This window comes from Eschrichtius robustus, chromosome 3 (assembly GCF_028021215.1).
Source record: "Eschrichtius robustus isolate mEscRob2 chromosome 3, mEscRob2.pri, whole genome shotgun sequence".
NCBI classification, from domain to species: domain Eukaryota; kingdom Metazoa; phylum Chordata; class Mammalia; order Artiodactyla; family Eschrichtiidae; genus Eschrichtius; species Eschrichtius robustus.
Window position 1 is genome coordinate 107,197,453 of NC_090826.1, and position 72,089 is coordinate 107,269,541.

Consider the following 72,089-nt stretch of genomic DNA (forward strand, 5'->3'; position numbering starts at 1 on the left):
CTGAAGAAGAAAAACCACCTGATCATCTCAATCGATACAGAAAAAAATTTTGATAAAATTCAACATCCATTTACAATTTAAAAAAATTCTTAATAAAGTGTATATAGAGGGAACACAACTCAACATAATAAAGATCTTATATGTGAAGCCCATAGCTAACATCATACTCAATGGTGAAAAGCTGAAAGCATTTCCTTTAAAATCACTTACTTATTATCTCACAGTTTTGTGGGTCAGAAGGCCAGGCACAGCATGGCTCAGCTGGGTGCTCTGCCTCATTGAAGTACACAGCATGAGCCTAGCTCAAACTGAAATCACAGTGTGTCATCTGGACTGGGTTCTTATCTAGAGACTCTGGGGAAGATTCCACCTTCACCTTTATTCAGGTTGTTAGAAAAATTTAGTTTCTTATGATTTTAGGACCAACTGTTAAACCGTTACCTTAACACATGGCCCCCTTCATCCTCAAGCCAACAATGACACATAGAATTCTACTTGTGATTTGAATCTCTGAATTCATCTTCTACTCTGCTTTTAAGGGCTCATGTGGTTAGATAAGGCACACTTGAATAATACAGGATAATCTCTGTATTTTAAAGTCAGGTGATTAATAACCTTAACTACATCTGCAAACTCCCTTCTGCCACAGAATGTAACAAATTCTCATGAATAACACCAGGGGGAAAAGGTCATGGAGGCTATTTCATACCCAGTAAATTAGAATTTGATATTGTGACTTCTTCCCAGGGAAGAAGGAGGTTGGGAAGAAAAATATTTTGGTTCTAGTTTAATTCATCAACTGCTATTTTTCAATGTCAGTGCTTAAGACTGAATTTCCTTCCTTCCTTAATTCTCACAAAAGTTTTATAGAGTACATATGGATTAATGAGAGATATATCCCTCACCTAATAGAAATTATAGACTGATAGGGGAGTCAAACGAACTAATAGGTAATAGTGAAGGCATGACAGGTAATCACAGGGGCAAAGGAGCATGGGAATGAGGTGGAATGCATATATCTTAGTCTCAAAGTGTCAAACTACACTATCTAGAAGAGATGTAATTTAATCCATGAAATAAAGGATGAGTGTTAGTTCTCCCTGTGTTTGTCCCTGTATCTTGTTGTCTTTTCATTTCCTAATTTTCATTTCAATTGAGAAAGAACTCAAAGAAATGGAAAATCAAGGTGTGGTGGCTATATTCATCTTCCTAGGACATTCCAACCATCCTGAATTATAAGGATCATTCTTCCTGGTCTTCTTGATCATTTATCTGATAACTCTTCTGGGAAATACTTTCACATTAACAATGGTCAGAGTCAATCCTGCCCTCCATACGCCAATGTATTATTTTCTCAGCACTTTGAGTTTCTTGGACATCTGCTACTCATCTACCACCATTTTGGTCATGCTGGTGAACTTATTCTAGGAGAAGAAAACCAATTTGTATGAGCGCTGTCTTTCCCAGATCTTATTCCTTGTGACCTGTGCTGGTGCTGGTGCTGACGCTGTCTTGTTGGCTGCTGTGACATGACCAATATGTAACCATTTGCCACCTTCTTCAATATCTGCTCCTCATGAGTCTGAAGGTCTGCGTATATTTGTTGAGTGGAACTTGACTGTATGGGCTAGAGAATTCTGTGAAACACACAGTGCTGACACTCTCTGTGGACCCAACCAGGTCAGCCACTTTCTCTGTGACATCCCATTGCTCCTGAAGCTCTCCTGCTCAGACACCTCTCTCAATGGGTCTGTGTTCCATATGGCCAGCACCACCACTGGCCTGAGCTCCTGCCTATTTACTGCAGTGTCCTACATGCTCATCATCTCTGACATCCTTAGCATTCCCTCTACCCAGGGCAGGAGTAAAGCCTTCTCTACCTGTGCATCCCACCTCCCTGTGGTGGTGGTCTTCTTTGGAACAGCCAACTTTAACTATAACAGACCCAGTATAAGCTACATCCTGGACATCCTAGTCTCTGTGCCATTCTGTGTTGTGACCCCTATGTTTAACCCTGTCATCTACAGCCTGAGAAAAAAGGAGATCAAGGGGGCCCTGAGGAAGTGGATGGAAAAGGTGAATTCTCTAGTAATATCAGTGAATAGATCAATATTTTTCATTCTGGAGAATCTCTTTTTGTCTTTTCTTTTTCTCTTTTTCCAGTTGATCACATTTATTTGTATGATAACTTTTTAATTTATTAAAATATCATTTTAAATAATTCTTTTTAACCATTTTTAAATTGTGTATATTTAAGGCATACAACATGTTGATTTGATATGCATATACATATCATATCATATGAAATGGTTATTACAGTCAAGCAAATTAACATACCATCCCCTCGAAAAGGGAATCCCCCTACACTGCTGGGAATGAAAGTTGGTGCAGCCACTATGGAAAACAGTATGGAACATCCTCAAAAAAACTAAAAATAGAGTTGCCATCCCAGCAATCCCACTCCTGGGCATATATCCGGACAAAACTATCACTTAAAAAAGATACATGCACCCCTATGTTCACAGCAGCACTATTAACAATAGCCAAGACATGAAAACAACCTAAATGTCCATCAACAGATGAATGAATAAAGCAGATGTGGTACATATATACAATGGAATACTACTCAGCCATAAAAAAGAATGAAATAATGCCATTTGCAGCAACATGGATGAATCTAGAGATTATTATACTAAGTGAAGTAAGTCAGAAAGACAAAGATGGATACCATATGATATCACTTATATGTGGAATCTAAAATATGACACAAATGAACTTATCTATGAAACAAACAGATTCACAGACATACAGAACAGACTTGTGGTTGCCTAGAGGAAGGGGGGAGGGGAGGGATGGATTGGAAGTCTGGGGTTAGCAGATGCAAATTATATATAGAATGGATAACCAACAAGGTCTTACTGTATAGCAGAGGGAACTATATTCAATATCCTGTGATTAACCATAATGGAAAAGAATATGAAAAAGAATGTACACATATGTATAACTGAACCACTTTGCTGTACAGCAAAAATTAACACCTCACTGTAAATCAACTATATTTCAATAAAATAAATTTTAAAAACATATCATCTTCTCACAGTTACCAAATTTTTGTGATAAGAGCACCTGAAATCTACTCTCTTAGCATACCTCCAGTATTCAATACAGTATTATTATCTATAATCATGATGAAGTACATTAGATCTCCACACTTATTCATCCAAACTATATAACTACAACTTTGCACTCTTTGACAAACATCTCCCTGTTTTCCCCACCACACTATCCCCAGCTCCTGGTAACCATCATTCTACTCTCTGCATCTATGAGTTTAACTTTTTTAGATTCCACATATAAGTGAGATCATGCAGTATTTGTCTCTCTGTGCCTGGCTTATTTCATAGCATAATGTCCTCCAGGTTCATCTATGTTGTCACAAATGACACAATTTTCTTCCTTTTTTAAGGCTGACTATATCCATTGTACATATATATCAAATTTTCTTTATCTATTCATCTGCTCATGAACACTTAAGTTGATTCCATATTTGGCTATTGTGAATGTTTCAATGAACATGGGATATCTCTTCTAGACTCTTTTCATTTCCTTGGGATATAGACCCAGCAGTGGGATTACTGGATCATATAGTAGTTCTATTTTTAATCTTTTGAGGAACCTCCATACTGTTTTCCATGATGGCTATATCAATTTACATTTCTACCAACAGTGCACAAGTGTTCCCTTTTCTCCACATTCTTGCCAACACTTGTTATCTTTTGTCTTCCTGATAATAGCCATTCTAACAGACATGAGATGGTATCTCACTTTCATTTTGATGTGCATTTCTGTGATGAATAGTAATGTTTAACATTTTTTCATATACCTGTTGGCCATTTGTATGTCTTCTTTTGAGAAGTGTCTATTCAGGTCCTTTGCCTATTTTTTAATCAGGTTTTTCTTCTCAGTATTGTGTTCTATGAGTTCCTTATATATTTTGGATATGAGCTTCTTAATCATATGTATGGTATGAAAATATTTTCTCTTATTCCATAAATTTCTCTCCACTCTCCGGATTGTTTCCTTTGCTGTGCAGAAGTGTATTTAGCTTAATGCAATCCCATCTGTCTATTTTGCTTTTGTTGCTTGTGCTTCTGGGGTCGTATCTAAAAACCATTGCCCAGACCAATGTCAAGAAGCTTTTGCCCTATGTTTTCCTCTAGTAGTTTTAGTTTCAGATTTGACATTTTTTAATCATTTTTAGTTGATTTTTGTATACGGAGTGAGATAAGTGTCCAGTTTCATTCTTCTGCATGAGGATAATGTTTTCCCAATACCATTTATTGAAGATACTTTCCTTTCCCCATTTTGTGTTTTGGTACCTTTGCCAAAGATCAAGTGACCATAAATGCATGGATTTATTTCTGGGCTCTCTATTCTGTTCCATTGGTCCATTTGTTTTATTCCATTTATGATCATGCTATTTTGGTTACTATAAATTTGTAGTCTATTTTGAGATCTGGTAGTGTGATGCCCCAGCTTTGTCCTTTTTGCTCAAGATTGCTTTGGTTATTTGGTGCCTTTTGTGATTACATACAAATTCTATGATTATTTGTTCTATTTCTGTGAAAAATGCCAATGGAATTTTGGTAGGGATTGCAATGAATCTGTAGATCACTTTGCATAGTATAGACATCTTACAATATTAGTTTTCCTAATTCATGAACATAAATATCTTTCTATTTATTTGTGTCTTCAATTTCTTTCATCAATGTTTTATAGTTTTTAGTGTACAGATCTTTCACCTCTTTGGTAAAATTTATTCTAGGTATTTTTTGATGCTATTGTAAACAGAATTGTTTTCTTAATTTCTTTTTTCATATAGTTTGCTATTAGTGCATAGAAATGAAACTAATTTTTGTAAGCTGATTTTGTATACTACATCTTTATTAAATTGTTTATTAGTTCTAACAGTTTTTTTGGTGGAGTCTTTAGGGTTTTGTGTATATAATATTATGTCATCTGCAAACAGAGACAGTTTTACTTCCTCCTTTCCAATTTGGATGTCTTTTATTCCTTTTTCTTGCCTAATTGATCTGTCTAGGACTTCCAGTATTATAGTGAATAGAAGTGATGAGAGTTGGCATCATTGCCTTGTTACTGATCTTAGAAGAAAAGGGTTCAGCTTTTCACTGTTGAGTATGATGTTAGCTGTGGGTTTGTCAATATATGGCCTTTATTATGTTGAGGTACATTCCTTCCATACCTAATTTGTTAAGACTTTTTATCATGAAAGCGTGCTGAACTTTGTTAAATGCTTTTCCTGCACCAATTGAGATGAACATATAATTTTTATTCTTCATTCTATAATGTGGTATATCACATTTAATGATTTGCATATATTGAACCAGCACTGCACCCCAGGGATGAATCCCACTTGCTCATGGTGTATGATCCTTTTTAGTGTGCTGTTAGTTTGCTAGTTGTTTTTTTTTTTTTTTTTTTTTTTAGGGATTTTGTATCTATGTTCAGAGGAATATTGTCTTGTAATTTTCTTGTAGTGTACTTGTTTAGCTCTGGTATCAGTGTAACGCTGGGAATTTGGAAGTACTACCTCCTCTTCAATTTTTTGGAAGAGTTGAGAAGAATTAGTATTAATTCTTCTTTAATTGTTTGGCATAATTCACTGGTGAAGCCATCCTGACATTTTCCTTGCTGGGAGATTTTTGATTACTGGTTCAATCTCCTTACTTGTTATTGGTCTCCTCAGATTTTCTATTTCTGATTTGGTCTTAACAGACTGTATGCTCTATGAATTTATCCATTTTTTTCTAGGTTGTCCAATTTGTTGGTGTATAAATGTCTATAATAGTATCTTACAATTCTTTGTATTTCTGTGGTAACTGTTACAATGTTTCCTCTTTCATTTATAATTTTATTTGTCTTCTCTCCTTTTTTTCTTGTTAGTCTAGCAAAAGTTTTGTCAATTTTGTTTATCTTTCAAAAACCCAACTCCTAGTTTCATTGATCTTTTCTATTTTTATCTAGTCTTTATTTCATTTATTTCTGCTCTGATCTTTGTTATTTTCTTCCCTCTGCTAACATTAGGTTTAGTTTGTTGTTTTTCAAGTTTCTTCTGGTACAAAGTTACATTATTTTTTGAGATTTTTTTTTTTTCCTAATGTAGGCATTTATCACTATAAATTTCCCTTAGAACTGCTTTTGCAGCATCCCATAAGTTTTGGTATGCTGTATTTTCTTTTTTTGATCTCAAGACATTTTTATTTCTCTTTTGATTATCTTCTTTGACCCACTGTTTACTTGAGAGTGTGTTAATTTCCACCTATTTATGAATTTTCAAAATTTTCTCCTGTTACTGATTTCTAAACATTATGGTTGGAAAAGATATTTGATATGATTTCAATCTTCTTAAATTTGCTAAGATTTGGTTTGTGACCTATTTTATGATCTATCCTGAAGAATGGTCCATGTGCACTTAAGAAGAATGTATATTCTACTGCTGTTGGATGGAACATTATGTATATGTCTGTTAGGTCAATTTGGTCTATAGCATTGTTCAACTTTGCTGTTTTCTTATTGATTTTCTGTTTGGATGATCTATCCATCGCTGAAAGTGACATTCCCTACTATTATTGTATTACTAATTCTCCTTTCAGTTCTGTTAAAATTTGCTTTATATATTTAAGTGCTCTGACGTTGGGGATATATATATTTATAACAGTTATATCATTTTGATGAATTGACCCCTTTAGCATTGTACAGTTGTCTTCTTTGTCTTTCATGACAGTTTTTGACTTAAAGTCTATTTTGTCTAAGTATAGCCATTCCTGCTCTCTTTTCATTGCCACTTGCATGGAATATCTTTTCTCATCCCTTCACACTCAGCCTACGTGTGTTCTGAAGACTAAAGTGAGTCTCTTGTAGACAGTATATTGTTCTAGCTTTTAAAAAAATAATCCATTTAACCACTCTGTGTTTTTTGATTGGAAATTTTAATCCATTTATATTTAAAGAAATTATTGATAAGTGAGGATTTGCTATTTCCATTTTGCAAATTTTTCTTTACTGTTTTGTAGTTTCTTTCTTTCTCTCTTATTGTCTTTCTTTGTGATTTGATGCTTTTTTGGGTAAAGGTATGCTTTGATTCCTTTCTCCTTATCTTTTATGTGTATACTTCAAGTTTTTTATTTGTGGTTACCATGAGGATTACATAAAACATTTTATAGTTATAACAGTCTATTTTAAGCTGATAACAACTTAACTTTAAGTGATAACACTTAACTTTGACTGCATACAACTTTACACTTTAACTTCTCATAATTCCGCATTTTATGTTATTGACATCACAATTCAAATATTTTATATATTATATATCCATTAACAAATCATTGTAGCTATAGTTATAATGAATACTTTGTCTTTTTACTTTTATGATAGTTAAAAGTAATTTTTATACCACTATTACAGTATGAGAGCATTTAGAATTTGACTATGAGTTTTATACTTTCATATGTTTTCAAGTTGTTAGTTAGCATCCTCTCATTTCAACTTAAAGAACTCCCTTTAGCATTTCTTGTAAGGCAGGTCTAGTAGTGATGAACTTAATTATGGATAATTTCTTGTGTGTAGAAAAAAATGGACGTTCTGGCTGACATTGCTTTCTCAATATAGCATCTCTTTACAACTGTTGTGTTCCATTCTACCAGGGCAAACAATTACAACTGTGCTGAGCATTCGACACATTGTAATCTCATGTTCATTGTGTTCTTTCCAGTGAACTGATTTTCACAACTCCAAAACAAGTACCATATCCATAAGAAGTCACTCATAATTTCCCCCCAAAACCTCCAACCCTAAGCAAGTATTAATCTACTTTCTATCTCTATGGATTTGCCTATTCTGGGATTTAACATAAATGGAAATATACAATATGTGGGCTTTTGTGTCTAGTTTCTTTCCTTTAGCATCATGTTTTCAAGCTTCATCCATGTTGTAGTATGTATCAGTATTTCACGCCTTTTGATGCCAAATAATATTCCACTGTGTGGATACATCACATTTTATTTATCCAATTATCAGTCGATAGACATTTGGATTGTATCCACCTTTTGGCCATTATGAATAATGCTGCTATTAACATTGTGTACAAGTTTTTGCAGATTTATATTTTTATTTCTCTTGAGTATGTATCTCTGAGTGGAACTGCTGGGTTATATAGTAACTCTATGCATAAACCTTTGAAGAACTGCCAGGCGGTTTTCCAAAACAGCTGCATAATTTTACATTACTACTAACAGTGTTTGAGGGTTCCAATTTCTCCACACCCTCACCAACACTTGTTATTAGTTTTTTTGGTGATAGCCATCCTAGTGGGTAGAGTGGCATCTCATTGATTTTTTTTTTTTTTTTGTACTTCACTAATGGCTAATGATTCTAAGGTCTTTCATAAGCACCAGTTCTGTACTTCTCCTTAACATATGGAAAAACCCATGTTGCTAACGGGATTTTTTAAACTTTAGAGACTTAATTCTTCACCCTGTCTAATGTTTATATTCTAATTTTGGTGGGGTAAAATACTGCAAGATTTTCAAACACATAGCCTTCTCCCCTTCTATGACCTACAGAGCTGTTTGATGGCTCTGCAATTTTTCCTTTAGAACCCACATCAACAGTGTCATCACCAGGTCATGAGAAATGGCAGAACCAGAAATCAGGGGACATGAAGACATAAGGATGCTGGTGGGGAAGAAAGGAAGCACCACATCTAGGTGAGCAGACCTAATTAGAAATGACTTGGGGGCTTCCCTGGTGGCGCAGTGGCTGAGAATCTGCCTGCCAATGCAGGGAACATGGGTTCGAGCCCTGGTCTGGGAAGATCCCACATGCCATGGAGCAACTGGGCCCGTGAGCCACAATTACTGAGCCTGCGCGTCTGGAGCCTGTGCTCCGCAACAAGAGAGGCCGCGATAGTCAGAGGCCCGCGCACCGCAATGAAGAGTGGCCACTGCTTGCCACAACTAGAGAAAGCCCTCACACAGAAACGAAGACCCAACACAGCCATAAATAAATAAATTAATTAAAAAAAAAAAAAAAGAAATGACTTGGTGCCAAGAGAGCAGATATGCTGTTAGTACTGTAGCTTCAGATACATGTCCAGTTGAACATGCAACATGAGGAGTCTAGTTCCAAGATCCAAGGCCATGGCTACCAGAACAAGTGGAGAAAATTCCCTGGTGCTTTGTAGAATCCCAACTAAATGAACCTACATCCATGCATCTCCTTTCTTTTCCTAATGGGAAGGAGGAGAAGGCAGTCTGTCAGGCTTTAGCCACCCACATCCTAACAAAAAATCTAGCACTGAAATTCACCCACAAATGTTCCAAAAGAGATGAGAAGCTGATCTCCTCATTGCATGCTGGGAGAAAATGATTGCCACGACTTTAATGAATCACAAGAGAATCAACTGCACTTCATTTCTACAGTTTCTATTCAGGCTTTTGCCCTTGAGTTGTATTTGCACTCTGAGGAGTCCCGGAATAGCTGCTTAGAGAGAGATCACATGGGTACTCCCAAAAGGTCAGTCCATAGGCACTTATAAATGTCCATTCTGGAAAAATGAGTTCCTAGAGATATCAAAGAAGGATTTTCAACTCTTGCGTTAGGAAATGAGCATGCTCAAGGCAGCTCCTAGAATGGAAGGTCCCTCTCATGATGCATGGCAATCAACAGCCTGTTTTACAAAGAGTGACCTTTCCAGTCCAGGAACTAGAGTGAGAGCACCAAGCCCTGCCACCAAAGCCAGAAATCCAAGGCTTTTGGCAAGAGTCAGTGGTAAGTAGTTTAGTTACCATCACAGTTGAGAAAAATACTGCCAAGTGTCAGGATATATTTACTTCTTAAGAGCATATTATAAAATATTAAACATATTTTCATGGCATTTATGTAATGCATAGGTTTAATATCATTTTTGTGTGTATCAATGTCTATAATAGTAATAATAAAACCAGAGTTAAAATGACCTTAGTGATTATCTATTTGAAAGCCTGAAGGAGGCCTGAATAAGTAAGATAATATGAGGAGAAAGTTTTTCATGGTAAATAATGTATAATGCATAGTATTACTCCTACTCTAATTTTGATAAGCAAGACAGAAAGAAAGCATTATCTCTTAGGCTACATTATAGTATGACATTAAGGGCACACTTGTTTAAATAAAATGTAATTAAATTTGCATAAAACATATTTGGAAACTCCCTTTGTTCACTAACTAGGGGGTTCTCATCTTTATGTTGCAACACACTGGTGTTTGGGAAATGTGTTGCAAGCAACTTATTAACTGTAATAAAGCCTTGTAGCTTGTGAGTCATTTTCTTCTCCTATAGTTTCTTTTTAGAAATCTCATAGATTCAGGGTTATTCCTTATAATTTCATTCTCACTCATTTGCCTTTGAGATGATTTATTGATTGGGAAAGAATGAAGCAGAGTTGCTGCTCTGTGGTTGGGAACTGAGCCATAGCCACCACGTGGTCTCCATTGGAACCACTTCTTATGGGAAAGGAGAACAGTAAGACCACCACAGGCAAAGGGGCCATGGTGCCACATTTATAACCCCATATAATGTTATTTTTCTCTGGTCAGAAAGCTGTTTGCACCAGAACCCCTGGACAGAAACGTCCTCCTGATTCAGCTGAGATGTTTTTTCTCAATCTCTTCTTTCTCTCTGGGCCTGACTACAGTGCTGGATTTTGTATTTTCCCTTTTCCACTGACTTCAACCTGGGTTTTTTGTAAGTGGTCTTTGCACCCCAAGGCTTGGCTCCGCATTCAGCTTCAGTAGGCAGTGGGATCAGATGCCACTGAGAGTATGAGCCTCCATGATGGTGGGGTCAAAGACCTGAGATTCCCTCTCCTGGAGAGGTCATCAGTGGAGGCCAGCCCTTCTCCACTCTGACAATCACATTCATAAGAAGGAACTCAAATTTTAACAATGGCTCTCTGCTGTCCATGGGATAGGCTGGCGGACAGGTGCAGTTTCCTGTTGGATCCCTATAGAGCCACCCTCTTCTCAAACCTAAGACTAAATACACTGGTTAGGAAATGACCATCTATATCACATTTGAGGCAGAGATGTATGTTGAGAAATCCTTGTCTGATAAACACTTCCTGCTCTCATGATGGGGCTGCCTAGGGGTACGGATAATGGTAGAAAAGCAAGAGTCAATCACTCAACTCTTTCTGTAAGTATAGTATAAATTCAAGAAATTGGTTTGACTGATATTACCAGTAACTTTTTTTGTTTTTATGGGGTTTTTTTAATGCTGATTTTATTGAATTGTCAGGAAATTTAAAAGGTGTAGATATTCTCCCTATTTGGTTCTCTTTCTTATTTCTTATTCCATGGAAAGTTCTAGCAGTACAATGAACTTTTGATTATAGCCTTCAAAGTCAGATAGATGGGATTAAATTCCAAGCTATGATAATAGTGGCTGTGCAACCTTAAGCATCAGTTCCTCCCTTGCAAACCCCAATAAAACACATAAACTTGTTGTGATAAATACTTGAGATTGTGTGTATAAAGCACCCTACCCAGTGCCTGGTACATCAAAAGTACTCCATAAGTAGTAGCCACTATTATATTTGGGGCTATTGTTTTTGACAATCATAGGACTTTGGGCAAAACTATGCAGGGATGGAAAGGAAGATGGGATTATTTGTACTCTGGCTTCTTTTATATGGTCAATCATATATGCATATTAACAAAGGACTTGAAAGACACACACAAAACTGTTAACAGTGTTGCTGGGCAAATGGTGGTGCAAAGGTGAAGATATTCCATTTTCATTTAATATGTCTTTGACTCAAGGAAATTTTTAGCATGTGCTTTTTTTGAAATTTAAAATCCAATAAAATTTTTAATTTAAAAATATAATGATGGGCTTCCTTTGTGGTGCAGTGGTTAGGAATCCACCTGCCAATGCAGGGGACACAGGTTCGAGCCCTGGTCAGGGAAGATCCCACATGCCATGCAGCAACTAAGGCCGTGCACCACAACTACTGAGCCTGCGTACCACAACTACTGAACCCCACGTGCCTAGAGCTCGTGCTCCACAACAAGAGAAGCCACCACAATGAGAAGCCCGAGCACTGCAATGAAGAGTAGCCCCCGCTCGCCGCAACTAGAGAAAGCCCAGGCACAGCAATGAAGACCCAACGCAGCCAAAAATAATAATAATAAAATAAATAAAAAATAAATATATTTTAAAAATAATAAAATAAAAATATAATGAGGAGACCTCTCTGTACATGTCTTTGTAACTTCCTGTGATTCTATAAGTATTTCAAAATAAAAAGTTCTCTAAAATGTAAAAGGTAAACATTAAGTAAAATATGGGATCTATCTATTTATCTATCTATCTCTGACATAACATTAGGCTAAGGAGGTTTTCAGTCATGTGGAATGCTACCATCCCAAAGGACGTTCATAAATGCTAAATAGGGATTTTCCAGGTAAAAGGTAGGCAAAAACTAAAGAATACATTAAAATATTAAGTCTGACCCACTCATAGGAATATGAAATTTTCAAGGTCTTAGTAATGTTATGTTTTCAGATGTATAATGACATTGGTAGAACAATGGAGTCTGAGAGCTGAAAGGAACTGTGGAAGTAACTCAAAGGATCTTCATTTAAGACTTGAATCAATCTTCTTTGCAGGAGATGTAGCAATCTAGCCTCTCCTTGAACATCTCCCGTGATGGGATCTCATTACTCTCTCTAGATGATAAAATGCTTGTTTACCTAGTCTAAATTAAGTTAGTGAAACAAGAAGTTGCAAGGCTAAAAAAGACAAAGAAAGAATAGATATCAGGCCAATAAAGCACAAGGGTAAGAAGATTTCAATTCAACATGTGTTTGACAATGTGGCCGAGTGGACTACCAAGAAATACTTGAAATAAAGCAGGCAAATAGAGCTGTGAGCCAGGACCACATCATTGATCCATTAGTAGGGGAAGGAGTATTACTCAGGGGTCAAAACTGAGGCTCTGAATTCAGATCACCAGGATACCATTTTAAAGGTTTGAGCTTCTGTTTTCTCACTGCAAACAGAGCTAATAACAGTACTTATAATTTCAAATTGCTTTGTGAATTCGTGGAGTAGTTCATGAAGAGCACCTGGCACATAGGACATGTTTAAAGATTAAATGGGAGGCATAGTGATGGTATTTACAGTATGTACAAAAGAAGAAAACTGTTCACTTTGAGGTGGCTTTGACTGATAATCACAAATTTGGTAGGAAGGGTTCCAAAGCTGAACAGGTAAGAACAAGGTCATGTTTCCATCATTACCATAGGCTGAGATGAAAGGGAACTTCATCCACCTCACCTGATGGAAATACACATGATTTATATGCACATAAAATTTGAGAAGCACTTGCCTATTTGATGACTTCTGAATATTTCATCTGGTCCTACATGCCTATATGATGGGGAAGGGTACAAATAGAAATCTGGGCCAAAGCAAAAATACCTTATATTCTGCAGCAATAAATTAACTTTGATACAGACACCTCAGATCTTCTGGACTTTCTTTTAGAAAAACTATCCTGAGTGCTCTTACTAATCATTGTGTGTGTGTGTGTGTGTGTGTGTGTGTGTGTGTGTGTTTTAAGTAGGTAGACAATTTACTAGGCCATGAAAATGATATTTAAATTTTAAATCATTGCTTTGTATTACTGGAATTAAATATGAATAGATGTTTTCCTTGTGTGCTGTAAAGCTTTTCACAATCACAGCAATTACCCCGGTTTATATTATGTCCATTTTGTTTCCTTGAAGAAAATAAACCCCTAAGGTTAGTCAATAAAACACTTCATGAGTGTTAGCTATTATTATCTAATGGGTGTCTCTATTCATTTCTTTGTCTGGAAAATCTTGGTTAAATTCAGGTATGTAAAAGTGTTGTTTCTTTTCAAAGTACTTCATTGAGTTTTGTTTTATTTTTTGATTGGATGAGTTATTCTGAACTTATATTAATCTTTAAAGAAAAACTTACTGTTTTACACTAAATTCAACAAAATTTCTTTCAAGCTAGACATTTTTGTATACAGAACCAGCATTAGAAACCTCGTCCTCAATTTATTTATACTATAAAATCTATCCTCACTAAATAGTGGAGAGAAAGTTCATTACCATAAAGCAGAGGGTTTGAGATTGAGATTGTCTATTTGTGTGCAATAGCATGCAAATTCCAAGAGGCAAGGGTTCGGGGTATCACATAAACTCTAGTGTGTAAGTGGTGCTTGTTTATGATGGATTTTGATGTTGATGATGATGATGATGATTCACCATTGTTACCCTATACAGTGTGAGCATTGGGATTATGGAAAATGAAATAAATATCACTCTTCACCCCATAGTCTAGCTCACATAAAAATTAGACTAGCCAGTCAGTTCTGATTCTACTGCCTTTATATATTTTGCCCCATTTTGTCCTCAGGGATGGACTTCAAATCATATTGTAAAACATTTAAAATAAGCAGGGTGTACAACTTCAGAAACCATATTTTAAAAAATCACTAAACATTTTAAAATTCACTTTTATAATTTAGCTATACACAGATGATGCATCATTATCTCTTTGTGGGACCACCTTCCATGAAAGATTTCATTTCTTTCTAAGAATAAACCTAAATATCTACCTACAAAAGAAGATGTTTCTCTACGTTTTCAATATCATGAGTTAAGAGAAAATGCACATTACTGATTTTTAATGAACTGAAATCCATCTATGCAGTTGACAGAGAAAACAAATAATAGTACACACATATTACATAAGGATTTTCTAAAAGAACATGCAGATTGTCAGCCCAACTCTAACATTACTTTACTGTGAAGGGTTGCCTAAAGCTAACATGGAAAGAATGGTGAGTATCAGTAAACTTTCTTGGATACATCTTCCACCAACCTCCCTGTGAACTTTTGGGGATCACAAGAGTCCCACCTTAGCCTACTTCTCTTCTTACTTTATCTATTCTCTGGTTGATTTCATGTTCAGCTATGGATTCAAAAGCTACCTTCAAGACAATGACTCCCAATCCATTTCCAAACAGGTTTAGCCTGTCTCCTGAGGTTAAATCCTTTATTTTCAACTGTCTATTGGGCATTTCCACATGGATATCCCACAGATACCTAACACTCAACATCATTCAGATCTAATCCACTGTCTCATCTCCCCATATGTACTATACCTCATTTATTTCCTGTTTTAATTAATTACCCCAGCCTGCCCAAACTGATTCAGATCCTCACCACCCATCAACTTCAAAGTGTTCCAAGTATGTCTCCTTCTCTGTGATTGATTGCTTCATGGATTTTCTCTAACCTCCAAAACTCTACACCTTCAGTTACAGACAGTTTCATTTTGATATGGTTTTAGCTTTCAGACTACTCTCTTGGACAACCAAAGGTGTTTTACATGAAGGCATGTGGACTATGAAGGACTCTGGGGATGGGTTTCACAATTATATGACCCCAATGGGATTACATGGAAGATTCTGTGCATGGGTACACATGCATTTTCTGGATCTATAGAGTTTTATCAGTTTCTTAAAGCTGATAATTTTCTAAAACACAGGCTATTACCTTCCAAATGTCCCCTGCTTCCAGTCTGCCCTCACCTAGTGTGTGGTCTCTGGGCCATTGTTGATACCCGGCAACATTCCTGCCCATTCTCACACCAAAGTCTGGCTTCCAGGCAGCCTAGACACCTGGGCTCCCTGCTGCCCATGAGGAAAGAGAGGATATTTTCTGAGACCCCTGTTGGAGGACTATTCAGTTTTTGTTTTTTTCCAACGAGCTTGCTCAGAGGGCAGGTCTGACACGGCCTCCACATGCCAGTCCTATTCCCCAAAGCAGCTGCTTCCCTAACACCTCCTCTGGGGTAGCTAATAAGGTTGTGCTATAACTGAAAATCACCAGCTTCTTAGAATTAATGATGGAGTTTGGTAGCAACCAGCCAGGGCTGACTTACCAGGTCTCTGCAACTAACAGGAATCTCCAGGGATTGGGGATGCAGCTGTAGGTGAAGGGGCTGCCAGCAAAGCTCAGAATCCTGCAGTCTTCCTTCCTCTGGCAGGAGTACAGCTCTCAGGGAACTTCACTAGTGTCCCAGAGACCTCTGGATCTTTTCTCCTGTAAACATGAGGACAACAGAAGTCCCATGAGCTTGTTTGCCCTTGGCTGGACAGACCCATGTTGTCTGTTTTACCTGAGATTTCTGCCATCAGTATTGCCTGGGTTGCCAACCTACTTATGGGACAGTGTTCTCACACATGGCACCTCCCCCAGTAAAACACACACACACACACACACACACACACACACGCACATTGTGAGCATTACTTTTCATCTGTAGTCCAAGACCCATGGGACTAACAACCAGGTTCACTCCAAATTAATCACTGAGGAGAGTGAATTAATCATTGTGAATCCTTAATCATTATGCTTGTATATGTCTGAAGAGGCAAGACTGTAGGCGGGGAAACAATCTAAAGGCAGTTACAATGGTCCAGATAAGAGGTGATAAGTTTCTGAAGTGTAACTGTAGTAGAGGGGAAGTAGAAAGATGAGAAAATGGAAGAAAATATCTAAGAGGTCTTAGTGATTGGTTGCACTTGGCTCTGACCAACAGTGAAATGAAAATTGCATGAAAAATATCTCCTGTTTTTATCTTTTTCTTACTTTATTTTTAAAAAGTGAATTATATTTCACATACAGTAAAATGCACAAAACTTAAGTTTATAGGTTGATGAATTTTTACAGATATACGCACCCATGAACCACTACTCAAATTAAGATATAGAATATTTCCATCACCTCAGAAATTTCCTTCATACTCCTTTCCCATCAGTGTTATCCAGAGGTAACTTTGAACTTATTTTAAATGGCTACCACAGTACAAATTATTTTAAGTCTTTCTTCCTTTATTTGTTAAAAAATTTGTCTTAGATTCATCGGTGTTTATACATATATTGGTATTTTAAATAACCATGTAGTATTCCATCATATGACTATACCACACTTTTGTATCCATTCTCCTATTGATAGTCATAGTGTTTATTTCTAGTTTATACTATTATGAACAAATTGGTTTTGATTGTTATTATACAAGTCATTTTGTTTACATATGCACCTACTTTCCCCGGGTACGTGCCTAGGAATGGTGTTTCTGGGTCACAGAGTAACTGTATGTTTGACTTCATTAGAAACTTTCCAAATAGTTTTCAAAAATGGTTGTATAGACTTCCAACTTCAGCTCAGAGGTTTAGAGAGCTGGAAAGAGTGTTGCTTCTAGCACTGCAACAACAACAGTAAAGTTGGACATAATGCAAATTAATGACTTTTCTTGAACCCATTAGAGAATTGAAGTTGCAGGGTAAACAACTAAACAGAGAACTGGGGAGGCATAGACTCTTGCAGGGAGAAATAGGAACCAAGCATTTTTTTTTTTACCTGGGACAGAAGCCATCGGATACCATGTAAGCTGATAAGACTCAACTTCTCTGTGAATTTAATGAATTACTAAACACTAAGTGTGGGCTGGCATGAGTGTGTGAAATCCCTGGGTACCATAGACAAGAAGATTTTCACCCTCTTGCTTTCCTCCATGAACTCCATCAGATGCTCATAGCAAAGACCAACAAGTATTGAGAAAGTTTCCCTATATGGGGCTGTCTGGGGGAGGAAGGCGGGGGGAACAGCAACGACTGCAAAAACTTCTTCCAGGCCCATTTACCATATTTTTTCCTACAGAAGTAAAGTAATCTGCAGGGCAAAAGCAACAAAAAGTATCATCTTAGGACTCTGTAGAAAAACATTGCAGCTGGGAAGGGACAGGGACAAAAATTCTACCACTCAGGGAGAGGCTATGTGCTAGGACCAGCACTACAGCTGGCAGAGGGGCAGGATCACTCGCAAAGGCCACACTCCCAAGACCCAGGTTCGCAGTACCTAAGACTAAGCCTTACCAGAACATCAGAGGATATCTACCCACTCCCCCACCTCCCACCCCACCCCCCAGTTCCCCACCAGCCCACTAACAAGCAATAAGTAAAATTAACAGTGGAATACAATTGTTACAGTGGCATCAAGAAACAGATTATCTCTGGGGGTAGTAGTATGAAAGGTAGACACAAAGCAGGCAGGGAGAGTAAAAATTGAGAAAAATAAAACTCTGACAAACTTGCCTAACCCGAAGCACAAGAAATCACTAGAGAAATTTGAAGCCTGTAGTGCACTGAAGGTAACCATAGCAACAACAAACTCCAAACTCAGGCCAACTCCTCTCTAGATTAACCCAAACTCCCATACTAGAGGTCTAGCAGAAGGGAAGACATGCTCATCTCCAAGCCTCATCCTCCCCAAATTTACCTCAGTCTCTACTGTCCTAACTGTTCAGTTTCAACAAAAAGTTATGAGGGGCTTCCCTGGTGGCGCAGTGGTTGAGAATCTGCCTGCCAATCCAGGGGACACGGGTTTGAGCCCTGGTCTGGGAAGATCCCACATGCCACGGAGCAACTGGGCCCGTGAGCCACACCTACTGAGCCTGCGCGTCTGGAGCCTGTCCTCCGCAACAAGAGAGGCCGCGACAGTGAGAGGCCCACGCACCGCGATGCAGAGTGGCCCCCACTCGCCGCAACTAGAGAAAGCCCTCGCACAGAAACGAAGACCCAATACAGCCAAAAATAAATAAATAAATATAAAAAGTTATGAGGTATACAAAAAAGTAAAAAATACACAACCCAACATTCTGAAGAGACAAAACAAACATCAGAACCAGACTCAGATATGACAGAGATGGTAAAAGTATCTGACAAGGAATTTAAAATAACAATGATTAATAGATTAAGGCATTCAATGAAAAAGGTAAACAACATGCAAAATCAGAGCTAATTTCATAAGAGAGATGGAAACAATAAGAAAAGATCAAGTAGAAATGCTAGAAATAAACACAGTGACAGAGATAAAGAATTACCTTTATGGGCTCATCAGCTGAAGAAAAGAATCCATGAACTTGAAAATATGTTAAAGAAATTACCCAAACCAAAACACAAAGAGAAATAAAAGTAAAAAACCAACCCCCCCCCCCAAAATCCAGAGTATCTGAGAGCTATTTTACAGCACCAAACATAAACATAATTGGAATCCCAGAAGTAGGATTATTAAAAAATACATCTCAATAGATGTATTTAGAAAAAAAATTCAACAAAATGTAATGTCCATTCATAATAAGAGTCTTAATAAGGTAAGAATAGATGGAACTTCCTTAACTGGTAAGGGCATATTTTTAAAAACCCTATACTTGGGCTTCCCTGGTGGCGCAGTGGTTGAGAATCTGCCTGCTAATGCCGGGGACATGGGTTCGCGCCCTGGTCTGGGAAGATCCCACATGCCATGCAGCAACTAGGCCCGTGAGCCACAACTACTGAGCCTGCGCGTCTGGAGCCTGTGCTCCGCAACAAGAGAGGCCACAATAGTGAGAGGCCCGCGCACCGCGATGAAGAGTAGCCCCCGCTTGCCGCAACTACAGGAAGCCCTAGCACAGAAACGAAGACCCAACATAGCAATCAATCAATCAATAAATAAATCTTTAAAAAAAAAAAAAAAACCCTATACTTAACATCATATTTAATAGTAAAATGCTACATGCTTTCCCCCCAAGGTCAGGAACAGGCAAGGATGTCCTAACCCCTCCTATTTCACATTGTTTTAATTTGCATGTTGATGTATCTTTTCTTTTTTTAAAAAAAAATTATTTATTTATTCATTTATTTAATTTTTGGCTGCATTGGGTCTTCGCTGCTGCACGTGGGCTTTCTCTAGTTGCGGTGAGCGGAGGCTACTCTTTGTTGCGGGGTGCAGGCTTCTCATTGTGGTGGCTTCTCTTGTTGCAGAGCACAGGCTCTAGGCGCGCGGGCTTCAGTAGTTGTGGCACACGGGCTTCAGTAGTTGTGGCTCACGGGCTCTAGAGCACAGGCTCAGTAGTTGTGGCACATGGGCTTAGTTGCTCCGCTGCATGTGGGATCTTCCTGGACCAGGGCTCGAACCTGTGTCCCCTGCATTGGCAGGCGGATTCTTAACCACTGTGCCACCAGGGAAGCCCTCTTTCTTAAGTTATTGGCCATTTAGATATAGTCTTTTGTGAAGTGTCTGTTCATGTCTCCCAGTTTTCAATTGTGTTTTTCATTTGTCTTTTGTGTTTTTATTATTGATTTATAGGCATTTAAAATATATTTTGGATATGACTCTTTTGTGAGATAAATATATTTTCACAGTCTCTACACTGCTCTTTATCCTTTAATAGTGTTTTTTGAAGAGCAAAAGTTCTTAATTTTGATGAAGTAGGATTATCAATTTTGTTCTTTAGGTAAGTTGGGAATCAAGATTCTTTATTTTTCATACATATATTCAGTTGCTCCAGCTCCCTTTATTTAAAAGTATTTCTTTAACATATTGAATGGCATTGGTAACTTCATTGAAAATCAGTTGCCAGTATATGTTATGTGTCCATCTCTGAGCTCTGTTTTGTCCCACTGATCTGTCTTTCCTTACAATAGTGCCACACTATCTTAATTATTTAAAGCTATATTAACTCTTGAAATATGAAATAAGTTCTCCAACTTTATTTTTATTCTTCAAGATTATCTTGGCTATTCTAGGTCCTTTAAATTTCCATATAAACTTTAGAATCAGTTTGTAATTTCCTCAAAAAGGACTACTGAAATTTTTATTTGGATTGTGTTGAATCTGTAGTATGATTTTTGTCTCTAATTTCTCTAAGCAATATTTTGTGCTTTACAATGGAGAGAACTTGCAAATTGTTTGTTAAATTTATTTCTACACACTTGTTGATAAAGCTATTGCAAATAGTATTGTTTTAAATTACATTTCCAGAGTTTGTTGATTATAGAAATAAAATTAATCTTTGCATATTGACTTTGCTTCCTGAGATTTTCTTAAATATTACTTCATTAATTCCTCTTGATTTTCTATATACACAATCATGACATCTGTGAATAAATGCAGGTTGACATCTTTCCTTCAAACATTTATGCCTTTTATTTTTCTTGTCTTGTTGCATTAGTTAGGACTTTTAGTACAATTCTAAATAGAAACTGTGAGAGTGGACATCCCTGTTTTTTTTTATGTTACACAGAATGTGTCACCATTAAGTATAATACAAACTGTAGGGTTTTTCTAAATATATTTTACCAGATTGAAGAAGTTCCCATTTATTCACAGTTTGTTGGATGTTTATTTTTTATTACGAATGGGTATTGAATTTTGTCAAGTGCTTTTTCTGCATTTATTGAGTTGTTCACAGTTTTTCTCCTTTATTCTATTAATATAAGGATGGCATTGATTAATTTTTAAATGGTAAAACAACCTTACATTCCTGTAATAAACCATAATAAACTATGGTGTATTATCCTTTTCAAGTATCATTGGATTGGATTTGATAGTATTTTTTTCAGCATTTTTGTGTCTATGTTCATGAGGGATATCAGGTTGTAATTTTCTTTTCTTATAAAAAACCTTATCACATTTTGGCGTCAAGATTATGCTGTTGTCATAAAACAAGTTGGGAAGTATTCCCTCTGTTTTTATTCTATGAAGAGTTTTTGTAATACTATATTATTTCTTCTTAAAATGTTTGATAGAATTCACCATGAAACAATCTGGGCCTGGAGTTTCTTTTTGGCAAGGTTTTTAATTGCAGATTAAATTTCTTTTAATAGGTTCACACCATTCATATATTCTGTTTCTCCTTATGTCAATTACTTCTTACATTTTCAGAAGTTGTGTTTTTCAAGGAATTTGTCCATTTTATCTAAGTTGTCAAATTTAACAGAATAAAGTTGTTCCTTGTATTTTATTATCTTTTTAATGTTTGTAGGATCTGTAGTGGTGTCCACCTTTTTCATTCCTGATTTTGGTAATTTATGTTTTCTCTTTTATTTCTTTGATCAGTCTTGCTAAGGGTATATCAGTTTTATTAAACTTTTCAAAGAACAAAATTTTGCCTTTATTGATTTCCTGTTTGTCTGTTTTTTTAATTTTATTAATTTCAGGTCTGTATCATTAAAAATTTTTTTATTTTGGTTTAATTTTATCTTCTGTTTCTAACCAGTAAGTTAGAAATACTTCTACCCAATAGGGTTAAAAGCCTAGATTATTTATTTTAAACATTTATTTTCTTATATAGGCATTAAAATCTATAAGTTTCTCTCTAAACCTTGTTTTAGCTACACCCCCCCCCCACTTTTTTTTTTTTTTAATTTTTGGCTGGGTTGGGTCTTCATTGCATGTGGGCATTCTCTGGTTGCTGTGAGCGGGGGCTACTCTGTTGCGGTGCATGGGCTCTAGGCACACAGGCTTCAGCAGTTGCAGCACGTGGGCTCAGCAGTTGTGGCTCACGGGCTCTAGAGCACAGGCACTTGGGCTTAGTTACTCCACGACATGTGGGATCTTCCCGGATCAGGGATTGAACTCGTGTCCCCTGCATTGGGAGGCAGATTCTTAACCACTGCACCACCAGGGAAGTCCCCACCCCACAAATTTTTATTAGCTGTGTTTTCATTATCATTACATTTAAGATATTTTCTATTTTCCTTATGACTCCTCTGACCCATAAGTTTCATAGAAATGTTTGCTAAATTTCTAAATATTGGGGAATTTTTCAGATATCTTTTTGTTATTAATTTATAATTTAATTCCATCATGGTCAGGAAACATACTCCATATGAAACTTGCTTTGTAGCCCAGGGTATGGTCTACTTTAATGAATATTCCATATGCGTTCAACTGGAATGTTTATTCTGAAATTATTGGATATAATGTAGTGTTAATTATGTCAAGGTAACTGCATTGTCACAAAGTATATTTGTGACAAAAATCCAAAATATATTTTAATAATTAAATATTCTACATCTTTACTGAATTTTTTAACTAATTTCATAATTTTCAATGAGAAAGGAGTATTAAAGTTTCCAACTATGATTGTGAACTTGTCCAACTCTTCTTTTTTTGTTTTTAAATTTATTTATTTATTTATTTATGGCTGTGTTGGGTCTTCGTTTCTGTGCGAGGGCTTTCTCTAGTTGCGGCAAGCAGGGGTCACTCTTCATCGCGGTGCGCAGGCCTCTCACTATCGCGGTCTCTCTTGTTGCAGAGCACAGGCACCAGACGCGCAGGCTCAGTAATTGTGGCTCACGGGCCCAGTTGCTCCGCGGCATGTGGGATCCTCCCAGACCAGGGCTGGAACCCGTGTCCCCTGCATTAGCAGGCAGACTCCCAACCACTGTGCCACCAGGGGAGCCCCTGTCCAACTCTTCTTTTGTCAATATTTTCTTTATTTTTCAGTTATTTTAATAGATGCTTTTACACATTTGTGATTATTATGTCTTTTTGATGAACTGATCCTTTTATTATTACAAAATATTCCTCTTTATTTTTGGTAATCTCTCTGTCTTAAAGTCTACACATCAACTTTTTTTATGTTTGGTTTTACATAGTATATTTGTCCCTATCCTTTTATTTTGAACATATTCAAAATCTAATATGTAAAATGAGTTTCTTAAAAAGGGGATATACTTGGTTCATTTTAAAATCCAGTCTGAAGCTCTGTCTTTTTATTGGAGTGTTTATTCTACTTACATTTTCTGGTATAACTGATGTAATAGACTTAAGTCTAGTATTTTATCATTTGTTTTCCATTTGTCCCATCTGATCTTTTGTGCCTTCTTTTGGATTGAGTTTTAATTTTTATTACTATTCCATTTTATCTCTTCTATTGGTTTTTGGATATACTTCTTTGTATTTTTTTTTAGTGCTCACTCTATTGTACTATACATTGTTTACTTAATATGGTCTATCTTTATGTTTTACTACTTAAGGTACAATGCAAGAATACTACAAAACATTTTTCCATTTTTTTCACCCTCCCACCCTTTGTGTTGTTATTGTTATGCATTTAATTTCTATCTATGTTATAAGCTCTCCAATGCATGTTATTATTTTTTTGAACAGTTAGTAGTCTTTTTAAATTCTTTAAAAAATATATTTGCCCATTTATTTGTCCTTTTGGACTGAGTAAATTTTTTATGATTCCATCTTAAATATGGTCTCTTTTCTTTCAATTTTCACTTTAGACATGGAAATATTAAGCAAAGAGAGAAGAAGTAACTTACCCAGGTTCTCATAAATAAAGAATTACAATGGGGGCTTCCCTGGTGGTGCAGTGGTTGAGAGTCTGCCTGCTAATGCAGGGGACACGGGTTCGAGCCCTGGTCTGGGAAGATCCCACATGCCGCGGAGCAACTAGGCCCGTGAGCCACAACTACTGAGCCTGCGTGTCTGGAGCCTGTGCTCTGCAACGGGAGAGGCCACAATAGTGAGAGGCCAGCGCACCGCGATGAAGAATGGCCCCCGCTTGCTGCAAGAGAAAGCCCTAGCACAGAAACGAGGACTCAACATAGCAATCAATCAATCAATAAAATAAATAAATCTTTAAAAAAAAAAAAAAAGAATTACAATGATGAGTTTTGATACCAAGAAATCTAACTCCAGAGTTCACAACTTAACCAATGTAGTATATTGGCCATGAAAGGAGAGTTTACTATAAGCAACTGAAACTTAAACTTCAGGGCCCTAATTTGCAGAGACATTTTCTAAAACGTTGGGTGGTGCCCTAGAAAGCTATTCACATAATCACGCTACTAGAAGATTTACAAAAGTAAGATATTTTCAAAAATTTTAGGGGGCTTCCCTGGTGGTGCAGTGGTTAAGAATCCACCTGCCAATGCAGGGGACATGGGTTCGAGCCCTGGTCCAGGAAGATCCCACATGCCATGGAGCAACTAAGCCCATGTGCCACAACTACTGAGCCTGCGCTCTAGAGCCCATGAGCCACAACTACTGAAGCCCGCATGCCTAGAGTCCGTGCTCCACAACAAGAGAAGCCACTGCAATGAGAAGCCCGCACACTGCAATGAAGTGTAGCCCCCACTTGCCACAACTAGAGAAAGCCTGTGCACAGCAATGAAGACCCAATGCAGCCAAAAATAAATATAAATAAAATAAATTAATTAAAAATTTAGAAAAATTTTTTAAAAAAGCTCCCCCACACCAAAAAAAAAAAAAAAAAGTTTCAGGACTTCAGAAACCTGGATCTTCTTCCTGAAGCCATGTGAAATAACCTGAACTTCATTTGATAGAGAATGGAGGCCACTGAAGGATTTTTAAGATAGGGAGTGATTGGATATATTTTAGGGTTTAAAAAGATCACTGCTTTCAATAGGATAGCATCCTAGGATAAGGTTCCCAGTTTAATATTGATTGGATAGTTTATGAAGGCTGCCCTTCAGGTTGCAGAGCAAAGTTTCTGATTAAATAATTCAATAAATACCTTTAGTAGTTTAGAAACATGAATCATGAATTTAGGGGCACACATAAAAGCCAATCAAGTAATATATATATTACAATCAAGTTTTATATATATATATATATATATATATATCTGTTGGGGTTCTAACAGGATAATATTTTGCTTTAATTGATAACTTATATGGGAGAAATAAAAATAAGCTAGGTTTTATCTTTATTCTTAATGAGAATTATTTATTATGTAAAAAGTCGATATGGAAGAAGATGTTAAAATTTCCAATGTGTAAAGTTTTCTACTCTAGAGATTAAAATGGGCTGATGAGCATGATGGGCTGATATCCACAGGTCAGGAGAAAGATATAAGGAAGAATAATTAAACATAATTAGGCAAAATGAAAAAGAATTAGACTAGATTTTCTCAAAGGAAATATATTAAAATCCAGAATTATCTAAAAATATAGATTCATTTATTCATTCAACACATAATTACTGAGCACATACTGTATGCCAGGCACTGTCTTAGGTATGCGGGATAGAGAGGGAGCAAAACTGAGCTCCTGGCCTCACTGAACTTATACTACAAACAGATTCAAATAGATAAATAATTTTGTGCCAGGTGTAGCATAATGTTACAAAAGAAGTAAAGCAGGAGAATAGGATAAAATGATGGAGCTGCTATTTTAGATAGAATTTTCAGAGGAAGTATCCTTAAGGAAGTAACAGTTCAGGAAAAACTTCAATGAAAATAGGAAACGGACCATGCAAATATCTGGGGGAAAGTTTCTAGCTGAAGAAATATCAAGTACAAGCCTTTACAATGGGCATGTGTTTGGTGAACTTAAATGGAAAGCAGCCCTGTGTAGCTCAAGCTGAGTGAGCAACGGGGAATAATGGTGGGAAGTAATATTAGAAATGTAGTCAGAGGTCAGATCCCATGGGCTTTGTTTGCCAAGGTGAGATCTTTAGATTTTATTCTAAGTGAGATAGGAAGCTATCAGAAGGTTATGAGTTTAAGAGTAGTGTAATTTTGTTTATGCTGTAAAAACTCACTCTGGTTGCTGCTGTGTGGAGATTGGCTAAATGAGAACAGGGGAGTGGAAAGAAAATAGGAGTCTGTTGTAGGAGTCTAGGCAAGAGAAAATGATAGCTTGGACTGGGGTCTCTGTGGTGACAGTAGTGAGAGTAATATTTATTCAGTTTGGAAGGTAGAGCCAAAGAAAATATTTTACCTTAAAATATTTTTGTATGGATTAAAACAATAGCATTGATAGCCACGGTTGATTGAACACCTATTATATAGCAGGCACATTACTTATATTATCTCATGTTACTTCTCTCAAAAACTCTGATATAGGCAGTATTAATATCAGAATACAATGAGCAAACTGAGGAACAGAGAAGTCTGCTAACTTATCCACCATTTACATCTAGCAAGCAGTAGAAGTAGGATTTGATTTTACATCTATCTGATTCAAGAGCCCACTCTTTCCACTATATCATCTCACCTCCAAGATTGAAAAAGGTGCGGAAATCCCTATTCACAGTTATTGTGAACCTGTCAGCATGGATAATTTAAAAGAAAGCTAATAACAGTATCAATTATTTTTTCAGAAAACACGCAATGTTTGAGAGTAAATCTTGGTGTCATAAAGTTTACTTTAATAAGTTAACATACTTAAGTATGTTTGATTACTTAGAATTTTTCCATCTGCAGTATATTTTAAAAAATGGAGATCAAATTTATTCTGAAGAGGTAACCAGAAATGCTCACATATACTTATGTATGAAAATGTTCATTCCAGTATTTATAATAGTAAAAGGTATCACCAAGACTGATGTCAAGGAGCTTACTGCCTGTTTTCTTCTAGGAGTTTTATGGTTTCAGGTCTTATATTCAAGTCTTTAATCCATTTTGAGTTAATTTTTGTGTATGGTATAAGACAGTAGTCCAGCTTCATTCTTTTGCCTGTGGCTGTTCAATTTTCCCAACAGCATTTATCGAAGAGATTCTGCTTTCCCCAGTGTATATGCTTGGCTCCTTTCTCATAAATTAATTGACCACATATGTGTGGGTTTATTTCTGGGGTCTCTATTCTGTTCCATTGATCTACGTGTTTCTCTCTTTTTAAAAAATATTTATTTATTATTTATTTATTTATTTATTTGGCTGCATTGGGTCTTATTTGCAGCATGCAGGATCTTTTTTTGCGACATGCAAAATCTTCTGTTGCGGTGCACAGACTCTTCATTGCAGTGCGCGGGTTTCTCTCTAGTTGTGTCACGTGGGCTCCAGAGTGCACGGCCTCAGTAGTTGCGGCGTGCCGACTTAGTTGCCCTGCAGCATGTGGGATCTTATTTCCCCAACCAGGGATCAAACCCAAGTCCCCTGCATTGGGAGGCAGATTCTTAATCACTGGACCACCAGGGAAGTCCCCTATGTGTCTATTTTAATGCCAATACTACACTGTTTTGATTACTATATTAACTTTGTAATATGGTTTAAAATCAGGGAGCATGATACCTCCAGCTTTGTTCTTCTTTCTCAAGATTTCTTTGGCTATTTGGTGTCTTTTGTAGTTTCATACGAATTTTATAATTATGTGTACTATTTCTGTGAAAAACGCCAATAGGAATTTTGATAGGGATTGCACTGAAACTATAGATTGCTTTGGGCAATATGAAATTTTAACAATATTAATTCTTCCAATTCATGAATACAGAATATCTTTTCATTTGTTTGTGTCTTTTTCAATTTATTTCATCAATATCTTATAGTTTTCAGTGTACCTGTCTTTCACCTCTTTAAATTTATTTCTAGGTATTTAATTCTTTTTAGTAGTAATACAATTTAGTATTTTACAATTGTAAATAGAATTGTTTTCTTTATTTCTCTTTCTGAGAGTTTGTTTTCAGTGCATAGAACTGCAACATATTTTTGTATATTGATTTTGTACTTTACAACTTTATTGAATTTATTTTTTTTTGTTGAGTTGTAGGAGTTCTTTATATATGCTGGATATTAATTCCTTATCAGATATATGACTTGCAAATATTTTCTCATATGCTATAGGTTATCTTTTACTTCTTTTTAATGCCCTTTGATGATACTTTAATTTTCATGAAGTAAAATTTATTTTTCTTTTGTTTTCCTGTAATTTTGGTGTCATATCTATGAAATTGTTGTCACATATAATGAAATCAAGATTTCCCCTCAATGTTTTCTTATAAAAGTATTATAGTTTTAGCTCTTAAGTTTTGGTCTTTAATACATTTTGAGTTAATTTTGCATATTATATAAGGTAAGGGACCACTTCTTTCTTTTGCATGTGGATATCCAGTTTTCCCAGAACCACTTGTTGAAAAGACTTTTTTTCCTCCCATTGAATAGTCTTGGTACCCTTGTTGAAAATCAACATGTATGTGAGAATTTATTTCTGGGCTCTTTATTCTGTTCCATTGGTCTATATGTCTGTCTTATGCTAGTACAATACTGTTGCTTTGCAGTAAGTTTCAAAGTCAGGAAGTGTGAGTCCTCCAACTTTACTGTTCTTTGCCAAGATTGTATTGACTATTGAGGGTCCTTTGCAATTTCATATGAATTTGAGGATTGGCTTTTCCATTTCTGTGGGAAAGATCTACTAGAATTTTGATATTGATCAAAATGTGTAGATCATTTTGGATATACTGACATCTTAACAATGTTAAGTCTTCTTAACCAGGAACATGGGATTTCTTGCCATTTATTTATGTCTCCTTTAATTTCTTTCAGCAATGCTTTGTGGTTTTCAGTGTAAAAAGTCTTTCACCTCTTTAGTAAGACATTATAAATACTTAATTCTTCTAGATGTCATTGTAAATGGAATTGATTTTTTTAACTTCCTTTTTGGATTGTTCATTGTTAGTGTACAGAAACGCAAATGATTTTTGCATGTTTAACTTTACTGAATTTGTTTATGAGCTCTAGTAGCTTTCTTGTGGATTCTTTGGTATTTTCTCTATATAAGATCATGTCTTCTGTGAATGGATAGTATTACCTCTTTCTTTCCAATTTGGGAAATTGTACTCCTAATATTTTAAAACTATAAGCAGAGCTCAAGATTTACATAACTGAAAAAAACCTACAATGGAGTACACTGAAAAGTAGCACTGATTCTGATTCTGCAGGTGATTAAATTCTTTATATTTTTCTAATTTTCCTGATTTTTTGCAATTAAATTTTATTTCTTAGAAAAATTAATACGCTTACCAAAAAGGGCAATGATAGGAGGTAGATATTACCAAGGTAGTGAGAAATGAGTTCATACTAATGAAAGGGTTAGTGGCTTGTTGCTGGTTTTAACCAAGTCTGCATTTATTTTCACACACCAACAGCCATGCAAATTTGTGGGTGGTCCCTGGGCCTGAGCTGGTTAGATCTGCTGAGTGAGAAGTTCTGGTCTCTCTGAAGACACTTCTGCACACCTCCCTCCACAGTCCAAACTGTCTATATCCAACATTATTTTACATGGCCCTATAAGTTTACAAGCCCATTTGGGGTGCTCTTTGTACTTTCTCATTACGGCTTCTTTTTTCTCATTGTTTTGTAGCTGTGATGCCACTTGAAATGAACAGTCAAACAGATGTCGCTGAATTCATCTTCTTGGGGTTTTCCAACCACCCCAACCTACAGGGCTTGTTCTTCCTGGTCTTCCTGGTCATTTACCTGACAACTCTTTTCAGGAACACCCTCATAATAATGGCCACAAGAGTCAGTCCTGCCCTCCACACCCCAATGTATTATTTCCTCAGCAACCTGAGTTTCTTGGACACCTGCTACACGTCTACCACTATTCCAGTCGTGTTGGTGAACTTCTTCCAGGAGAAGAAGACCATCTCCTATGAGGGCTGCCTTTCCTAGATTTTCTTCCTTGTGACATGTGCCGGCACTGAGGGTGTTTTATTGGCAACTATGACTCATGACCGCTATGTAGTGATCTGCCACCCTCTTCAATATCCAGTACTCATGAATGTGAAGGTCTGTGTTTGTTTGGCAACTGGGTCCTCGCTATGTGGGCTGGTGAATTCTGTGACATACACTGTGCTGGCAGCTACACTCACTCTGTGTGGGCCTAACCAGATCAGCCACTTTCTCTGTGATATCCCATTGCTCCTGAAGCTCTCCTGCTCAGACACCTCTCTCGGTGAGTCTGTGCTCCATGTGGCCAGTGCAACCATTGGCCTGAGCCCCTACCTGTTTACTGCAGTGTCCTATATACTCATCATCTCTGCCATCCTTAGGATTCCCTCTGCTCAGGGCAGGAGCAAGGCCTTCTCTACCTGTGCATCCCACCTCACTATGGTGGTTATCTTTTATGGAATGGCCAACTTCAACTAGGACAGACCCAGAGTAGGCTACTCCTTGGATATGGATATCTTGGTCTCTGTGCTCTTCTGTGTTATGACCCCCATGTTAAACCCCATTATCTACATGTTAAATCCCTTGTTTGAGAAACAAGGAGCTCAAATGTGCCCTGCAGAAGCTGGTTGGAGGGTGTGTGTTCCCTGGCAGTATTAGTGTCTAGCTCACTGGTCTTCAAACTGAGGTATGCAGCCACCTGAAAAAATTTCCAAAGTATTTGTAACATACATAGTTTTAGAAAGCCTATATCCAGATCCTCAGTTCCTACATATACACCAGTTCCTAAAATTTATCTTCCCAAGAACTCCTTTCTCTCCTCTCTTTCCACAAATACTGTTTTTCCATTGTACAACCAAGGCAGTAAGGAAAATTCACACAGAATTGGGCAGAAAGGGAAAGGAAGTGATGAGGTTGAGACCTGTGCTCCTGGGAGGAGACTCAGAGGAAAAGGGAGAATGCACAGGTGGAGATCTTCCTTGAGGAATAGTTTGAGCCACATACTGGGCACCTCACCCCTGGGGTTGACACAGGGAAGATGAGTCCCCCTGGATGCTTGGAGGGCCAGTGGTATTAACAGGAGGGCTGGGAGTCCAGGGAAGTCTGGACTCTGCTTGTGAGGAGCATGCACATGCTTGCTTGGTCCTGAAGCAGGGCAGAGAGAGGATTGAAAATTGTATAGGTGACTAGCTGGTTTCCCATTACTGCTCTGGTGTGTGCCCCAGCCTAAGCTGAGCACACATTTCAGCCCCACTTGGGAGATTGGCTGTGAGAAACAGAGGTGGCTCTGACCCAAAGCGGTGCCTGAGCAGGGCAGCAGCAGCCATTATTGGCACTTAGGCAGCACATCAGAAGCAGCTCCAATCTCTATCTTCAGCTAGACTGCCACAGCCCACACTGCAACCCATGCTGGGAGCCCACATGGGCCCTGCCTGCCCTGTGGCTTCAAGTCGATCCTCAGGGCTTCTGCTCCAGCAACTTGGAACGCGTCCCCACCTGCAATAGGGTGGTTATGGCCACTGAACAGAGAGGAAGCGCTGGCTCACATCTGGCTCCATCCCTAGCCCCTCCATCTCCAGCCCCACCTCCTAGCAAGGTGATAGCTGCCAGCACACCCTGAGGAAAGACGTGACTCCTGCTCACATCAAATCCAGCTCTCCCACTAAAGCCACTGGGCACATGTAGACTGTGTAGGGATGCTCCCACATAAAGACACTCTTTTAAGACCACAATAGGTAACTGTTTCAACTAATTTCATAGAGAAAGAGAAAGTTACATAAAATAAGAAAACAGAGGAATTTGGTTCAATTGAAAGAACAAGAGAAAACCCCTGAAAAGCAACTAATGAAACAGAAATAAATCATTGACCCGATAAAGAATTCAAAACACTAGTAACAAAAATGCTAACTGAATTACAGAAAAGAATAGATGAACACAGTGAGAATTTTAAGGAACTAGAAAATATAAAAAAGAACCAGTCAGAACTAAAGAATATAATAATTGAAATGAAAAACACACTAGAAGGAATTAATAGCAGACTACGTGATACAGAAGAATGCATACCTGATCTGAAAGATAGAATAATGGAAATTGTTCAACCAGAATAGCAAAAAAAAAAAAAAAAACAAATTTTAAAAAATGAAAACAGTTTAAGGGATCTATGGAACAACAAGAAGCAAACCAATGTGAGCATTATAGATGTCCCAGAAGGAGAAGAGAAAGAGAAAGGGGTTGAAAATGTATTTGATGAAATTTTGGCTGAAAAATTCACAAACCTGAAGGAGGAAAATATCCAGGTACAGGAAGCACAGAGAGTTCTGAACAAGATGAACCAAAACAGATCCACACCAAGACATCTTAAATAAAATGGCAGAAGTTAAAGAAAGGATTCTAAAGGCGGCAAGAGAAAAACAAGGAGTTATATAAAAGGAAACACCCATAAGGCTATCAGCTGATTTTTAGACAAAAACTTTGAAGGCCAGAAGGTAGTGACATCATATATTCAAAGGGCTGAAAGGGAAAACCCTGTAACTTAGGACACTCTACCTAGCAAGATTATCATTTAGAATAGAAGGAGAGATAAAGAACTTCTCAGACAAGCAAAAACTAAAAGAGTTTATCAATACTAAATCTACCATAAAAGAAAATTTTAAAGGTCTTATCTAAGAGGGGAAAAAAAGTTATAACAAAAAATAAGAATCTATAGGAAAGAAAAATCCCACTAGTTAAGGTTACAGTAAAGGCTGAGGATCAACCACTTGAATAAGCTACTATGAAGATTAAAAGGCAAAAAATCATAAAATCAACTATTACTACAATAATCAGTTAAGGGGTAAACATGAAGTGTAAAATACAACATCAAAAACACAAATGTGGGGACTTCTCAGGTGGTCCAGTGGTAAAGAATCCACCTTCCAATGCAGGAGACGCAGGTTTGATTCCCTGGTCAGGGAACTAAGATCCCACATGCCGCAAGGCAACTAAGCCCGCGTGCCACAACTACTGAGCCCATGCACCACAACTAGTGAGCATGCATGCCTCAACTAGAGAGCCCCCATGCCACAAACTACAGAGCCCATGCTCTCTGGAGCCCATGCGCCACAACTAGAAAGAGAAAACCCACATGCCACAAACTAGAGAGAAGCCCATGTGCCACAACAAAAGATCCTGCATGCAACAACGAAGATTCCATGTGCTGCAACTAAGACCTGACACAGCCAGAAAAAGAAACCAAAAAAGAAAGAAAAACAAATGTGGGGAGGGGAGTAAAAAACGTAGATCTTCTAGAATGCATTTGAACTTAAAGGACTACCTGTTTAAAACAACTAGATATAGTTATAGGTCAACATATATGAACCCCATCATAACTAAAAATCAAAAACCTACAATAGATACACAAAAACTAGAGAGAAAGGAACACAGCATACTTCTAAAGAAAATCATCAAACTACAAGGAAAGAAACAAAAAGAACAGAGAAAAGTATAAAAAGAATTGGAAAACAAGTAGTAAAATGGCAATGAGTACATACCTATCAATAACTACTTTAAATGTCAATGGACTAAATGCTCCAATCAAAAGACACAGAGTGGCTGATTGGATTAAAAAACAAAATAAGACCCATCTATATATTACTTACAGGAGACTCACTTCAGAGGTAAAGACACACACAGACCAAAGGTGAGGGGATGTAAAAAGATATTTCATGCAAATGGAAATGACGAGAAAGTGGGAGTAGTAATATTCATATTAGTCAAAGCAGACTTTAAAATAAAGTCTCAAGTAACAAAACATTGTTAATCAACTACACTCCAATGTAAAATAAAAATTTTAAAAACTCTAACTAAATTTCTAAACCACTAAAAATTAAATTTTCTGAAATAAAAATAGAAATAAATAAATAATAAAAAACCAAAGCAACAAAAGACAAAGAAGTGCATTATATAATGATAAAGGGATCAATACAAGAAGAGGAAATTACACTCATTAACATATATGCATCCCAAATAGGTGCACTAAATATATAAAGCAAATATTAACAAACTTAAAGGGAGAATTTGACAATAATACAATAATAATAAGTAATTTTAACACTCCACTTACATCAATGGACAGATCATACAGACAGAAAATCAATAAGGCATAGTATCTATTAAATGACACAGTAGACTGTTAGACTTAATAGATATCTACAGGACATTCTATCCAAAAATAGCAGAATAACATTCTTTCCAAGTGCTCATGGAATGTTCTCCAAGTCTCAAACATTTAAGAGGATATAAAGTACATCAATCACTTTTTCCAACCAGAATGGAAATCAGTACAGGAAGAAAAATGGGAAAATCACAAATATATGGAGACTAAACAACATGATACTAAAAAACCAGTGGGTCAATGAAGAAATCAAAGCGAAAATCAGAAAAAAACTTGAGAGAAATGAGAGTGGAAACACAACACTCCAAAATCTATAGAATGCAGCAAAAACAGTCTTAGGAGGGAAGTTTATAGTGGTACAGGCCTACTTCAAGAAACAAGAAAAATCTCAAATAAACAACCTAACCTAGCATCTAAAGAATGTTAGAAATCACCTAAAAGGAATTAGAAAAGAAGAAGAAACAAAGCACAAAGATAGCAGAAGTAAGGAAATAAAGATCAGAGAGGAAATAAAAGAGATGAGAGAGAGAGAGAGAGAGAGAGAGAGAGAGAGAGGAAGAAAGAAAGAAAGAAAGAAAGAAAGAAAGGAAGGAAGGAAGAGGGAGGAACCAAGATGGAGGAGTAGAAGGACGTGCTCTCACTCCCTTTTGTGAGAACACCAGAATCACAACTAGCTGCTGGACAATCATCAACAGGAAGACACTGGAACTCAAGAAAAAACATACCCCAAATCCAAAGACAAAGGAGAAGTCACAGTGAGACGGTATGAGGGGCGCAATCACAGTAAAATCAGATCCCATAACTGCTGGGTGGGTGACTCACAGACTGGAGAACACTTAGACCACAGAAGTCCACCCACTAGAGTGGAGGTTCTGAGCCCCACATCAGGCTTCCCAACCTGCAGGTCTGGCAACAGGAGGAGGAATTCCTTGAGAATCACACTTTGAAGCCTAGTGGGATTTGATTGCAGGACTTCGACAGGAATGGGGGAAACAGACACTCCACTCTTGGAGGGCACACACAAAGTAGTGTGCGCATCGGGACCCAGGGGAAGGAGCAGTGACCCCAGGAAAGACTGAACCAGACCTACATGCTAGTGTTGGAGGGTGCCCTGCAGAGGCGGGGGGTGGCTGTGGCTCACTGTGGGGACAAGGACACTGGCAACAGAAGTTCAGGGAGGTACTCCTTGGTGTGAGCCCTCCCAGGCTCTGTCATTAGCCCCACGAAAGAGCCCAGGTAGGCTCCAGTGTTGGGTTGCCTCAGGCCCAACAACCAACAGTGAGGGAACCCAGCCCTACCCATCAACAGTCAAGTGGATTAAACTTTTACTGAGCTCTGCCCACCAGAGCAACAGTCAACTCTACCCACCACCAGTCCCTCCCATCAGGAAACTTACACAAGCCTCTTAGATAGCCTCATCTACCAGAGGGCAGACAGCAGAAGCAAGAAGAACTACAATCCTGCAGCCTGTGGAACAAAAACCACATTCACAGAAAGATAGACAAGATGAAAAGGCAGAGGGCTATGTACCAGATGAAGGAACAAGATAAAACCCGAGAAAAACAACTAAATGAAGTGGAGATAGGCGACCTTCCAGAAAAAGACTTCAGAATAATGATAGTAAAGATGATCCAGGACCTCGGAAAAAGGATGGAGGCAAAGATCGAGAAGATGCAAGAAATGTTTAACAAAGACCTAGAAGAATTAAAGAACAAATAAACAGAGATGAACAATACAATAACTGAAATGAAAACTACACTAGAAGGAATCAACTGCAGAATAACTGAGGCAGAAGAACGGATAAGTGACCTGGAAGACAGAATGGTGGAATTCACTGCTGCGGAACAGACTAAAGAAAAAAGAATGAAAAGAAATGAAGAGAGTGTAAGAGACCTCTGGGACAACATTAAACACAACAACATTCACATTATAGGGGTCCCAGAAGAGGAAGAGAGAGAGAAAGGACCCGAGAAAATATCTGAAGAGATTATAGTCTAAAACTTCCCTAACATGGGACAGGAAAGAGCCAGGAAGTGCAGCGAGTGCCCTACAGGATAAACCCAAGGAGAAACATGCTGAGACACATAGTAATCAAATTGGCAAAAATTAAAGACAAAGAAAAATTATTGAAAGCAGCAAGGGAAGAATGACAAATAACATACAAGGGAACTCCCATAAGGTTAAGAGCTGATTTCTCAGCAGAAACTCTACAAGCCAGAAGGGAGTGGCATGATATACTTAAAGTGATGAAAGGGAAGAACCTACAACCAAGATTATTCTACCCAGCAAGGATCTCATTCAGATTCGAAGGAGAAATCAAAAGCTTTACAGACAAGCAAAAGCTAAGAGAATTCAGCACCACCAAAGCAGGTCTACAACAAATGCTAAAGGAACTTCTCTAAGTGGGAAACACAAGAGGAGAAAAGGACCTACAAAAACAAAGCCATTGTAGTGAGGTGGATGGACCTAGAGTCTGTCATACAGAGTGAAGTAAGTCAGAAAGAGAAAAACAAACACTGTATGCTAACACATATATATGGAATCTAAGAAAGAAAAAAAAAAGTCATGAAGAACCTAGGGGTAAGACAGGAATAAAGACACAGACCTACTAGAGAATGGACTTGAGGATACGGGGAGGGGGAAAGGTAAGCTGTGACAAAGTGAGAGAGTGGCATGGACATATATACACTACCAAATGTAAGATAGATAGCTAGTGGGAAGCAGCCGCATAGCACAGGGAGATCAGCTCAGTGGTTTGTGACGACCTAGAAGGGTGGGATAGGGAGGGTAGGAGGGAAGGAGACGCAAGAGGGAGGAGGTATGGGGATATATGTATATGTATAGCTGATTCACTTTGTTATAAAGCAGAAACTAACACACAATTGTAAAGCAGTTATACTCCAAAAAAGATGTTAAATAAATAAATAAATAAATAAATATAAACATTAGCTGATGTTTCAAAAAAAAAAAAACAAAGCCAAAACAATCAAGAAAATGGTCATAGGAACATACATATCAATAATTACTTTAAACATGAATGGATTAAATGCTCCAACCAAAAGACACAGGCTTGCTGAATGGATACAAAAACTAGACCCATCTATATGCTGTCTACAAGAGACCCACTTCAGACCTAGGGACACATACAGACTGAAAGTGAGGGGATGGAAAAAGATATTCCATGCAAATGGAAAACAAAAGAAAGCTGGAGAAGCTATACTCATATCAGATAAAATAGACTTTAATATAAAGAATGTTATAAGAGACAAGGAAGGACACTACATAATGATCAATGGATCAATCCAAGAAGAAGATATAACAAATATAAATATATATGCACCCAACATAGGAGCACCTCAATACATAAGGGAACTGCTAACAGCTATAAAAGAGGAAATTGACCATAACACAATAATAGCGGGGGACTTAACACCTCACTTACACCAATGGACAGATCATCCAAAGTAAAAATAAATAAGGAAACAAAAGCTTTAAATGACACAATAGACCAGATAGATTTAATTGATATTTATAGGACATTCCATCCAAAAACAGCAGATTACACTTCGCAAGTGCGCACGGAACATTCTCCAGGATAGATCACATCTTGGGTCACAAGTCAAACCTCAGTAAATTTAAGAAAATTGAAATCATATCAAGCATCTTTTCTGACCACAATGCTATAAGATTAGAAATGAATTACAAGGAAAAAAACGTAAAAAATACAAACACATGGAGGCTAAACAATATATTACTAAATAACCAAGAGATCACTGAAGGAATCAAAGAGGAAATCAAAAAATACCTAGAGACAAATGACAATGAAAACACGATGATCCAAAACCTATGTGACGCAGCAAAAGCAGTTCTAAGAGGGAAATTTATAGTTATACAAGCCTACGTCAAGAAACAAGAAAAATCTCAAATAAAAAATCTAACCTTACACTTAAAGGAACTAGAGAAAGAAGAACAAACGAAACCCAAAGTTAGCAGAAGGAAAGAAATCATAAAGATCAGAGCAGAAATAAATGAAATAGAAACAAAGAAAACAATAGCAAAGATCAATAAAACTAAAAGCTGGTTCTCTGAGAAGATAACCAAAATTGATAAAGCATTAGCCAGACTCATCAAGAAAAAGAGGGAGAGGACTCAAATCAATAAAACTAGAAATAAAAAAGGGGAAGTTACAACGGACACCGCAGAAATACAAAGCATCCTAAGAGACTACTACAAGCAACTCTATGCTAATAAAATGGGCAACCTGGAAGAAATGGACAAATTCTTAGAAAGGTATAACCTTCCAAGACTGAACCAGGAAGAAATAGAAAATATGAACAGACCAATCACAAGTAATGAAATTGAAACTGTGATTAAAAATCTCCCAACAAACAAAAGTCCAGGACCAGATGGCTTCACAGGTGAATTCTATCAAACATTTAGAGAACTGCTAACACCCATCCTTCTCAAACTCTTCCAAAAAATTGCAGAGAGAGAAACACTCCCAAATTCATTCTACAAAGCCACCATCACCCTGATACCAGAACCAGAAAAAGACATCACAGAAAAAGACAATTATAGACCAATATGACTGACGAACACAGATGCAAAAGTCCTCAACAAAATACTAGCAAACAGAATCCAACAACACACTAAAAGGATCATACACCATGATCAAGTGGGATTTATCCCAGGGATCCAAGGATTCTTCAATATATGCAAATCAATCAATGTGACACACCACATTAACAAATTGAAGAATAAAAACCATATGATCATCTCAATAGATGCAGAAAAAGCTTTTGACAAAATTCAACACCCATTTATGATAAAAACTCTCCAGAAAGTGGACATAGAGGGAACCTACCTCAACAAAATAGAGGCCATATACGACAAAGCCACAGCAAACATCATTCTCAATAGTAAAAAACTGAAAGCATTTCCTCCATGATCAGGAACAAGACAAGATTGTCCACTCTCACCACTATTATTCAAAATAGTTTTGGAAGTCCTAGCCACGGCAATCAGAGAAGAAAAAGAAATAAAAGGAATACAAATTGGAAAAGAAGAAGTAAAACTGTCATTGTTTGCAGATGACATGATACTATACATAGAGAATCCTAAAAATGCCACTAGAAAACTACTAGAGCTAATCAATGAATTTGGTAAAGTTGCAGGATACAAAATTAATGCACAGAAATCTCTTGCATTCCTATACACTAATGATGAAAAATCTGAAAGAGAAATTAAGGAAACACTGCCATTTACCACTGCAACAAAAAGAATACCTAGGGATAAACCTACCTAGGGAGACAAAAGACCTGTATGCAGAAAACTATAAGACACTGATGAAAGAAATTAAAGATAATACCAACAGATGGAGAGATATACCATGTTCTTGGATTGGAAGAATCAATATTGTGAAAACGAGTATCCTACTCAAAGCAGTCTACAGATTCAATGCAATCCCTATCAAATTACCAATGCCATTTTTTACGGAACTAGAACAAATCATCTTAAAATTTGTATGGAGACACAAAAGACCCTGAATAGCTAAAGCAGCCCTGAGGGAAAAAAACGGAGCTGGAGGAATCAGTCTCCCTGACTTCAGACTATACTACAAAGCTACAGTAATCAAGACAATATGGTACTGGCACAAAAACAGAAACATAGATCAATGGAACAAGATAGAAAGCCCAGAGATAAACCCACGCACCTATGGTCAACTAATCTATGACAAAAGAGGCAAAGATATACAATGGAGAAAAGACAGTCTCTTCAATAAGTGGTGCTGGGAAAACTGGACAGCTACATGTAAAAGAATTAAATTAGAACACTCCCTAACACCATACACAAAAATAAACGCAAAATGGATTCGAGACCTAAATGTAAGACCAAACACTATAAAACTCTTAGAGGAAAACATAGGAAGAACACTCTTGACATAAATCACAGCAAGATCTTTTTTGATCCACCTCCTAGAGTAATGGAAATAAAAACAAAAATAAACAAGTGGGACCTAATGAAACTTCAAAGCTTTTGCACAGCAAAGGAAACCATAAGCAAGACGAAAAGACAACCCTCAGAATGGGAGAAAATATTTGCAAACGAATCAATGGACAAAGGATTAATCTCCAAAATATAAAAGCAGCTCATGCAGCTCAATATTAAAGAAAAAAACAACCCAATCCAAAAATGGGCAGAAGACCTAAATAGACATTTCTCCAAAGAAGACATACAGATGGCCAAGAAGCACATGAAAAGCTGCTCAACATCACTAATTATTAGAGAAATGCAAATCAAAACTACAGTGAGGTATCACCTCACACCAATTAGAATGGGCATCATCAAAAAATCTACAAACAACAAATGCTGGAGAGGGTGTGGATAAAAGGGAACCGTCTTGCACTGTTGGTGGGAAGGTAAATTGATACAGCCACTATGGAGAACAGTATGGAGCTTCCTTAAAAAACTAAAAATAGAATTACCATATGATCCAGCAGTCCCACTACTGGGCATATACCCAGAGAAAACCATAATTCAAAAAGACACATGTACCCCAATGTTCATTGCAACACTATTTACAATAGCCAGGTCATGGAAGCAACCTAAATGCCCATCGACAGACGAATGGATAAAGAAGTTGTGGTACCTATATACAATGGAATATTACTCAGCCATAAAAAGGAACGAAATTAAGTCATTTGTTGAGACGTGGATGGATCTAGAGACTGTCATACAGAGTGAAGTAAGTCAGAAAGAGAGAAACAAATATCGTATATTAACGCATGTATGTGGAAGCTAGAAAAATGGTACAGATGAACCAGTTTGCAGGGCAGAAGTTGAGACACAGATGTAGAAAACAAACATATGGACACCAAGGGGGGAAAACTGCAGGGGGGTCGGGATGGTGGTGTGCTGAAGTGGGCGATTGGGATTGACGTGTATACACTGATGTGTATAAAGTTGATGACTAATAAGAACCTGCTGTATAAAAAAAAAAAATAAAATTCAAAAATTATTAAAAAAAAGAAAGAAAGGAAGGAAGGAAGGAAGGAAGGAAGAAAGGAAGATCAATGAAACCAAGAGCTGGTGTTTTGAAAAGATAACAAAATTGATAAACCTTAGCCAGGGTCACCAAGAAGAAAAGATAGAAGACCCAAATAAACAAAATAAGAAATGAAAGAGGAGAAATAACAACCAATACCACAGAGGTAAAAAAAATTACAAGAGAATACTATGAAGAGTTACATGCCAACAAATTGGACAACCTAGAAGAAATGGACAAATTTCTAGAAATATACAACTTGCCAAGACTGAATCAAGAAGAAACAGACAATTTGAACAGACTAATTACTAGTAATTAAATTGAATTTGTAATTTTAAAAACTCCCAGCAAACAAAAGTCCAGGACTGGATGGCTTCACAGGAGAATCCTACCAAATATAAACGAGAGGTAATACCTATCCTTCTCAAAAAATTCCAAAAAATTGAAAAGGATAGAAAACTCCCAAATTTATTCCATGAGACCACCATTGCCCTGATACCAAACCAGACAAAGACACTACAAAAAAGAAAATTATAGGCCAATATCATCAATATTTGATGAATATAGATGAAAAATTCCTCAACAAAATATTAGCAAACTGAATCCACCAATACATAAAGAGGATTATATACCATGATCAAGTTGGATTTATTACAGGGACATAAGGATAGTTCAATATTCATGAATGAATCAATATTATATACCACATTATAAAAGGAAGTATAAAAATCACATTATCTCAATAGATGCAAAAAAAGCATTTGACAAAATTCAACATCCATCCATGATAAAACTCTCATCAAAGTGGGTATAGAGGAAACATATCTCAACATAATAAAGGCCATTTATGACAAACCCATAGCTAACATCATAGCAGTGAAAAACTGAAATCCTTGACTCTAAATTCAGGAAAAAGACAAGGATACTCACTCTCATGACTTCTATTTAACATAGTACTGGAAGTTGTAGCCATAGCAATTAAACAAGAAGAAAAAAAAGGCATCCAAATTGGAAGGGAAGAAGTATTATAAAATGGTCACTATTTGCAGATGACATGATACTTTATATAGAAAACTCTAAAGTCTCCATCAAAAGACTATTAGAATAACTAAATTCAGTAAAGTTGTAGGATGTAAGATTAATATACAGAAATATGTTGGTTTTCTATACACTTATTAACGAACTATCAGAAAGAGAAATTTTAAATGTCCTGTTTAGAATTAAATTAAAGAATAAAATACCTAGGAATAAACTTAACTAAGGAGGTGAAAGACCTATACTCTGAAAAATATTAAACATACAAAATGGAAAGATATCCCATGCTCTTGGATTGGTAGAATTAATATTGTTACAATGGCTATACTACCCAAAGTAATCTACAGATTTAATGTAATCCCTATCAAAATGCCCATGACATTTTTCAAAGAATAATCCTAAAATTCATATGGAACCACAGAAGACCCCAAATTGCCAAAACAGTCTTGAGAAAAAAGAACAAAGCTGGATTTATCATGCTCCCTGACTTCAGACAATACTGCAAAGCTACAGTAATCAAAAACAACATTGTACTGGCACAAAAACAGACACATAGATCAATGGAACAGGATAGAGAGCCCAAAAGTAAATCTATACACCTATGATGAAGAAAAGACAGTCTCTTCAATAAGTGGTGCTGGGAAAACTAGACAGCTACATGTAAAGTAATAAGATCAGAAGATTTCCTCACACCATATAAAAAAATAAACTCAAAATGGATTAAAGATCTAAATATAAGACCTGAAACCATAAAAGTTCTAGAAGAAAATATAGGCAGAACACTCTTTGACATGAATCAGAGCAATATTGTTTTAGATCTGTCCCCTAAGCAAAAGAAATATAAGCATAAAAATAAAATACAGTGTGTGTGTGTGAAAAAAAAAAAAAGAAATATAAGCAAAAATAAACAAATGAGACCTAATTAAACTTAAAATCTTTTGCATAGAAAAGGAATCCATCAACAAAATGAAAAGACAACCTATGGAATGAGAAAAAATATTTACAAATGATATGACTGACAAGGTGTTAATATCCAAAATATATAAACAGTTCATACAACTCAATATTCAGAAAAACAAACTACCCAATCATAAAAGGGCATAAGACCTGAATAAACATTTTTTTTCATAAAAGAAGACATATATAGATGACTAACAGACACATAAAAAGATGCTCAACATCACTAATTATTAGAGAATGCAAATGAAAACTACAGTGACTAACCTCACACCAGTTAGAATGGCTATCATCAAAAAAATCTACAAACAATGAATTCTGGAGAGGGTGTGGAGAAAAGGGAACCTTCCTACACTGTTGGTGGGAATGTAGGTGGTACAACCATTATGGAGAACAGTATGGAAGTTCCTTAAAAAACTAAACATAAAACTACCGTATGATCCAGCAATCCCACTCCTGGGCATATATCTGGAGAAAACAATAATTCAAAAAGATACATGCAACCCAATGTTCATTGTAGCACTATTTACAATAGCCAGGACATGTAGACAACCTAAATGTCCATCAACAGAGGAGTGGATAAAGAAGATGTGATACATATATACAATGGAATATTACTTGGCCATAAAAAAGAACGAAATAATGCCATTTGCAGCAACATGGATGGAGCTAGAGATTGTCATACTGAGTGAAATAAGTCAGACACAGAGAGACAAATATAATATTATTTACATGTGGAATCTAAATATTGTACAAATGAACTTATTTACAAAACAGAAATAGAGTCACAGTTGTAGAAAATAAACTTATGGTTACCAAAGGGGAGGGGGGGAGGAATAAATTAGGAGATTGGGATTAACATATACACACTACTATATATAAAATAGGTAACTAATAAGGATCTACTGTATAGCACAGGGAACTCTACTCAATTTTCTGTAATAAGCTGTATGGGAAAAGAATCTAAAAGAGAGTGGATATATGTGGATAACTGATTCACTTTGCTGTACACCTGAAACTAACACAACTAAATCAACTATACTCCAATAAAAATTTTTACAAAATAAAAAATAAAATAAAATAAGCAGTGTGACCAATCCCAAAAGACAACCAACTTTGACCCCAAAAAATGTGTGTCCTTTTTGTTAGTTTGGCTATTTAAGAACTAGGCAAGCGTCTCAGAGTAACTCTGTAAAGAATGTCCTTCTATAAGAGACCTTCTTTTCTTTCTATAAATATACCTGGATTAAGTTGGGATACTGAGTTGTTTTTTCCATATCATGAGATAAAATAATATACCAGCTACCAAGATAGGAGGAATTTGAGGTTCGTCTGCAGAGATTATAAAGACCACAAAAGCAGTGCCCTCATTACAAAGGAATTTATTTCAAGTACACACAGATTCCTAACCCATTTCAGATACGAATTTACTGAAAAAAATCAATGCCTGAGAGTTGGGGATTTCAGTGCCTGTAGCCACTCTAGAGATTGAAGTGAGCATCTGGGAGGCTACTGCAGATCCTTCCTTGACAAATTTTTCTTCCTTTTAAATGTGTGAGGATCCCATCCTCAACTCCATTTTTCTCATTTTAACTACCCTTCCTGGTGCATTTCACACACAGCCATGGCTTCAGCTTCTACTTTCATGCCAATGACTCTTAAACTGTTAACTTCTGCCTTTCCCCTGAAGCCTTGGTAAATCCTGTATTTTCCGTTGCAGACTCATGGATGTCCCACAGCACCTTAAATTTCCAAAATGATTTCATTATCTTCATTCTGAAACCTGTTCCTTCTCAATTATTTTCTAATAATAATGTCATCTAATGACATCTCCTTATTCCTGGACTGTCCAAATTGACTCAACAAACGAATCTCATGGGCTCCAGGATGTTCTAAAAATTGCTCCCTTGTAAGCTACAGCTTCAGGGATTCTCTCCAAGCTCCAAAACCTATGTCTTCACATTACAGATCATTCCCCTCAAATATAGTTCTAGATCTACCTAATGCCTAGGTCTAAATGAGGAATTTTAAACCTCAGGATCCACTGACCACTATGAAAAATTGACGGGTTTCAAGACTCTGAAATTTCCTCTTGAATTTATGTGCAAAATTACATGAGTGTAGAGAAGTTAATTTTTCTTAGTCCTTGGATTTCATCACATCATTAGAGCAGATCATGATCCAGTAAATGTAGACAACCTCAGGATATGTCCTTCCAGATGTCCTCTATGTCCCAGTCTCCCTTTGTCCCCTTGCAGATGCCCCACTCCCCCACCCAAGCCTGGTTTCCATGAAGATTCTTGGACAGGAAGTACCATTCTTCATTGAATTAGATGTATGGGATAGCTTTAACTTCATCTTCATTCAGAGAGTGGAAGACAGCCTTCCAGATATGTCTATTGGTGTGAGTTCACCATGATGTCCTCTGGGTTATGCAACATCCCAACCAATGTCCTTACATGAGGAATAGCATTTTGAGTGACTTTTTGGTAGAATCTACTCATAAAACATTCTAATATACTTATCTATGCTGATATCCCTTGAACCCTTGGGCAGTGCTTAATCACCTATTTTGGATCTGCCTCCAAATCAGTTGCAAGAGAATTTAAGAAACTGAAGGTAGAGTCTCTGGACACACTGTAATTACCCATGCAGTCTACATTTCCTGTTGTTGCTGTAACAAATTACCACAAATTTAGTGGTTTAAAAAAACACAAATTGGGACTTCCCTGGTGGCACAGTGGTTTAGAATATGCCTGCCAATGCAGGGGACACGGGTTCGAGCCCTGGTCCAGGAAGATCCCACATGCCACAGAGCAACTAAGCCCATGCGCCACAACTACTGAGCCTACTCTCTAGAGCCCGCAAGCCACAACTACTGAGCCTACATGTCACAACTACTGAAGCCCACACGCCTAGAGCCCGTGCTCCATAACAAGAGAAGCCACCGCAATGAGAAGCCCGTGCACCACAATTAGAGAAAGCCCGTGCGCAGCAATGAAGACCCAACTCAGCCAAAAATAATAAATAAATTAATTTTTTAAAAACCACAAATTTATTATCTTCCAGGTCTGGAAGTCATACCTCCTAAAGTCGAGATGTCAACAGGGCTACATTTCTTCCCAGTGCTTTAGGGGAGAATTTGTTTCCTTGCCTTTTCTACCTTCTAGAGGCCACCTGTATCCCTTGACTCATGGCCACTTCCTTCATTTTCAAAGTGCATCATTCCAACCTCTCCTTCTATCATTTCATCTCCTTTCTCTAACTTTAACCCACCTGTCTCCCTCTTATAAAGACCCTTGTGACTACACTGGGCCTATCCAGATAATCCAGGATAATCTCCCCATCTCAAAATCCTTAATTTAATTAGATCTGCAAAGTCTTTTTGCCATATGTGGTAAAATATTCACAGGTTCGAGGGATTAGGACAATTGGGGGCCACCATTCTGCTTACCACAGTGAAAAAGGCCACAGTCTTTTTAGGATAAAAGTCTCCCTTCTTCCTGTTAACAAGAATGTTGAAGTATTTCCTGAGTTTACCAGTTACTACCAGCAGCTCATCTCATTCCCTATTCTTCTACCCTGACATCCCTAAAACTGACCCCTTTCAGAAAGGAATGAGAGTTTTCTTATGGGTAGAGAATGATGTAACGTTTCAACATATTTCTCTCTGCCCTGATTAAAGCTTGCTCTGCTTATGCATGACCTCATTGGTAGGACCATATATCTTCCACAGGTGAATCTCAGTTTCCCCTCTGTTTATTTCTTACAAATACTAACCCAGATAAAAGTTAATCAACTGATTTAAGTGAGTGGGTTCAGTGTGCTGGACATATTGTTTGAAAGAAATAAGTAGATTGATCTGGCTGCAGCAGAGTGAGCCAGAGAGACACATATACCACATTTTATTTATCTATTCAGCAGTTGCTGGACATATGTGCCCACTATTTTTGTATTATGAATAATGCTGCTATGAACATTCATGTTGACATTTTTGTGTGAACATATATTTTCATTTCTCTTGGGTATGTATTGGGTTGGCCAAAAAGTTCATTCGGCCTTTTACAGAAAACCCTGAACGAACTTTTTGGCCAAACCAATACCTGGCATAGAATTGCTAGGTCCTGTGCTAACTCTATGTCTACTTTTTCAAGTCTTTTTCAGACTGCCAGATTGTTTTACTAAGCAGATGTACCATTTTATATTCCCACAAGCCACGCACAAGTGTTCCAATTTCTCCACATTCTCATTAACACCTGTTGCTGTCTTTTTGACTGTAACCATCCTAGTAGGTGTGAGGGATCAATTCAAATTCATTGCCCATTTTAAAATAGGGCTTTCTTTTTATTGTTGAGCTGTTAGAATTCTTTGTTTCCAAATAAAAGACCCTCATTAGATACATGATTTGCAAATACTTTCTCACATTCTATAGGTTGCATTTTCACTTTCTTGATGATTTCCTTTGAAACACAAACATTTTTCATTTTTATGAAATCCAATTTACCTAATTTTTTCTTCTATCATGTGCTTTTGGTGTCATATCTAAGAAGGTTTTGCCTTACCCAAGGCCACAAAGAATTATTTCTGTACTTTTTCTAAGACTTTTATAGTTTTTGCTCTTACATTTAGGTCTATGGTCCATTTTGAGTTAGAGTTTCTGTATGGTATATAAGAATTTAAATTCATTCTTTTGCATATGGATATTCAGTTGTCCCAGCAGCATTTGTCGAAAAAACTATTCATTCCCCATTAAACTGTCTTTTACTCTTATTGAAAATCAACTGACTGTAAACAGAAGGGTTTACAGATTCTCAATTCTATTCCATTGATCTATATATCTCTCCTATGCTGGTATTACACTGCCTTGATTATTATAGCTTTATAGTAAGTTTTGAAATCAGAAAGTGTGTGTGCTCCAACTTTGTTTTTATTTTTCAAGATTATGTTAGCTGCTTTGAGTTCCTTACATTTCCATATTAGTTTTAGGGTTAGTTTATCAATTTCTGCAAAAAAAATCCAGATGGGATTTTGATAGGAATTGCATTGAACCTGTAGATCAATTTGGTGAGTACTGCCATCTTAACAATTTAAATCTTCTGATCCATGAATATGGGATATCTTTCCATTTACTTAGTCCTTCTTTAATGTACCTCAATGTTTGTAGTTTTCTAAGTATACATATTGTTCTTTTTAAATTAAATTTCTGCCTAAGTATTTTATTCTTTTTAAAATATTTATTTATTTATTTGGCTGCATCAGGTCTTAGTTGCGGCTCAGGGGTTCTTTGTTGCAGCATGCAGGCTTCTCTAGTTGCAGTGCATGGGCTTCTCTCACACACTTCTCACTGTGATGTGCAGGCTCCACAGTGGTTGGGCTCAGTAGTTGCAGTGCATGCAAGCTCTCTAGTTGTGGCGTGTGGGCTCAGTAGTTGCTGTGCGCAGGCTTAGTTGCCCCATGGCATGTGGGATCTTAGTTCCCTGACCAGGGATCGAACCTGTGTCCCCTGCACTGGAAGGTGGATTCTTAACCACTGGACTACCAGGGAAGTCCCAAGCATTTTATTCTTTTTCAATGCTATTATAAATAAAATTGTTTTTCTGAATTTCATTTTTGAATTATTTACTGTTGATGTATAGAAATACAATTAATTTTTGTATATTGATCTTGTACTCTGCAAGTTTGATTAAAGTGTTTATTAGTTTTAATAGTTTTTGAGGGGATTCCTTAGATTTTGTACATACAAGATAATGTCATCTGAAAATAGAGATAGTTTTACTTTTTCCTTTTCAATATGGATGGCTTGTATTTCTTTTTTTCTTTTTTTTCTAATTACCCTGGCTAGAGCCTTGAGTATGATGTTGAAAAGAAATGGTAAGAGCAGACATTCGTGTCTTGTTCTTGATTTTAAGTGGAAAACATTGAGTCCTCCATTATTAAGAATGATGTTAACTATGGGTTTTTCATAGATGCTCATTATCAAGTTGAGAAAATTTCCTTCTATTCCCAGTTCACTGAATGCTGTCATCAATAATGGGCATTAGACTTTGTCAGATGGCTTTTCTGTATCTACTGAGATGATTTTTGTCCTTTATTTTGCTCATATGATGTATTACATTAATTGATTTTTGGATATTAGGCCAACCTTGCATTCCTGGCATAAACTTTCATTGCATATAATTCATTTCATATGTTAGATTTGGTTTGCTAGTATTTTGTTGAGGAGTTTTGAAACCTCATAAGATATATGCATAAGTGTTGGTCTGTAGTTTTCTTATTTTTGTGTGATATTTGTCTGGTTTTGGCATCAGGTAATATTGGCCTCACAGAACGAGCTGGGGAGTTTTCCCTCGTTTTCTGTTTTTGGAAAGAGCATGTGAAGAAGTGATATTAATTTTTCTTTAAAAGTTTGGCAGCATCCAACCAGTGAAGTCATCTGGGTCTAGGCTCTTTTTCATAGGAAGTTTTAAAATTACTAATTTAATCTTTTTGCTTACTATAGTTCTATTCAGATTTCTATTTCTTCTTGACTTATTTTTGGTATTTTGTGTGTTTCTAGAAATCCGTCCATTTCATCTAAGTTATCAATTTTGTTGGCATGCACTTGTTCATAGTATTCCCTTATAATTCTTTTTATTTCTTTAAGATAATTAGTGATGTTCCCTGTTTCTTTCCTAATTTTAGTATTTACAGTCTTCTCTTTTTTTTCTTAGTTAATTATGTAAAGATTTTTCAATTTCATTGATTTTTTTAAAGAACCAACTTTTGGATGTCTTGATTTTCTTTATTTTTTTATTCCCATTTTATTTATTTCCACTTGAATCTTTATCCTTCCTTCCTTCTGCTTGCTTTAGGTTTATTTTATTCTTCTTTTTCCAGTGTGTTTAGCAGGTTATTGATTTGAGATCTTTGTTCTTTCTTAATTTACACCTATAAATTTCCCTCTATCACTGCTTTTGCTGAATCCTATGTTTTGATATTTTGTGTCTTCATTTTTATTCATTTCAGAGTATTTTCCAATTGCCCTTCTGACTTCTTCTTTGATTCATCTGTTATTTAGGAGTGTGTTGCTTAATTTCCATACATTTGTAAATTTCTCAAATGTCTTAGTGTTATTGATTTCTAATTTTTTTTCATTGTGGTTGGAGAATATACTTTGTATAATTTGAATCCTTTTAAATTTATTAAATTTATGAAAAGATACATGCACCCCAATGTTCATAGCAGCACAATTTACAGTAGCAAAGACATGGAAGTGACCTAAGTGATCATCAAAAATGAATGGATAAAGAAGACATGGTGTGCATTACAATGGAATATTACTCAACCATTAAAAAGAATGGAATATTGCCATTTGCAGTAACATGGATGGACATAGAGATTATCATACTGAGTGAAGTAAGTCAGAACAGAAAGACAAATATTATATGATATCACTTATATGTGGAATCTAAAAAATAATACAAATGAATTTATTGACAAAACAGAAACAGATTCATGGACATAGAAAACAAACTTATGGTTACCAAAGGGGAAAGGGGAGGGGTAAGGGACAAATTAGGAGTATGGGATTAACAGATACACACCACTATATATAAAATAAACAACAAGGATTTACTGTATAGCACAGAGAACAATATTCAATATCTTGTAATAACCTATAATGGAAAAGAATCTGAATATATATATATATGTTTGTATAACTGAATCACTTTGCTGTACACCTGAAACTAACACATTGTAAATCAACTATACTTTAATAAAAAAATTATTAAGGCATGCTTTATGGCCTAGAATATGATCTATACTGGAGACTGTTCCACGTGCACATGAGGAGAATGTGTATTTTGCTGTTGGTGGGTGATATTATGGACTGAATTGTGCTCTGCTAAAATTCATATGTTGAAGCCATGCCCTCAATATGTCAGTGTTTGGTGACAGGGCTTTTAAGGAAATAATTAATGTTAAATAAGGTCATAAGGATGGGGCCCTGATTTGATAAGTTGGTAGCCTCATAAAAAGAGGAAGAGACTTCAGAATTCTCTCTTTCTCTCCATGAATGCACAGAAGAAAGGGCATGTGAGGACACAATGAGAAAGTGGCCATATACAAGCCAGGAAGAAAGGTTTCACCAGAAATTCAATTTTCTGTCACTTCTAGCCTCTAGAACTGTGAGAAAATTGATGTTTGTTATTTAATCCACCCAATCTGTGGTATCTTATTATGGCAACCCAAGTGGACTAATACAGATGAAATGTTCTATAGATGTCTGTTAGTTCCTGTTAGTTTATAGTGTTGTTCAAGTCCTCTATTTCCTTGTTGATATTCTGCCTAGTTGTTCTATACATTATTGAAAGTGGAGTATTGTAGTTTTCAGTGGTTATTGTTGAATTGTCTATTTATCTTTTCCATTCTGTAAGTTTTTCTTCATGTATATTGGGGTTCTATTGTCAGATACATATATATTGGAACCTCCATTTTAACTGATACCAGTCAAAAATCTTACAGCCATCCTTGACTCTGCTCTTTCTCTCACACTCAATGGCAAATCCACCAGCAAATCTTGCCTTATTTAACGTAAATATATATTGAGTATCAGATTACATTTACCATCTCCACTGCTACCACCCTAATTCAAACCATTTGGATATATGAGTATGGAGTTCAGCAAGAGAGGAAAGGGTTGGAGATATAATATATGCATCGGTATATAAATGTAAAGGCATGGGAATGGATGAGAATACATAGAGTGTATTCTTGGTAGCAGGGTGATAGCATCATCAGGAGGCCTTCCATTTTTATGTTGATCAGACAGTTTATAAGTGATACTCTTTAGTTGCCAAGCAAGGTTACATTAAGAGACTTAATGTTTCTTCTGTTATTCAGAGAAATGAGTTTGAGGTATTTTTAATGACCATACATAATATTCACATAGGGTCAAAACTGAAAAAGCAAACTATGCTGGTCAACTCATTAGGAAGAAGAAAAAGTCCAGTTCAAAGAAGAATAATTAGAATGATGATGACAAAATAACTGATATGGAAGGTAATACTTAAACTCTTAAAACTCATAATACTTTACAGTTTAAAGATTAAAATACACATGATTACTGCTTTCCTAAAGTAAAGGAAGAACACCCAGGAAGACTAACTCAACAGAATTAGGTAAAATAGAAAGGAATTAAGCTAGACTTTGCCCAGAAAGATACACTGGATTCCAAAATCATGTTTAAACATATACTGATTTACTTGTTCATTCATTCATTTATTCAAGAAAAATTGTTGAGCACCTTTCAGTATGCCAGATATTGTAATACTAGGCACTAAGGCTAGAGGGGTGAACAAAACTGAGGAAGTCCCTGGGCCTCACAGAGATTACATTCTAGTTGGGGAGATAGAAATTAAAGATACATCTATGTCTTACTAAATGCCATATAATGTTTAGTGTTATAAAAATAAATAAAGCAGAATAAGGGGAGAGCAAGGGGTTCTATTGTACTTGGAGAGATCAGGGAACCCCTCTTCAAGGAGGTAACTTATGAGGAGAGGCCTGAATGAAGAGAGGAAAAGAACTATGCAAATATCTAGAGGGCAAATTTATAGGCAGAATGAACAGCAAGTGGGGATGCGCTTAGTGTAGTTGAAAACAGCAAGAAGTCTAGTGTGAGTGAAGCCAAGTGACAATAGGAAGAGTGGTAAGAATTAGTCTCCAAATACTCAGGGACCAGATTATGCAGGCCTCAGAGGTCAGGACTTTGGGGGCTTTTTTCCTATATGTGATGAGAAAGCATTGGAGGACTGAGCACAGTAGTGAGATGACAGGATTTGTATCTATAAAGAGTCACTCTGGCTGCTGTGAAAAGAAGAGACTAATAGAGCCAAAAGTGGAAGTCAGGATGTCAGTGGGGAGGCTGGTGCAGAGTCCATGGAAGAGATGATGGTACCCTGGACCAAGGAGTTAGCAGTAGAGCTGGTGAGAAGGTACGTGGGACGCATTAGGAAGACAGATGATAACGTTGTATCTTAAGAGATTTTTATGTGGCTTAATAATCAAATTTAATCCTTCTCCCCAAATTTATGGGGTAGATACTATAATACTTATCATTTAGATAAGTAAACTGAGATTTACAGAGGACAGAGTACTTGTCAGAACAGAGTGGCAAAGCCAGGATTCAAATCTACCTGGCACCAAACCTACTCTTTCCACTACAGTTCACTGACTCCAAATCTAGAGCAGATACACTGGAAAAGAACCCAGCACTAGCTCAAAGTTTAAATAAATAAACTAATAGAAAATTGGTGTTTGAACTTACCTGGTGGTACAGTAGTTAAGAATCCGCCTGCCAATGCAGGGGACACAGGTTTGATCCCTGGTCCAGAAAGATGTCACATGCCACGGAATAACTAAGCCTGTGCGCCACAACTACTGAGCCCGCACTCTAGAGCCTGCACTCTAGAGCCCACGAGCCACAACTACTGAGCCCACATGCCATAACTACTGAAGTCTGCATGCCTAGAGCCCATGCTCTGCAACGAGAAGCCACCACAATGAGAAGCCTGCACACCTCAACGAAGAGTAGTCCCCGCTCACCGCAACTAGAGAAAGCCTGCGCGCAATGAAGACCCAGAGCGGCCAAAAATTAATTAATTAATTATTTTAAAAAAAGGAAAATTGGTGTTCATTTTGATTATTCTTTCAGGAAATATAAAATATTATAAATTTTAATTTATATTATATATTAATATAAAATATAAAAAGAGGTAAGTCTTCGTTTAGTAACAGTTTTATCAATTAGGAAACATATCAAAGAAATTGGCCTAAAACTAATGGGTTGATTAAATTTTCTAAATACTTACAAACTCTGAAAAGAGAAGTAATCTTATTAAGAAAAATAAAATCCATACAAACCAAAAAATACTCCCCTCAAAAAAGAATTCTCAAGAAAACTGTTTAAAAATGGAACCTAAATATTTACCTTGAAGAAATTAGCAAAGGATCATTTATAATTATGTAAAAGATGCTCATCACAGTACTTCTATAATGGCAAAATCATGAAAGCAACCTAAATGTTCAACAATATGAGATTAATTAAATACATTTTTATGTGTACTTACACATAGTGGAATGTTATGCAGCCATAGGAAATTTTATATTCATGTATATATGGAAAGCTATGGGAAGTGTTTGTGGTATGATATTAGTTTTAAAAAGGTATAAAATTGAGTATAAACTAAGATCTCTATTTTGTGAAGGTACAGATAACATATACAGATAAAGAGAGACACAGAGAGAGGATGGTGAGGGGAGAGGAGGCAGAAAAGAGAATGAGAATAGAAAGAAATGCATTGAAATGAAACATTGATTCTGTGGGTGTGAAGCATCTTTTTGTGTTGTTTTTTATCCATAAACATCTATTATATGCATAATAATAAAAATACATTTACATAAATACATTTAAATAATATAGTGAAGGCAATGCTAGGAGGGAGGTTTTTGCATAACTAGTGGGAAATGAGCTCACTCTAATGCAGAGTCATGAAGGTTTGAACCAAGTCTGCATTCATTCTTACTCTCTGGCAGCCACAGAAGCCCAGACGGGAGGTGGCTGTGCTTGAACTGGCAAGGTCTAGTTAGTGAGGAGTCGTGATGTTCTCCCTGAAGGGAGCCCTGCACTCTTCCCTCCACAGTCCAGGCTACTTTGGAACGCAAATCATTTGACACAACCCACAAGTTTACAATCCCATTTGGGGTGCTCTCTGCACTTGTACTAGGTTTCTCTTTTCTCACTGTTTTGTAGCTGTGACATCATTTGAAATGAACAATCACACAGCTCTAAATGAATTCATCTTCTTGGGATTTTCTAACCATTCAACCTACAGGGATTGTTCTTCCTGGTCTTCTCAGTCATTTACCTGGCAACTCTCCTGGGAACATGCTCATAGTAACAGCCACCAGCTCATAGTAACCACCCTCCACACTCTAATGAATGATTTCCCCAGGAATCTGAGCTTATTGGACACCTACTACGTGTCCACTACCAACTCAGTCTGCACTGAACATTCGACATGCATAAGGCCAATATCTGCTCGACCTTCCCTCATTTTTCAGAGTTAAATATTTATAAATAAAACTAAGAAATCTACCACATACCCTGCCTGAGGGAATGTCAAGTTTTAGTACTTTAACCACCCACCCCCTTAGGATTGCTTTATCCATTCCCATAACTTTAAAATCCATATGTATACAACTCTAGAATTTACATCTCCAGCCTATATATCTCTTTTGAGCTTGACACTTACATATTGGAATGCCTACTTGCCATCTTCCCTTAGATATCTAACAAGCATCACAAATTCACTATGTTCAAAATAACATTTTAAACAATTCTTGATTCCCCCTGCCCTTTATCTGATCCTCTATTCATCTTCCACCAATCACTCAATTCCCAAACCATATTTAAAATTCAATCTTTGACTAAGCTCTGTATTTCTGAAGACTATCTCATCTACCTAACCACAAACTTGGACCTACACACTATTAGTCCTTACTCAGATCTCTGCAATAGTCTTTCACTAGTTTTTCTGATTTCACTCTTATGTCACTCCAATTTATTTTCTACAGGGTAACCAAAATGATATTTTGAAAATACAGGTCAGAAGTCACAATACTCCTCTCCCCTCGCCCCCCAAAAAGACACTTTCTGTAATGTCCTATTTTTTTTTTTTACAATAAAATAAAATAAATATATACTCTTGGAATTCCTCTTCCAGACATGAATAAGAGTGTATACAATCATAAACACCATAAAAACTAAAAATACAGGAAACAACAATTTTCAGACACTGGACAAGAGGCAGTACAGGACTGGGATCCCTAAGAAAAGGAACACAAACAAGATAGGCCCTGCCATTCCAAGGCTTCCTGCCAGGAGGCAATTTTCTGACTGCAGTGCAGGGAGAAAGAATCCAAACAAAGCCCAGGTAGCTTACTCATTTGAGGAGACATAGAAGTACAGGGAAATTAAGAAAGGTGGAATTTGTGGGGCATGATATTCAAGAGGAGGAAGTTATAAAGAGAAAGAAATCCAGAAATTTACATTAGCATCCCCTTGAGTCTGACTGAATACCAGTTTGTGCATGCATAGGGTAAAACCCCATGAAGCTGGGCAAGAATAACTTTGGGGGAAGACCAGTTACTGGAGAGACGTAAAGAATTGTAAGCCAAATAATTCCCAGTGCCAGAAGTCATTCTAATTTTTACCATCTGAAGTATAGAAACATCAGTGAACATGTAGGGCAGTCAGTAAAGATACCAGAAGAGTCACACCTTAGGAGTGTCGTTAAATTAGTCCTAGAGCAAAGGTTCCTGTAGATCTGTCTTAAAACAACTTAACAGCAGGCCTTGAAAGGATCCAATTGATCTGCAACTAACTAAACTGATGGACAGGAGAAAATCAAAAACTGTTTTTTAAAAAATATATAGAACTCAAGAATATAAAATTCATTATTTCCAGCATCCAGCTAAAATTTTAAGAAGATGGTGAATACTGATCTCACCTCCTCCCACCAGCACACCAAATTATAACTATGTACAGAGCAAGTACCAATGAGAAAGACCCGAAAACTAGCAGAAAAGATCTTCTACAACCAAAGATATAAAGAAGGAACCACAATGAGACAGGCAGGAGGGGTGGAGATGCAGTATAGTCAAGACCTAAACCCCCAGGGGGGTGACCCATAAATGGGAGAATAATTCCAACTGTAGACGTTCTCCCCAAGGAGCTAGGGGTCTGAGCTCCACATCAGGCTCCCCAGCCTGGAGGCCCTGTACCAGGAAGACAAGCCCCCAGAACATTTAGCTTTGAAGGCCAGCAGGGCTTACTTTGGGGAGAGCCAGAAGGCTGTGGGAAATAGATTTCACTCTTAAAAGACACATACAGAATCTCACACACTCTGAGACCCAGGGCAGAAGCCATAGTCTGAAAGGAACTTTGGTTGGACCCACCTGTTGATATTGAGAACCTCCTGGAGCGGCAGGAGGCAATTGGGGCTCACCTTGGGGACATAGATACTGGCAGCAGCTATTTTGGGGAGCTTATCCCACCACGAGGACACTGGTGCTGGCAAGCACCATTTTGGAATCTTCCTTCTAGCCAGTTAGTACCAGACCATGACCCTGGCCCCGACATGGTTGGTACCAATCCTGGGATGCCCCAGGCCAAGCAGCTAACTGGGCAGGGACAGAGCCTACCCATCACTAAGTTGGCTGCAATAGGATGCTCTAGCTGCCAGCTGCCCTGGGACCCAGTCCTACCCACCAGAGGATCTAGCACTCAGACCCAACCACCAGAGGGCTTGCACTAGCCCTGAGAACCAGCCTCACCCACCAGGGGGTGAACATCAGCCCTGGGACATACTGGGCCCCAGCTCTGTCCACCTATAGGCCAACACTAACTCTGAGACACCTAGGGCCCTATAGCCAGAGAACCAAGAACCCAGCTCCATCCACCAGTGGGTCAGCACTGGCCCTGGGACCTGTCCTTATCCACCCGTGTGCAGACACCAACCTCAGGACCATTCTGCAGGCAGCCAGCTGTGTCACTGAGCTGGTCCACTCACCAATGGGTTGGCATCAGCAGTGGGACACCCTGGGCCTGCCTACCAGTGGGTTGATACCAACTCCAGGACCCCAAGGCACTGCAGCCAGAGACTCTGAACCCACCCCCACCTATGACCAGGCTTCAGGACACCCTGGACCCCAGAGCCAGTCATATTAGGAAACAGCCCCACCCACAGTCGGCCAACACTAACCTCAAGATCCCTGAACTCATAGCCAGCTGCCCTGGGACCTTGCTCTGCACACCAATGGGCCAGCACTAGTCCTGGGACCCTCCAGGGTGCCATAGCCAGCTTCCTCATGACCCAGCGTGACCCACTAGTGGGACAAAACCAGGACTGGGCCTCCTCTAGACATGCAACCAGCCATGCTAGGACATGGACCCACACACAGGTGGCTGGCAGGCTCTGAACAAGGCAAGGCCTTGCCACCAACTGGAATGGGGGTCAGCCACATCTACCAGCATGCCCACAGTAGTCAGTCCACCACAACAGAAGGAAACATGCAGCCCACATAGAGGACACCCCTAGCATGAGGCTCTAGAGAACAAGGGTGTGCACTGCTGGGCCCCATGGGACATTTCCTATATAAGGTCGCTTCTCCAAGACTGGGAAACATAACCAACCTAACAAGAGCATAGAAGTAAAAACAGCAAATTAGACAAAAGGAGGCAACAGAGGACTATGTTCCAAACAAAGAAACAAGGTAAAACTCCAGAAGAACTAAGTAAATTGGAGATAAGCAATCTACCAGGTAAAGAGTTTAGGTAATAATCATAAAGATACTCAAAGACCTCAGGAGAAGACTGGATGAACAGAGTGAGAAGTTAGATGTTTTAAACAAAGAGTCAGAAAATATAAAGAAGAACCAAACAGAGATGAAGACTACAATAACTGAAATTTTAAAATACACTAGAAGAAATCAATAGTAGATTAGATGATACAGAGGAACAAATCAGTGAACTAGAACAGAATAGTGGAAATCACTGAAACTGAACAGAAAAATGACAAAAATAAGGACAGCTTAAGAGACCTCTAGGATGACACCAAGTATACAAACATTAGCATTACAGGAGTCCCAGAAGGAGAAGAGAGAGAGAAAGGGGCAAAGAACATATTTGAAGACATAACAGCTGAAAACTTCCCTAACCTGGGAAAGGAAACAGATTATCTAGGTCCAGGAAGCACAAAGACTCCCAAACAGTATCAACTCAAAGAGGACCACACCAAGACACATTGTAATTAAAATGGTGAAAATTAAGGATAAAAAGAGAGTATTGAAAGCAGCAAGGGAAAAGCAACAAGTTACACACAAGGGAATTCCAATAACACTATCAACTGGCTTTTCAGCAGAAACACTGCAGGCCAGAGGGAGTGGCATGAAATAATTAAAGTAATAAAAGGGAAAAAAACCTACAACCAAAAATACTTTACCTGGCAAGGTTGCATTCAGAACTGAAAGTGAGATCCAATGTTTTATGCACAAGCAAAAGCTAAAAGAGTTCAGCACCATGAAATAAGATTTTTTAAAAGGGACTTCTCTAAGCAGAAAAGAAAAGAATGCAAGTAGAAATATGAAAATTATCAAAGGAAAAACCCCATAGTAAAGGAAAATATATAGGAAATCTAATAAATCAACCACATATAAAGCTAGTAGGAAAGTTAAAAGACAAAAGGAGTAAACTTGTCTATAACTACAATAAATAGTTAAGGGATACACAAAAGAAAAGGATGTAAAATAGAGGCCCAAAACAGTAAATGTGTGTGGGGGGAGGGACGTTAAATGCAGGGTTGTTAAAATGTGTTTGAACTTAACAGACTACCAACTTAGAAAAGTCTTTGTGGAGTGAGTCAAGATGACAGTGTGGGAAGACGCGGAGTTAGCATCTCCCCACAACTAGGGCATCTGTTGGCTGCTGGTGGGGGACTCTGACACCCAAGGAGACGGGAAGAACCCCAGAGTGAACCGGTAGGATGTAGGGGGACTGACGGGGGAGGAGAAGTGGAGGGCAGACAAGATCGGCACACCTGAGGCTGGGGAGATCAGGAGACACAGGTGGGAGTGACTCTCCAGAAAGAGCAGGAGAGGAGCAGAGGGCGATCGCCTGGCCTACTGGGGCCAGGGAGCCTGCTGAGCTCCCAACCCAGTTCCCCCCCACCAAGGGCCCCATCCAGGCAGTGTGGGTCCTGGGATCATAGGAGGGAGGCCGGGGAGATCAGGAGTGGCAGTTGGGAGGGGTCCTCCAGGAGGAGTGGGTGAGGAGTGGAGGGCGATTGCCATGCCCACTTGGGCATGGGCAGCCTGCTGAGCTCCCAGGCTGATCCCCTATCTTCCAAAGCCCCCACCAGGCTGCATGGGTCCTTGGAGGCATAGGAGGGAGGCAAGGGAGATCAGGAGAGGCAGGTGGGAGGGGCACTACCAGACCCCATACTGGAGGAGCAGTAGAGTATAGGAGGGCATTTGGCCCTCCCGCTTGAGCCCAGAAAGACTGCTGGGCTCCCAGGTGATGTCCCCTGCCCTCTGAGACGAGGGGTGGAGGGGTACACCAGGGACCCTTCTGTTTCTTGAACCTAAGCCCCACCCCCCACAGCCCCCAGGGCCTTTTCCAGCCCTGTGGGTCCTGAGCATTGGCCCCACCCACCACCTAAACCTTGCCCTTGCTTAGGCCCCGCTCTCCATAACCAAGGCCTTGCCCCCACACTTTTTTTAAATTTCTTGTCCCTCCTCCTCTTTTTTACTATTGTGGTACTGATGTACCTTCTGGTTGTTGATTCATCTATAGTTTTATTTTTACATTCTTTCTAACATATCTGTTACTTTCCTAGTCTAATTTTATTTTTCACTTTGTTATTGTTCTCTTTTTTTTTTTTTTGCCACCCCATGTGGCTTGCAGGATCTTGGTTCCCGAGCCCAGGGTTGGGCAGAAGCTCCTGCAGTGGGAGCTCTGAGTCTGAACCACTGGAGTAACAGAGAGCCTCAGACCCCAGGCAATATTCATCAGAGTGAGGTCTCACAGAGGTCCTCTTCTCAGAACCAAGACCCAGCTCTGCCCAGTAGCCTACAAACTCCAGGTTGGAAGCCTCAGGCGAAACAACCAGCAAAAGAGGAACACAATCTCACTCATAAAAAAAAAAAAAATGAGATGAGAAAAAATTATGTCACAGATAAAGGAGCAAGGTAAAAACCTACAAGACCAAATAACTGAAGAGGAAATAGGCAGTCTACCTGAAAAAGACTTCAGAGTAATGATAGCAAAGATGATCCAGAATCTCGGAAATAGAATAGAAGCACAGATTGAGAAAATACAAGAAAATTTTAACAAAGGTTTAGAAGAACTAAAGAACAAACAAACAGAGATGAACAACACAATAACTAAAATGAAAAAAACACTAGGAGGAATCAATAACAGAATAACTGAGGCAGAAGAACGAATAAGTGAGCTGGAAGACAAAATGGAAATAACTGCCAAGGAGCAGAATAAAGAAAAAAGAATGAAAAGAATTGAAGACAATTTCAGAGACCTCTGGGACAACACTAAATGCACCTACATTCGAATTATAGGGGTCCCAGAAGAAGAAGAGAAAAAGAAATGGTCTGAGAAAATATTTGAAGAGATTATAGTGGAAAACTTCCCAAACATGGGAAAGGAAATAGTCACACAAGTCCAGGAAGCACAGAGAGTCCCATACAGGTTAAACCCTAGGAAAAACACACCAAGACATATACTCGAACTAACAAAAATTAAATTCAAAGAAAAAATATTAAAAGCAGCAAGGGAAAAGCAACAAAAAACATACAAGGGAATCCCCATAAGGTTATCAGCTGAGTTTTCAGTGGAAATTCTGCAGGCCAGAAGGGAGTGTAGGATATACTTAAAGTGATGAAAGAGAAAAAACTAAAACCAAGATTGCTCTACCCAGCAAGGATCTCATTCAGATTCGATGGAGAACTGAAAAATTTTTCAGACAAGCAAAATCTAAGAGAATTCAGCACCACCAAACCAGCTTTACAACAAATGCTAAAGAAACTTCTCTAGGCAGGAACCACAAGAGAAGAAAAAGACCCACAAAAACAAATGCAAAACAATTAAGAAAATAGTAATAGGAATATACATATTGATAATAACCTTAATGTAAATGGATTAAATGCCCCAACCAAAAGACACAGACTGGATGAATGGATAAAAAACCAAGAATCATATATATGCTGTCTACAAGAGACCCACTTCAGACCTAGGGACACATACAGACTGAAAGTGAAGGGATGGAAAAAGATATTTCATGCAAATGGAAGTCAAAAGAAAGCTGGAGTAGCAATACTCATATCAGATAAAATAGACTTTAAAATAAAGACTGTTACAAGAGATAATGAGGGACACTACATAATGATCAAAAGATCAATTCAAGAAGCAGATATAACAATTATAAATGTTTATGCACCCAACCACCTCAATACATAAGGCAAATGCTAACAACCATGAAAGGAGAAATTGACAGTAACAATAATAGTAGGGGCCTTAACACTCCACTTACACCAATGGACAGATCATCCAAACAGAAAATAAATAAGGAAACATAGCTTTAAATGGCACAATAGATCAGATAGATCTAATTGATATTTATAGAACATTCCACCCAAAAGTGGCAGAATATACTTTCTTCTCAAGTGCACATGGAATATTCTCCAGGATAAATCACATCTTGGGTCATAAATCAAGCCTTGGAAAATTTAAGAAAATTGAATCGTATCAAGCTTCTTTTCTGACCACAATGCTATGAGACTGGAAATCAATTACAGGGGAAAAAAATGTAAAAAACACAAATACATGGAGACTAAACAGTGCGCTACTAAATAACCAAGAGATCACTGAAGAAATCAAAGAAGAAATTTAAAAATACATAGAAACAAATGACAACGAAAACACGATGACCCAAAACTTATGGGATGCTGCAAGAGCAGTTCTAAGAGGGAAGTTTATAGCAATTCAATCTCACCTCAAGAAACAAGAAAAATCTCAAATAAGCAATCTAACCCTACTCTTAAGACAACTAGAGAGAGAAGAATAAAGAAAACCCAAAGTCAGTGGAAGGGAAGAAATCATAAAGATCAGAGCAGAAATAAATGAAATAGAAATGAAGAAAACAATAGCAAAGATCAATAAAGCTAAAACCTGGTTCTTTGAGAAGATAAATAAAATTGACAAACACTTAGCAAGACTCATCAAGAAAAAAAGGGAGAGGACTCAAATCAATAAAATTAGAAATGAAAAAGGAGGAATCACAACAGACACAACACATCACAAAAAGGATTATAACAGACTACTACAAACAACTATATGCCAATAAAATGGACAACCATGAAGAAATGGACAAATTCTTGGAAAGGTACAATTTCCCAAGACTGAACCAGGAAGAATTAGAAAATATGAACAGACCTATCACAACTAATGAAATTGAAACTGTAATTTAAAATATTCCAACAAACAAAAGTCCAGGACCAGATGGCTTCACAGGTGAATTCTATCAAACATTTAGAGAAGAGCTAACACCCATCCTTCTCAAACTCTTCTAAAAAATTGCAGAGAGATAAACACTCCCAAATTCATTCTACGAAGCCACTATCACCCTGATACCAGAACCAGAAAAAGACACCACAGAAAAAGAAAATTATAGACCAATATCACTGAAGAACATAGACGCAAAAATCCTCAACAAAATACTAGCAAACAGAATCCAACAGTGCAATAAAAGAATCACACACCATGATCACACACCATGATCAAGTGGGATTTATCCCAGGGATGCAAGGAGTCTTCAATATACACCAATCAATGTGATACACCACATTATTTAAGGAATAAAAACCATATGATCATCTCAATAGATGCAGAAAAAGCTTTTGACAAAATTCAACACCCATTTCTGATAAAAACTCTCCAGAAAGTGGGCATAGAGGGAACCTACCTCAACATAATAAAGGCCATATATGACAAACCCACAGCAAACATCATTCTCAATGGTGAAAAACTGAAAGCATTTCCTCTAAGATCAGGAACAAGACAAGGATGTCCACCCTCGCCACTGTTATTCAACATAGTTTTGGAAGTCCTAGCCACGGCAATCAGAGAAGAAAAAGAAAAAAAGGAATACAAATTGGAAAAGAAGAAGTAAAGCTGTCACTGTTTGCAGATGACATGATACTATACATAGAGAATCCTAAAGATGCCACCAGAAAACAACTAGAGCTAACCAATGAGTCTGGTAAAGTTGCAGGATACAAAATTAACGCACAGAAATTTCTTGCATTCCTATACACTAATGATGAAAAATCTGAAAGAGAAATTAAGGAAACACTCCCATTTACCATTGCAACAAAAAGAATAAAATACTCAGGAATAAACCTGCCTAAGGAGGCAAAAGACTTGTACACAGAAAACTATAAAGCACTGATGAAAGAAATCAAAGATGACATAAACAGACGGAGAAATATAGCATAGTCTTGGATTGGAAGAATCAATATTGTGAAAATGACTATACTACTCAAGGCAATCTACAGATTCAGTGTAATCCCTATCAAACTATCAATGGCATTCTTCACAGAATTAGGACAAAAAATCTCATAATTCGTATGGAAACACAAAAGACCCCGAATAACCAAAGCAATCATGAGAAAGAAAAACGGAGTTGGAGGAATCAGGCTCCCTGACTTCAAACTATACCACAAAGCTACAGTAATCAAGACAGTATGGCACTGGCACAAAAACAGAAATATAGATCAATGGTAGAGGATAGAATGCCCAGAGATAAACCCATGCACATATGGGCACCTAATTTACAACAAGGGAGGCAAGAACATACAATGGAGAAAAGACAGCCTCTTCAATAAGTGGTGCTGGGAAAACTGGACAGCTGGGAAAACTGAAAACATGTAAAAGAATGAAATTAGAACACTACCTAACACCATACACAAAAATAAACTCCAAATGGATTAAAGACTTAAATGTAAGACCAGACACTATAAAACTTTTAGAGGAAAACTTAGGAAAAGAGTTCTTTGACATAAACCACAGCAAGATCTTTTTTGACCCACCTCCTAGAGTAACAGAAAGAAAAACAAAAATAAACAAATGCAACTTAATTTAACTTAAAAGCTTTTACACAGCAAAGGAAACCATGAACAAGACAAAAAGACAACCTTCAGAATGGGGGAATATATATGTAAATGAAACAACAGAAAAAGGATTAATCTCCAAAATACACAAACAGCTCATGGAGCTCAATATCAAAAAACAAACAATCCAGTCAAAAAATGGGCAGAAGACCTAAATAGACATTTCACCAAGGAAGACACACAGATGGCCAAGAGACACATGAAAAGATGCTCAACATCGCTAATTATTAGAGAAATGCAAATCAAAACTACAATGAGATATCACCTCACGCCGGTCAGAATGGCCATTATCAAAAAAGCTAGAAACAATAAATGCTGGAAAGGGTGTGGTGAAAAGGAAACCCTCCTACACTGTTGGTGGGAATGTAAATTGATAAACCACTATGGAAAACAGTATAGAGGTTCCTTAAAAAACTAAAAATTAAACTACCATATGACCCAGCAATCCCACTACTGGGCATATACCCTGAGAAAACCATAATACAAAAAGACACATGTACCACAATGTTCATTGCAGCAATATTTACAATAGCCAGGACATGGAACCAACCTAAATGTCCATCGACAGATGAATGGATAAAGAAGATATGACACATATATACAATGGGATATTACTCAGCCATAAAAAGAAACAAAATTGAGTTATTTGTAGTGAGGTGGATGGACCTAGAGTCTGTCATACAGAGTGAAGCAAGTCAGAAAGAGAAAAAAATATACCACATGCTAATGCATATATATGGACTCTAAAAAAAAAAAAGGATGGTACTGATAAACCCAGTCACAGGGCAGGAATAAAGAGGTAGACATAGAGAATGAACTTGATGGAATGAGGTGGGAGAGCAAAGCTGGGGGGAAGTGAGAGCAGCATCAACACATATACACCACCGAATGTAAAATAGTTGGCTGGTGGGAAGCAGCAGCATAGCACTGGGAGATCAGCTCTGTGCTTTTGATGACCTAGAGGGGTGGGATGGGGAGGATGGGCGGGAGGCTCAAAAGGGAGGGGATATGGGGACATGTGTATGCATATGGCTGATTCACTTTGCTGTGCAACAGAAACTAACACAGTATTGTGAAGCAATTATACTCCAATAGAGAACTATTAAGAAAAAAAAAGACTACCAACTTAAAATAATCACGTATGAATAGGGATTGCTACATATAAACCTCACAGTAACCACAAACGAAAAATCTATAATAGATACATTCTCAAAAAAGAGAAAGAAATCCAAACATAACACTAAAAGTAGTCATGAAATCAACAAAAACAACCCCAAAACAGTTAACAAAAAGGCAATATGTGTATATCTATCAATAATTACTTTAAATCTAAATGCACTAAATACTCCAATTAAAAGACATAAGAGTGGCTGAATGGATACCAAAATGAGTAATATATATACTGTCCACAAGAGACTCACTTCAGATCTGAAGACACAAACAGACTGAAAGTGAGGGGAAGGAAAAAGGTATTCCATGCAAATGGAAATCAAAAGAAAGCCAGGGTAGCAATACTTATACCAGACAAAATAGACTGTATATTTTTTATTGAAGTACAGTTGATATACAATGTTGTGTTAGTTTCTGGTGTACAGCAAAGTGATTCAGTTATATATATGTATATGTATATATATATCTGAAAATATATATATTCAGTTACATATATATATGAAAAACTCAAACAACATATCCTTATGCCTAAATCAACTAGAGAAAGAAGAACAAACAAAACCCAAGGTTAGTAGAAGGGAAGAAATCATAAAGATCAGAGCAGAAATAAATGAAATAGAAACAAAGAAAACAATAGCAAAGATCAGTAAAAATAAAAGTTGGTTGTTTGAGAAGATAAAATTGATAACCCTTTAGCCAAACTCATCAAGAAAAAGAGGGAGAGGGCTCAAATCAATAAAATTAAAAATGAAAAGGAAACATTACAATGGACACCACAGAAATACAAAAGATCATAAGAGACTACTAAAAGCAACAATATGCCAATAAAGGAGACAATGAAGAAGAAATGGACAAACTCTTAGAAGGGTGCAACCTTCCAAGACTGAACCAGGAAGTAATAGAAAATATGAACAGACCAATCACAAGTACTGAAATTGAAACTGTGATTAAAAATCTTCCAACAAACAAAACTCCAGGACCAGATGGCTTCACAGGCAAATTCCATCAAACATTTAGAAAAAAGCTAACACACAAATTCTATCAAACATTTAGAAAAAAGCTAACACCTACGCTTCAGAAACTCTTCCAAAAAACTGCAGAAGGAGGGATACTCCCAAGCTCATTCTATGAGGCCACCATCACCCAGATACCAAAACGAGACAAAGACATCACACACAAAAACTTTACAGACCAATATCACTGATGAATATAGACGCAAAAATCCTCAACAAAATAATAACAAACAGAATCCAACAACACACTAAAAGGATCATACACCATGATCAAGTAGGATTTATCCCAGGGATGCAAGGATTTTTCAGTATCTGCAAATCAATCAATGTGATACACCACATCAATAAATTGAAGAATAAATACCATACGATCATCTCAATAGAGGCAGAAAAAGCTTTTGACAAAATTCAACACTCATTTATGATAAAAGCCCTCCAGAAAGTGTTGATGTAGAGGGAACCTACCTCAACATAATAAAGGCCATGTATGACAAACCCATAGCAAACATCATTCTCAATGGTGAAAAACTGAAAACATTTCCTCTAAGATCAGGAACAAGACAAGGATGTCTACTCTCACCACTACTATTCAACATAGTTTTGGAAGTCCTATCCATGGCAATCAGAGAGCAAAAAGATAAAGGGAATCCAAATTGGAAAGGAAGAAGTAAAACTGCCACTGTTTGCAGATGACATGATACTATGCATAGAAAACCCTAAAGATGCTACCAGAAAACTATTAGATCTAATCACTGAATTTGGTGAAGTTGCAGGATACAAAATTAATACACAGAAATCTCTTGCATTCTTATACACTAACAATGAAAGATCAGAAAGAGAAATCAAGCAAACAATACCATTTACCATTTATGGCATCAAAAAGAGTAAAATACTCAGGAATAAACCTACCTAAGGAGGCAAAAGACCTGTACTCAGAAAACTATATGATATTGGTGAAAGAAATCAAAGATTACACAAACAGATGGAGAGATATACCATGTTCTTGGATTGGAAGAATCAATATTGTGAAAATAACTATACTACCCAAAGCAATATACAGATGCAGTGCAATCCCTATCAAATTACCAATGGCATTTTTTACAGAATTAGAACAAATCATCTTACAATTTGTATGGAGACACAAAAGACCACAAATAGCCAAAGCAGTCCTGAGGGAAACATGGAGCTGGAGGAATCAGGCTCCCAGACCTCAGACTATACTACAAAGCTGCAGTAATCAAGACAGTATGGTGCTGGCACAAAACAGAAATATAGATCAATGGAACAGGATAGAAAGTCCAGAGATAAACCGATGCACCTATGGTCAACTAATCTATGACAAAGGAGGCAAGGATATACAATGGAGAAAAGAAAGTCTCTTCAATAAGTGGTGCTGAGAAAACTGGACAGCTACATGTAAAAGAATGAAATTAGAACACTCCCTAACACCATACACAAAAATAAACTCAAAATAGATTTGAGGGCTTCCCTGGTGGCGCAGTGGTTGAGAATCTGCCTGCCAATGCAGGGGACACGGGTTCGGGCCCTGGTCTGGGAGGATCCTGCATGCCGCGGAGCAACTGGGCCCGTGAGCCACAAATTACTGAGCCTGCGCGTCTGGAGCCTGTGCTCCGCAGCGAGAGAGGCCGCGATAGTGAGAGGCCCGCGCAACGCGATGAAGAGTGGTCCCCGCTTGCCACAGCTGGAGAAAGCCCTCGCACAGAAACGAAGACCCAACACAGCAATCAATCAATCAATCAATAAATAAGAACGTGAATTTCTAAAAAAAAAATAAAAATAAAAGTTTGATCCCTGAAATAGATTAAATATTAAAAAAAAAAAAATAGATTTGAGACCTAAATGTAAGACCAAACACTATAAAACTCTTAGAGGAAAACATAGGAAGAACACTCCATGATATAAATCACAGCAAGATCCTTTTTGACCCACCTCCTAGAGAAATGGAAATAAAAACAAAAATAAACAAATGGGACCTAATGAAACTTAAAAGCTTTTGCCCAGCAAAGGAAACCATAAACAAGATGAAAAGACAACCCTCAGAATGGGAGAAAATATTTGCAAATGAAGCAACTGACAAAGGATTAATCTCCAAAATTTATAAGCATCTCATGCAGCTCAATATCAAAAAAACAAACAACCTAATCCAAAAATGGGCAGAAGACCTAAATAGACATTTCTCCAAAGAAGATATACAGACTGCCAACAAACAGATGAAAGGATGCTCAACATCACTAATTATTAGAGAAATGCAAATCAAAACTACAATGAGGTATCACCTCACACCGGTCAGAATGGCCATCATCAAAAAGTCTACAAACAATAAATGCTGGAGAGGGTGTGGAGAAAAGGAAACCCTCTTGCACTGTTGGTGGGAATGTAAATTGATACACTCACTATGGAGAACAGTATGGAGGTTCCTCAAAAAACTAAAAATAGAACTGTCATATGATCCAGCAATCCCACTACTGGGCATATACCCTGAGAAAACCATAATTCAAAAAAAGTCATGTACCACAATGTTCATTGCAGCTCTATTTACAATAGCCAGGACATGGAAGCAACCTAAGTGTCCATCGACAGATGAATGGATAAAGAAGATGTGGCACATATACACAATGGAATATTACTCAGCCATAAAACGGAACGAAATTGAGTCATTTGTTGAGACGTGGATGGATCTAGAGACTGTCATACAGAGTGAAGTAAGTCAGAAAAAGAAAAACAAATATCATATATTAACACATGTATGTGGAACCTAGAAAAATGGTACAGATGAACCTGTTTCCAGGGCAGAAATTGAGACACAGATGTAGAGAACAAACTTAGGGACACCAAGGGGGGAAAGCCGTGGGGGGGTGGGGATGGTGGTGTGCTGAATTGGGCGATTGGGATTGACATGTATACACTGATGTGTATAAAATTGATGACTAATAAGAACCTGTTGTATAAAAAAATAAAATAAAATTCAAAAATTAAAAAAAATAATACTAAACTTTCTTTGGGTTATTTGTATAAAAATATGTTAATATAAATGTTTCAGACATTACACGAAATTCATAAAAATCTTATATGTTCTGGTAGAATGCTATGTCATAATTCTAGTTATTACTTGAAAATGTATATCTCAGAAATAACTAAATTTCCTTGTCAATTGCATTATTATAAACTTTCATCAAATCTTTAACCGTGGTCATTTTCAAGTCTTTTGTCATTTACAGACAGTTCTGGGTGTACTCTGATGCTTTTGCAAAAATGTTCCTATAAAAGGTTTTCATCTTCAAGGAATTCATGGAAAAGACTCTGACAAATACAGGTTTTTGGTAACTGACTGTACTGCTGAACTGAATGAATAAGCATTTGCAGAACTCTAATGGAAAACTGATGAATTCATAAAAGTGCAACAAGGGGCTTCCCTGGTGGCGCAGTGGTTGAGAGTCTGCCTGCTAATGCAGGGGACACGGGTTCGAGCCCTGGTCTGGGAAGATCCCACATGCCACGGAGCAACTAGGCCCATGAGCCACAACTACTGAGCCTGCGCGTCTGGAGCCTGTGCTCCGCAACAAGAGAGGCCGCGATAGTGAGAGGCCCGCACACCGTGATGAAGAGTGGCCCCCGCTTGCCACAAGTAGAGAAAGCCCTCGCACAGAAACAAAGACTCAACACAACCAAAAAAAAAAAAAATTCTTAAAAGAAACAGAAAAAAACCTCATGTGAAAGGATGGACATTTAAAAGAAAAAGTGCTAACAAAAGATCAAGATAAAAAAAATTAATTACATGGGACTGAGTGAACTGACGAGGATGATAATAATTTTTGTGACTTTCTGTTTGAATTAAAAAAAAAAGAAATCAAGAACTCAACAAAAATAAGTAAAGTGGAGAACTTTAAAAGAAGTTAGAAAAATCTATTTCCAAGTTTTCTAAGTGTGTGGAGATATATTTATATCTATTTCAAAAATAAAATTAATGATTATTTCCAAACATTTGTTTTCAAAATACTTTTGTTTCTTTTTGAAAAAAACTGCTTTTGTATTTATTGTTAAAACGTCATTTAATTATATGAACTGACAGGTCAAAAAAAGAAAAAAACCAGAGAGGATCCAAATCAACACAATTATAAATGAAAAAGGAGACATTACAACTGATACCACAGAAATACAAAGGATCATAAGAGGCTACTAGGAACAACTATACACCAACATCTGTACAACATAGAAAAAAGAAATGTTCTTAGAAATGTACAAACTACCAAGACTGAATCTGAAAGAACTAGAAAGCCTGAATAGACCAACTATCAATACTAATAATGATATTGAATCAGTAATGAACAAATCTCCCAATGAAGAAAAGCTCAGGACCAGATTGCTTCACTGGTGTATTTTACCAAACATTTAAAGAAGAATTAACACCAATTCTTCTCAAACTCTTCCAAAAAATTGAAGAGGAGAGGATACTCTTAAACTCATTCTATGAGGTCAGCATTACCTTGATACCAAAGCCAGAAAAGGACACCCACAGAAAAGAAGACTACAGATCAATATCCCTGACAAATACAAATGCAA

The 72,089-nt window shown here is 37.4% G+C and overlaps 2 pseudogenes; both read left to right on the forward strand.

Annotated features, from left to right (window-relative positions):
* Positions 1 to 1,173: 1,173 nt before the first annotated feature.
* On the forward strand, positions 1,174 to 30,050 carry LOC137760639 (olfactory receptor 5AP2-like; annotated as a pseudogene).
* A 2-nt stretch (positions 30,051 to 30,052) lies between these two features.
* On the forward strand, positions 30,053 to 31,019 carry LOC137760640 (olfactory receptor 5V1-like; annotated as a pseudogene).
* The last annotated feature ends 41,070 nt before the right edge of the window (positions 31,020 to 72,089 follow it).